This window comes from Oncorhynchus clarkii, chromosome 16 (genome assembly GCF_045791955.1).
Source record: "Oncorhynchus clarkii lewisi isolate Uvic-CL-2024 chromosome 16, UVic_Ocla_1.0, whole genome shotgun sequence".
In the NCBI taxonomy this organism is placed as follows: Eukaryota; Metazoa; Chordata; class Actinopteri; order Salmoniformes; family Salmonidae; genus Oncorhynchus; species Oncorhynchus clarkii.
Window position 1 is genome coordinate 67,471,815 of NC_092162.1, and position 72,089 is coordinate 67,543,903.

The 72,089-nt window shown below is 44.2% G+C and overlaps 1 protein-coding gene across 1 annotated transcript; it reads right to left on the reverse strand.

The window, feature by feature from the left end:
• Positions 1 to 5,084: 5,084 nt before the first annotated feature.
• Positions 5,085 to 47,738, reverse strand: LOC139367757 (neurotensin receptor type 1-like). The gene is made up of 4 exons (XM_071106079.1): positions 47,046 to 47,738; positions 23,914 to 24,115; positions 11,938 to 12,019; positions 5,085 to 5,334 (listed from the first exon to the last, which is right to left on the reverse strand). Exons 1-4 carry the CDS (start codon positions 47,736 to 47,738, stop codon positions 5,085 to 5,087), a joined length of 1,227 nt encoding a protein of 408 aa, XP_070962180.1.
• Between the last annotated feature and the right edge of the window lie 24,351 nt (positions 47,739 to 72,089).

Here is a 72,089-nt window from a genome sequence, read left to right on the forward strand (position 1 = left end):
AAGGACAGACTGCGCTAGGTGGATGAAGGTCAGACTAGGCTAGGTGGATGAAGGACACACTGGGCGAAGTGGATGAAGGACAGACTGGGCTAGGTGGATGAAGGACACACTGGGCTAGGTGGATGAAGGACAGACTGGGCTAGGTGGATGAAGGACACACTGGGCGAAGTGGATGAAGGACAGACTGGGCTAGGTGAATGAAGGACAGACTGGGCTAGGTGGATGAAGGACACACTGGGCTAGGTGGATGAAGGACAGACTGAGCTAGGTGGATGAAGGACAGACTGGGCTAGGTGGATGAAGGACAGACTGGGCTAGGTGGATGAAGGACACACTGGGCTAGGTGGATGAAGGACAGACTGGGCTAGGTGGATGAAGGACAGACTGCGCTAGGTGGATGAAGGTCAGACTAGGCTAGGTGGATGAAGGACACACTGGGCGAAGTGGATGAAGGACAGACTGGGCTAGGTGGATGAAGGACAGACTGGGCTAGGTGGATGAAGGACACACTATTATCTCAGCTTGTCCCATGACCCCAGTGATTGACAGCTCCTTTATAAGGCAGAGGTAATAATCCCCAAGGGTACACCTTAGAAAGGTCAGACACATCTGTGCTAAATGGAGTGTGTGCTTGGTGTGTCTTTGTGTGTGTGTGTGTATTTATGTGTCTGTAAGTGTGTGTGTGTGTATTTATGTGTCTGTATGTGTGTGTCGTGTGCGTGTATGTTTGTCTTTGTGTGTGTGTGTGTATTTATGTGTCTGTATTTGTGTGCGTGTGTGTGTTTGTCTTTGTGTGTGTGTGTATTTAAGTGTCTGTATGTGTGTGCGTGTGTGTGTGTGTGTGTATGTTTGTCTTTGTGTGTGTGTGTATTTATGTGTCTGTATATGTGTGTGCGTGTGTGTGTACGTTTGTCTTTGTGTGTTTGTATGTATGTTTGTGTCTGGAAGATCATGGACCACAGATGGAGCTGAATGTAATCACGACATTCACTCTTTTATTCACATATAGCAGAACCATCTATACAGTAGAGAACTGACATATAGCAGAACCATCTATACAGTAGAGAACTGATAGCAGAACCATCTATACAGTAGAGAACTGATAGCAGAACCATCTATACAGTATGGAACTGATATCAGAACCATCTATACAGTATAGAACATATTGCAAAACCATCTATACAGTATAGAACTGATAGTAGAACCATCTATACAGAATATAAATGACATATTGCAGAACCATCTATACAGTATAGAACTGACATATAACATAACCATCTATACAGTATAGAACTGATAGCAGAACCATCTATCTATACAGTATAGGACTGACATAGAGCAGAACCATCTATACAGTATAGGACTGACATATACCATAAATATGCCTCCATTGTCCCTAACAAAAATATCACAAGTTACAAACAATAACAAAGTCATCACTGTCATCATAGAGCACATGACTTACAGTAAGCAGCAGTGGGTGTATGCAGCAGGGGGTGTAAGCAGCAGGGGGTGTATGCAACAGGGGGTGTAAGCAGCAGGGGGTGTATGCAACAAGGGGTGTATGCAACAGGGGGTGTAAGCAGCAGGGGGTGTATGCAGCAGGGGTGTAAGCAGCAGGGGGTGTATGCAGCAGGGGGTGTATGCAGCAGGGGGTGTATGCAGCAGGGGGTGTATGCAGCAGGGGGTGTATGCAACAGGGGTGTATGCAGCAGGGGGTGTATGCAGCAGGGGGTGTATGCAGCAGGGGGTGTACACCATGAGCAACTGCTCTGATAAACATCATGAATACGTACGTACAACATCAGCATCTGTCAGGAGCAGTTTGAGCTAGATGTCCTGAGCATAACCTTGCACAACACTGTCATCAAAGCACTACATATATGTCATGTCTTTGACTATATTTGTGGGCCTCTACAATCTACATCCATGGCTATATACAAAAGTGTATTGGTGTTCCTTATGAGTACATTGCGTTGTATTGTTCATAAAACCCTTTGTAGTCAAGAGAAAAAATAAAATACAATTATAGTAGGCAAATGCAGCTGCAATATTGCCAATGTATATTTTTCATCAAAGCGAAGGAAATGGAAACATTTACACATTATGAAAGCACGTGTGACGCTGTCATAACAGACCTTCCTTTGGCCTGCCTTTCTCAGTGCTTTTCTTGTCTCCATCAGAGCCGGCAGATGTGACACACCATAGCCTGCTCCTCTCCTCTCCTCTCCTCTCCTCTCCTCTCCTCTCCTCTCCTCTCCTCTCCTCTCCTCTCCTCTCCTCTCCTCTCCTCTCCTCTCCTCTCCTCTCCCCTCCCCTCCCCTCCCCTCCTCTCCTCTCCTCTCCTCTCCTCTCCTCTCCTCTCCTCTCCTCTCCTCTCCTCTCCTCTCCTCTCCTCTCCCCTCCCCTCCCCTCCCCTCCTCTCCTCTCCTCTCCTCTCCCCTCCCCTCCCCTCCCCTCCTCTCCTCTCCTCTCCTCTCCTCTCAGCATGAGGAGCACCATAAAGATGCTCTTCCCTCTCAGATCCAGGACAGGTACCCTTACTCGTGAATGGATTCCTATCCCTCTTACGTAGCCTACAATAACTCATTGAATTCCAAGAGCGATGGTTCGTTGTATTCTCTCTCATCCTTGAAGTGGATGCTGACGTATGGTCTCTTCAGAGTGGCACTTCCCTCCCCTCCCTCCCTCTCTCCTTCCCATCCCTCCCTCTCTCCCTCCCTCCCATCCCTCCCTCTCTCCCTCTCTCCCTCCCTCCCTCCCTCCCTCTCCCCTCCCTCCCTCCCTCTCTCCCTCCCATCCCTCCCTCTCTCCCTCCCTCTCTCCCTCCCATCCCTCCCTCTCTCCCTCCCTCCCTCCCTCCCTCCCTCTCCCCTCCCTCCCTCCCTCCCTCCCTCTCTCCCTCCCTCCCTCCCTCCCTCCCTCCCTCCCTCCCTCCCTCCCTCCCTCCCTCCCTCCCTCCCTCCCTCCCTCCCTCCCTCCCTCCCTCCCTCCCTCCCTCCCTCCCTCCCATCCCTCCCTCTCTCCCTCCCATCCCTCCCTCTCTCCCTCCCTCCCATCCCTCCCTCCGTCCCTCTCCCTCCCATCCCTCCCTCTCTCCCTCCCATCCCTCCCTCTCTCCCTCCCATCCCTCCCTCTCTCCCTCCCTCCCTTCAGGAGAATGTACTTATTTCAACTCTTTCGTCCCCACAAATCGTATCCATTTCCTGCATCCACGCTTATCAACCTTGGTTCTTTCAGCGTGTTTTATTCATTGTAAGCGTGTGTTCAGAGTCTGAAACACTGTATCCATTATTCTATCTCTCACCTGTTTGTCATTGTCCATGTGACACAATGTATTGTACAGACACTCAGTGGTCATGACAGGGTGCTGTGGACTACATTCAGGTCAGCTACAGAGCTTTCTCCTCTCCAGGCTTCAAAGACCAGAGTCCATATCGTGTCCCATTGAGTGCTCTGTCTTGTAACACCATCTTGGATGTTGCTCATACCATCCACTCTCATCCTCTGCTGGCTCTGTTACAGCAGAGATCTTTAAAAAAATAATTTGTTATGGGTTCAAAGTTCATGGCCTAAGTACAGAAGACAATGTAGAGTTAATATTATACAAGGCTCATCTCAAATTAAACACTGTTTTTAAATATATGTTGAATCACAGTGGGATTACAAGCCTCAGTAGGAAAAATGTTTGTTACTTGACCTATTGTGCAGTGGTGTGGTACATCTTAAATATTCCAACATCAGTGTCTCAAAAGCTGTAGTTGTCAGAAGTTGGCATTCTAGAACAAGCTACAGGGCTCAACACCACAGCCGATCGATCACCCATTAGCTGTGAATGCCATGTGTTTTTCCTCTTCATGAAATAGTACATCTTCTCTCGGTATTTTAGTTAACATTCACAGTCCGAGCAGACAATAGCAAGGCCAGAGATTGCATTGTTCAATACTCTTTCCTGGCGTTACATCCGCAGCCGATCATTTTTGACAATCGTTCTCTGTCTCTTTTAAAAATAGACCCATTTACTGCGAGTCTGAGCGAAATGATAATACCCCTGTGCCCTTTCCACTTTACTTTAGTATCATGTGTCCTACCTTTTGAATGGGCTTCACGGTTATGTCATAACATTTGTGAAAATGCATTTAAGATAAAAAAATACATGAGTGTTTTTGGATAAATGTACTAAGTTTTTGCGCTTGAAGACCATTGTGCAACATTTTTGCCCAATGAAGGTAATTCATAATGCCTACAAAGTCCAGAAATGACCAGGCTGAGGGGCAGTCACTTCCTGGTAAATTTCACAGAATATATATTTTTTGCCTCGTATTTCAAAGATCCAGACATATGTTGATAAGTGCAGATTGTTCTCACCGTCATCATCTCATTTTGTAAAGTAATGTATGTGAATAAAACAAAGTATGCATTGACAGTTCTATAAAAAATCTGAATGTACATACATGTTTACAATATGTACAATGCTAAAGACTACTATGTCCAACACTTCAAGGAATGGTTTACCCAAATGCCAAAATAACATGTTGTTTTGATTACCCTGTAAGCAGCATAATATAAGATATTACATAAAGTCATGCTGTTGCCCTGGCTCTGTTTCCACAGTCATCAGACCGATATTAGCATTTTTTTTTGCACATCATGTTCAAAAGTGCCCAAAATTGAATGTATATCTCAACAAAGTCAGACATACGATTTGAACACGATGCGCGGCAAATGCTAATATCGGTCCCATGAATTGAATGTGCTAACAAATGCTAAATTGTTAGCATGTGAAAACTAAGCCAAAGCATGGATTGCTGTCATACCTCGTCCATTGACTGCTTACAGGAAACCAATGTAATTTTGTAATTTGAGTGATCTACGCCCTTATTCTTTCTTTCTTTCAGATGACTGCACCAATATATCAAATTGTGCATATTGTTTTGTGTGTTTATGTGGCACAATGTGTCAGTGATTCACAGTACCAGGCTCCCCATCAAACATACATGGAGTCCAACTGGGTAATAGATTCCATACACTGCAGTTCTAAAATGGAATGTTATCAGGGGAGTGTTTTTTTGGGGGGGGGGTGGTCAGTAGACGGTCTCCTTGATGATGTTGGAGGAGAAGGTGTGGTTACTGGAGATGCTGGTGGAGTGTCTGGTCAGAGGACGGCTCTGTTTCTTGCGCCGACACGGCACGCAGAAGCAGCGGAGCGTGTTGAAGAAGATCTCCCGGTAGTTGGCTGAGACCAGGTTGTAGAGGACTGGGTTGACAGCTGAGCTCACGTAGAAGAGGACGTTGGTCACCATGAAGAAGTAGTGGTAGTAATCATATCCTTCCCTGTCGGGGAGGAGGGGGGAGGAGGTGGGTGGGAGGAGGGTAGCACAGGGAGGTGGGGGGAGGTGGGAGTAGGGGGAGGTATGAGTAGGTGGGTGGAGGGTAGCACATGGAGGTGGGAGGAGGTAGGGGGAGGTGGAAGTAGTGGGAGGTAGGAGTCAGTAGGGGGAGGTGGGAGGAGGTAGGGGGAGGTGGGAGGAGGTAGGAGTAGGTGGGTGGAGGGTAGCACAGGGAGGTGGGAGTCAGTAGGGGGAGGTGGGAGTAGGGGGAGGTAGGAGCAGGTGGGTGGAGGGTAGCACAGGGAGGTGGGAGTCAGTAGGGGGAGGTGGGAGTAGGGGGAGGTAGGAGCAGGTGGGTGGAGGGTAGCACAGGGAGGTGGGAGTCAGTAGGGGGAGGTGGGAGTCAGTAGGGGGAGGTGGGAGGAGGTAGGGGAAGGTGGGAGTAGGGGGAGGTAGGAGCAGGTGGGTGGAGGGTAGCACAGGGAGGTGGGAGTCAGTAGGGGGAGGTGGGAGTAGGGGGAGGTAGGAGCAGGTGGGTGGAGGGTAGCACAGGGAGGTGGGAGTCAGTAGGGGGAGGTGGGAGTCGGTAGGGGGAGGTGGGAGTAGGGGGAGGTAGGAGTAGGAGTAGGTGGGTGGAGGGTAGCACAGGGAGGTGGGAGTCAGTAGGGGGAGGTGGGAGTAGGGGGAGGTAGGAGTAGGGGGAGGTAGGAGTCAGTAGGGGGAGGTGGGAGTAGGGGGAGGTAGGAGCAGGTGGGTGGAGGGTAGCACAGGGAGGTGGGAGTCAGTAGGGGGAGGTGGGAGTAGGGGGAGGTAGGAGCAGGTGGGTGGAGGGTAGCACAGGGAGGTGGGAGTCAGTAGGGGGAGGTGGGAGTAGGGGGAGGTAGGAGTCAGTAGGGGGAGGTGGGAGTCAGTAGGGGGAGGTGGGAGTAGGGGGAGGTAGGAGCAGGTGGGTGGAGGGTAGCACAGGGAGGTGGGAGTCAGTAGGGGGAGGTGGGAGTAGGGGGAGGTAGGAGTAGGGGGAGGTAGGAGTCAGTAGGGGGAGGTGGGAGTCAGTAGGGGGAGGTGGGAGTAGGGGGAGGTAGGAGCAGGTGGGTGGAGGGTAGCACAGGGAGGTGGGAGTCAGTAGGGGGAGGTGGGAGTAGGGGGAGGTAGGAGCAGGTGGGTGGAGGGTAGCACAGGGAGGTGGGAGTCAGTAGGGGGAGGTGGGAGTAGGGGGAGGTAGGAGCAGGTGGGTGGAGGGTAGCACAGGGAGGTGGGAGTCAGTAGGGGGAGGTGGGAGTAGGGGGAGGTAGGAGCAGGTGGGTGGAGGGTAGCACAGGGAGGTGGGAGTCAGTAGGGGGAGGTGGGAGTAGGGGGAGGTAGGAGCAGGTGGGTGGAGGGTAGCACAGGGAGGTGGGAGTCAGTAGGGGGAGGTGGGAGTAGGGGGAGGTAGGAGCAGGTGGGTGGAGGGTAGCACAGGGAGGTGGGAGTCAGTAGGGGGAGGTGGGAGTCAGTAGGGGGAGGTGGGAGGAGGTAGGGGAAGGTGGGAGTAGGGGAAGGTAGGAGTAGGTGGGTGGAGGGTAGCACAGGGAGGTGGGAGTCAGTAGGGGGAGGTGGGAGTAGGGGGAGGTAGGAGTAGGGGGAGGTAGGAGCAGGTGGGTGGAGGGTAGCACAGGGAGGTGGGAGTCGGTAGGGGGAGGTGGGAGTAGGGGGAGGTAGGAGTAGGGGGAGGTAGGAGCAGGTGGGTGGAGGGTAGCACAGGGAGGTGGGAGTCGGTAGGGGGAGGTGGGAGTAGGGGGTGGTGGGAGTAGGGGGAGGTAGGAGTCAGTAGGGGGAGGTGGGAGTCAGTAGGGGGAGGTGGGAGTCGGTGGGTGGAGGGTAGCACAGGGAGGTGGGAGGAGGTGGGAGGAATGGCACACAGGGAGGTGGGAGTAGGTGGGGGGAGGTGGGAGGAGGGTTGTACGAGGAGGTGGGAAGAGGGGAGCACAGGGAGGTTGGGGGAGGTGGGAGGAGGGGAGCACAGGGAGGTGGGATTTGGAGCACAGGGAGGTTGGGGGAGGTGGGAGGAGGGGAGCACAGGGAGGTGGGAGTAGGTGGGGGGGGAGGGGAGCACAGGGAGGCGAGGGGGAGGCGGAGGGAGGAGGGGAGCACAGGAAGGTGGGGGGGAGGGAGGAGGGGAGCACAGGGATAAAGAATCAATGTGTTTTATTGACACATACAACATGTCAACTAATTTGTAATTGTAAATTAAGGGAAATGTTTGCTCATAGTTTTCCACATTATAAACCACATTATTGTTGACCAAATGTTTTCCTACCGTCCTTTCCAAGACAGATGTGTTTAAATTGACCACTAGGTCTCAGATGATAAAGGAGTGAAGTACACCTGTGAAGCATATCAGGTTACGAACCTGAACCCTAACCCTAACCTGAACCTGAACCCTAACCCTAACCTGAACCTGAACCTGAACCTGAACCTGAACCCTAACCTGAACCCTAACCCTAACCTGAACCCTAACCTGAACCTGAACCCTAACCTGAACCCTAACCCTAACCCTAACCCTAACCCTAACCTGAACCTGAACCCTAACCTGAACCCTAACCTGAACATGAACCCTAACCCTAACCTGATCCCTAACCTGAACCTGAACCCTAACCTGAACCCTAACCCTAACCTGAACCTGAACCCTAACCTGAACCTGAACCCTAACCTGAACCCTAACCCTAACCTGAACCCTAACCTGAACCTGAACCCTAACCCTAACCTGAACCCTAACCCTAACCTGAACCCTAACTCTAACCTGAACCTGAACCCTAACCCTAACCTGAACCCGAACCCTAACCTGAACCCTAACCTGAACCCTAACCCTAACCTGAACCCTAACCCTAACCTGAACCCTAACCCTAACCTGAACCCTAACCCTAACCTGAACCCTAACCCTAGCCCACAACGGTATTCAGGTGGTAAGAGACAGACATTCAGTCAACACTAGGAATAGATTGTCCACCATCTATGCGTTATCCAGACAAAAATGAGAAATAGGCAAAATAACATTTCGATTTAGAGCAATAAAGAAATTGAATAAATTAACTGAGCAAACCTTTCAATATGTACATTTAAACATATTTTTTTTTTTTTTTAATATAATACATAGATATGTTGTGGGACTATAGTAGATGAAGAATCAATCTTTTTTAGATTGAGTATTTATTGGGTCATTATTGGGTCATTATTTATTGGTTAGTATATTATTTAAGTTTTGTAATAGTGTGTTATATGTGAAAATGTGTTCGTATTATAAATTGTATTTGAATGTTTAAGGACTCTTGGAAGAGTAGTCCTAATGGGGACTAAAAGAGATCCAAATCAAATCAAATCCAAATCAAACCTAAAGTTAAAACAGACACTTCCAGGAGCTGAGCAGGGTGGTTCAGCTAGTCTAGTCTCACTTATCATACTGACATCTACTGAATGTAGGCCACAACTCTCTACAGAGATGTTATACTGTACTCTACGTTCGTATGCAGCAGTGAAATTGCTGCCCTTACCTCTCCAGGCTCTGACGTAGACGAAGCTGGAGAGGTAGGTAGAAGTCTCTCTCAGTAGGGTGAGTGTACACCACTTAAACTCGAGTTTTTTGAAAAATTTGTATTTTCAAACTATGATGTTGAAATAATACTCTGAAATTGTAAAAATGATGACAATGTCCTTTATTACTGACAGCATAACTTCACAATCCAATTATAAAGTTTTGTTTTAATTGTATCTCGGATGTGCTTCCTTAGCTTTGGAATCATTTAATCAATGGTGTGCGTTTGGTTCAATTAAGGAAACTATATATTGTGAGTGTCGTCAGACAATCGAGCGAGAGAGAGAGAGAGAGATGGTATCCTCAATGAAATTCCAATTGGCTATACTAAAACTCTTTAACATCATACTTAGCTCTGGCATCTTCCCCAATATTTGGAACCAAGGACTGATCACCCCAATCCACAAAAGTGGAGACAAATTTGACCCCAATAACTACCGTGGAATATGTGTCAACAGTAACCTTGGGAAAATCCTCTGCATTATTATTAACAGCAGACTCGTACATTTCCTCAATGAAAACAATGTACTGAGAAAATGTCAAATTGGCTTTTTACCAAATTACCGTACAACAGACCATGTATTCACCCTGCACACCCTAATTGACAACCAAACAAACCAAAACAAAGGCAAAGTCTTCTCATGCTTTGTTGATTTCAAAAAAGCCTTCGACTCAATCTGGCATGAGGGTCTGCTATACAAACTGATAGAAAGTGGTGTTGGGGGTAAAACATACGACATTATAAAATCCATGTACACAAACAACAAGTGTGCGGTTAAAATTGGCAAAAAACACACACATTTCTTCACACAGGGTCATGGGGTTAGACAGGGATGCAGCTTAAGCCCCACCCTCTTCAACATATATATCAACGAATTGGCGCGGGCACTAGAAAAGTCTGCAGCACCCGGCCTCCCCCTGCTAGAATCCGAAGTCAAATGTCTGCTGTTTGCCGATGATCTGGTGCTTCTGTCACCAACCAAGGAGGGCCTACAGCAGCACCTAGATCTTATGCACAGATTCTGTCAGACCTGGGCCCTGACAGTAAATCTCAGTAAGACCAAAATAATGGTGTTCCAAAAAAGGTCCAGTCACCAGGACCACAAATACAAATTCAATCTAGACACTGTTGCCCTAGAGCACACAAAAAACTATACATACTTTGGCCTAAACATCAGCGCCACAGGTAACTTCCACAAAGCTGTGAACGATCTGAGAGACAAGGCAAGAAGGGCATTCTATGCCATCAAAAGAAACATAAATTTCAACATACCAATTAGGATTTGGCTAAAAATACTTGAATCAGTCATAGAGCCCATTGCCCTTTATGGTTGTGAGGTCTGGGGTCCGCTCACCAACCAAGACTTCACAAAATGGGACAAACACCAAATTGAGACTCTGCACGCAGAATTCTGCAAAAATATCCTCCGTGTACAACGTAGAACACCAAATAATGCATGCAGAGCAGAATTAGGCCGATACCCACTAATTATCAAAATCCAGAAAAGAGCCGTTAAATTCTACAACCACCTAAAAGAAAGTGATTCACAAACCTTCCATAACAAAGCCATCACCTACAGAGAGATGAACCTGGAGAAGAGTCCCCCTAAGCAAGCTGGTCCTGGGGCTCTGTTCACAAACACAAACACACCCCACAGAGCCCCAGGACAACAGCACAATTAGACCCAACCAAATCATGAGAAAACAAAAAGATAATTACTTGACACATTGGAAAGAATTAACAAAAAAACAGAGCAAACTAGAATGCTATTTGGCCCTAAACAGAGAGTACACAGCGGCAGAATACCTGACCACTGTGACTGACCCAAAATTAAGGAAAGCTTTGACTATGTACAGACTCAGTGAGCATAGCCTTGCTATTGAGAAAGGCCGCCGTAGGCAGACATGGCTCTCAAGAGAAGACAGGCTATGTGCTCACTGCCCACAAAATGAGGTGGAAACTGAGCTGCACTTCCTAACCTCCTGCCCAATGTATGACCATATTAGAGAGACATATTTCCCTCAGATTACACAGATCCACAAAGAATTCGAAAACAAATCCAAATTTGAAAAACTCCCATATCTACTGGGTGAAATTCCACAGTGTGCCATCACAGCAGCAAGATTTGTGACCTGTTGCCACGAGAAAAGGGCAACCAGTGAAGAACACACACCATTGTAAATACAACCCATATTTATGCTTATTTATTTTATCTTGTGTCCTTTAACCATTTGTACATTGTTAAAACACTGTATACATATATATAATATGACATTTGTAATGTCTTTACTGTTTTGAAACCTCTGTATGTGCAATGTTTACTGTTAATTTTTGTTGTTTTTCACTTTATATTTTCACTTTGTATGTTGTCTACCTCACTTGCTTTGGCAATGTTAACACATGTTTCCCATGCCAATAAAGCCCTTGAATTGAATTGAATTGAATTGAATTGAGAGAGAGAGAGATAGAGAGAGAGAGAGAGAGAGAGAGAGAGGAGGAGACATAGCTAAAACTCTCGCTCTGATTACTCTGACAAATTATGCTAATTTGATCAGGAAGATCTATGTATTCGGAATGGGTAATGCTAATTTAAACAGGGATATCTATGTATTCTGGGTGGCTGATCTCCCCTCTGACTGGATGGCTGATCTCCCCTCTGACTGGATGGCTGATCTCCCCTCTGACTGGACGGCTGAGCTCCCCTCTGACTGGACGGCTGATCTCCCCTCTGACTGGACGGCTGAGCTCCCCTCTGACTGGACGGCTGATCTCCTCTCTGACTGGACGGCTGATCTCCTCTCTGACTGGACGGCTGATCTCCTCTCTGACTGGACGGCTGATCTCCTCTCTGACTGGACGGCTGATCTCCTCTCTGACTGGACGGCTGATCTCCTCTCTGACTGGATGGCTGAGCTTCCCTCTATGTCACCCTGCTCTGATGGAGGACCCTCTGACCATGCCTCTTGTTAGTGGATGTACACCTATTCTCTGGTAAAGTACGTGATGTCTGGTGGATACATGGACTGTGTGTTACTCACTCTGTAAACTCTGCGTAGCAGTACATGAGGCGCCGGATGTAGTAGGGTAGATAGCAAACCACAAAGGCAACAACCACAGCCCCTGAGAGAGAGAGAGAGAGAGAGAGAGAGAGAGAGAGAGAGAGAGAGAGAGAGAGAGAGAGAGAGAGAGAGACATAGAGAGAGAGAGAGAGAGAGACAGAGAGAGAGAGAGAGACAGACAGAGACAGACAGACAGACAGACAGACAGACAGACAGACAGACAGACAGACAGACAGAGATTAAGGTAAGGACATGTTGCAATATTCAGACTGTCTGAAATGGCACCCTATCCCCGTAGTACACTAATTTTGACCATAGCCCTCTGGGTCCTCACCTTGACCATAGCCCTCTGGGTCCTCATCTTGACCAAAGCCCTCTGGGACCTCATCTTGACCATAGCCCTCTGGGTCCTCATCTTGACCATAGCCCTCTGGGTCCTCATCTTGACCAGAGCCCTCTGGGTCCTCATCTTGACCATAGCCCTCTGGGTCCTCATCTTGACCATAGCCCTCTGGGTCCTCATCTTGACCAGAGCCCTCTGGGTACTCATCTTGACCATAGCCCTCTGGGTCCTCATCTTGACCATAGCCCTCTGGGTCCTCATCTTGACCATTGCCCTCTGGATCCTCATCTTGACCATAGCCCTCTGGGTCCTCATCTTGACCAGAGCCCTCTGGGTCCTCATCTTGACCAGAGCCCTCTGGGTCCTCATCTTGACCATAGCCCTCTGGGTCCTCATCTTGACAAAAGCCCTCTGGGTCCTCATCTTGACCATAGCCCTCTGGGTCCTCATCTTGACCAAAGCCCTCTGGGTCCTCATCTTGACCAGAGCCCTCTGGGTCCTTATCTTGACCAGAGCCCTCTGGGTCCTCATCTTGACCAAAGCCCTCTGGGTCCCCGTCAAAATTAGTGCACTTGCAGTGATAGAATGCCATTTGGGATGCAACAAGATCAAAGCCTGCACAGTTGAATTAGGTGCAGCAGGTCTGAGACTAGCATTGCTTTCACAGTTAGAATAGCAGTACAGTATTATAACACCACTGCAGTATACTGTAGGTAATTAACATTCTGCTAAATTAACCAAAGCGAAAAACAAATTAGTTTGATTGATTGAATTTATTTGATCATTAAAAACCTAAAGGTTGCTCCAGCCAGAGACAGCATCACATACATAAACATTTTGAGGATAAAACACAATAAAGCCCAAAGTAAAATTCACAGTAATTGAAACCAGCAAAAAAAATACACACAAAATAATAAAAATAATAAACTATGAAGACTATCTCATGCTCATTCATGGTAAACTAAACATGCACTGGGATTGGCTTCCATCTATGATTCATGTGGTACTATTCAGTACTGTTCAGTTCTCTTTCATCTTCTCTTCGTGTTCCACTCCCAAGGTGATCTGGGCTCAGGGGTTATCCTCTTCTGTTGTTGTGGCTCCTGATCCTTGCCATCTATTCCATTTGTGCTCTATTGATTATGATGTCCGGACTGACATTATCCTATTACCTCACCTCTCCACTCCAAAGGATCACTGAACGACGCCTAATTTTAATTTTTATTTGACCTTTATTTAACTAGGCAAGTCAGTTACGAACAAATTCTTATTTTCAATGACGGCCTAGGAACAGTAGGTTAACTGCCTGTTCAGGGGCAGAATGACAGATTTGTACCTTGTCAGCTTCGGGGGTTTGAACTTGCAACCTTCCAGGTTACTAGTCCAACGCTCTAACTACTAGGCTACCCTGCCGCCCTAAGCATTAGACCACACCCACAAAGCTCTAGTTCAGGCTGGACAGTCTGCTGTCCAAAGTTATTAAACAAGACTGACTGAGGTAGTGAGAGGTTACGACAGCTGAAAGGTCAGAGGTTAATTAAAGGGCAACCTTTTAATTCTCTGTGTGGAGTTTAAACTGAAAAAGAAAGTTCTCCTGAGGGTTCTAAAGGAACTCAATGATCTATAGGACCAGGAAATATCTATGATGTGTCACAGACATGATCTCAGCCTCTCCTGTCCAAATCTAAATGAGGAAGACTCCTTCTACCTCATACCTGACATATCCCCTGTGATTAATGGGGATATGACCTTTTCAGGTAGCCTATCACTACTTTACTATTTATCACACGGCACGGGGCATCGAGTCAAACACCACTCTCAAATCCTCTTGACCCTAGAGATTAAATACCCAGAGAGCAAATACTGCATAGCAAACCATTACCAATGCAGCGGCAGCCACAATCACTAGGACTATTATTTTATAGTTGCTCTTTAATTATTTCTTATTTTTCTATTATCCTCTTATTTTTTATTTGATTTTTTACTTCAATTTATTTTAGTAAATACTTTAACACTTTTTTTAAAATTATTAAAACTGCATTGTTGGTTAAGGGCTTGGAAGTAAGCATTTCACTGTAAGGTCAACAACACCTGTTGTATTCGGCCCATGTGACAAATACAATTTGATTCGATTTGATATCACTTGTATGCAATATAAGTAGATTGGTAAATTATAACAAAGTTATAATTGTAAATATGTTTTACTTCTTCTTCTATCCTAACACCAAAGGTTATACCGTATTTTCTAAAATGTCAATGTTTAGCTCGTCAGGCTGCTTTCTCAATCTGTGTGGAACACACACACCTTGCGGTGACAGAAAAAAAGCTCTGTGTGACTGGATTGCTCTTCGCTGGCAGCCAATCAGCTGTCAGCGTCAGAGGGAAGCTCATTTGTCATGATAAATACATTCCAGGCTGACGGTTTCACTTCCTCTCTCAGACCAAACCAATCGGTTTCCCTCAACCCGGTCATAGACACACTGGCCACCCTGACGTTCTCTAAAGTTCGCTATCTGAATTCTACTCATTGTGAAACAGAGCAGAAAAGTTTGTCCTCTTTACGAAATGACTTTACATTTTCAAACCAACTTTGGTGTTTTGGCGAGTCTCTGAAATGTGGTTCTGGGTGCCAACATTAGTTTTGGTAGGCGCTGATCTAGGGGTCTAAATGGCAAAATAATGAAACCATTTTCATTGGATAATTGCGAAGGTTGAAATATTACCATAGATATGGGTATCCATTAGGCTATGTATCATTGGCCCTGCAAGCTGTGTCTTAGTGGTTCAATCTGAGCCCTGGCTTTAGTCATGGACCATCAAGGACCATTAGAGATGCTGCCTGGAGACGTATTATTGTCAATCTTATTGTGTCCACAATTAACACGGCTGCTTTCCAATCCACTCTGATATATGTCTTATATTTGGTCCTTGATAATCTGATAGAAGGAACAATGACAAAAATGAATCTCGACCAATGAATATAATTGTGATAGCTGTTATATGATTATCAGCTAGAAGTGATGTCAAATATCGAATCAAATCAAGTTCATCTTGAAAAAGAACAGCATATGTACCCAGTCTGTGTTTCTGTATATGTAACACCTTTACCTTATAATTAAGGTTACAGAACTGTCCAATGAGCAAACTTCCATATCTGAATGAACGGCAACCTTTGCATTCACTATGGGAAATTAGTTCTTATAGGAACGATGCTGGTCTAGTATGGTAATTGAACCTTTATTTAACTAGGCAAGTCAGTTAAGAACAAATTCTTATTTACAACGACAGACTACCAGTGAACAGTGGGTTAACTGCCTTGTTCAGGGGCAGAACAACAGATTTGTAGCTTGTCAGGTCGGGGATTCGAGCCAGCAACCTTTGGGTTACTTGCCCAACGCTCTAACCACTAGGCTACAATGCACCATAACACCCAATAACAAGGGAATTGTATCCATTGGTCATTAGGTCAGAATTCCTAGCTAGCAAGATGCATTTCCGTGGAAATTCTACAATATAGTGTATAGGGAAGAGTGGTTTTAGTCTTTGAAAGATGCAGGTTTCATTGTCTTGCCTTTACAAATGGCTTGTGTCTTTGTCATATTGGCTCTATAGCACATGGAAGAGATGGAAGAAAGGGGCTCTCGCTGGGGTTTTGTATCAGTGTCTGTCTGTCTGTCTGTCTGTCTGTCTGTCTGTCTGTCTGTCTGTCTGTCTGAACAGTGATAGCATGTGGAGCTCCACGGTGGCTCCCCACTGGTAACATACAGGCCATTTGTATGGTAACATACAGGCCATTTGTATGGTAACATACAACATACATCAAGTCAACATCTAGTCCAACTTTATTCCAACTAGCTCTCCAACTAGCTGTCCAACTAGCTCTCCAACTAGCTGTCCAACTAGCTCTCCAACTAGCTCTCCAACTAGCTCTCCAACTAGCTCTCCAACTAGCTCTCCAACTAGCTGTCCAACTAGCTCTCCAACTAGCTCTCCAACTAGCTGTCCAACTAGCTCTCCAACTAGCTCTCCAACTAGCTCTCCAACTAGCTCTCCAACTAGCTGTCCAACTAGCTCTCCAACTAGCTCTCCAACTAGCTGTCCAACTAGCTCTCCAACTAGCTCTCCAACTAGCTCTCCAACTAGCTCTCCAACTAGCTCTCCAACTAGCTGTCCAACTAGCTCTCCAACTAGCTCTCCAACTAGCTGTCCAACTAGCTCTCCAACTAGCTCTCCAACTAGCTGTCCAACTAGCTCTCCAACTAGCTGTCCAACTAGCTCTCCAACTAGCTGTCCAACTAGCTCTCCAACTAGCTGTCCAACTAGCTCTCCAACTAGCTGTCCAACTAGCTCTCTAACTAGCTCTCCAACTAGCTCTCCAACTAGCTCTCACAATCTCATGTCAGAATAGTTGTAAATGTCACATTTCTAAGTGTTTAAGGTTAAGTTTAGTCATTAACTCTGAAATCTTAAGTTTAGTCATTAACTCTGAAATCTTAAGGTTAGTCATTAACTCCAAATGGTTAAGGTTTGGGACAGGCTTTAAAAAAACATTTTTAAAAACAACTTTTTATTACTGGGTTTGAACTTACATCCTTTGGAATCGAGAGGCATCTGTCATCCCTGTCCACAACGACATAGCAAAACCGAAACGTACATGAATATAACAGCGCTCACGGTTGCCCCCTAGTGGCCAGTTTCTATGTCATCTTCCAACATCCTCAGACAAGGATGGACGTCGAATACTGACTTGTATCAAGGGTGACTTAGCTGGTTTATTCAATGTCATTGACTTGAAATTACATGGAAACAATGTTGATTCAACCAGTGTGTGCCCAGTGGATCTGATCAAAGCCTATTTAACCCCACCATCCAGCCCGTTAGCAGGAAGCAGCAAGTGTATACAGATATACACACCCAACACACTAACACAGAGCAAACATGAAAGAGTAAAACTGTTTGTTTAACTTCTCATTGTCTCGTCTTAGAAAGACTCAGACTGGATATACTCTTACAGTGATTAAGCCCTTTGATTATATTCCAGTGTTTAGTTAACTTCCAACTCTATCCATGCTGTAATACGTAGGAAAGTAACATTTACAGCGCCCTAAACGTTTAGCTATGGACCCGAGTGTATGATTGACCTAAGTCGGCCAGAGAAATAGCTAAGGCCCACTTTGACCTTTGCCCTGTCCTTTTGGTGCAGAGGGGAGAGAAAAAAATGCAACAACATTATGAACACACACACACACTCTTACACACGCATTATCTCAAACTGTTGGTGTCCATAGAAGTGGCTTTTAGAATCGCCACTACACACACATTAACTCACATTAAGTACACTGAGTTCCGCTCTGTGATTGCCATTAAGCACGGGGCCTTCCCCCTTCTCCTGTCATGCAATGTGACTGCAACTAGAGCCAAGAGTGACAGGCCAAAGCTAGAGTGTGCAATGTCTGCTACCAAGGTTAAGCGTCAACAGTAATGGCCTTGTTGTACTACTACACTCGTCTATGTATTTATTTGGACAGTGAAGTTTAAAACCAATGAAATGTAACTAAATGCAATCTAAAATGTAATCCCAAAAGTAATTAGTTATCATGAGAGGGCCATAAGACAATAAGTAGTAATGCTGCATACTCGGTTAAAGGTTAAAATCTCACCTTTCTGGTAAACTTTTTAAACCTTGCTGAGGTGTAGTCACTTTTGAGGACACAAGCTCAAGTACACAGTACAAATATGTGACTTGTTTCAAGAAACTAGGCGCATGTTGCGCTTCACGACTTCACCAGAGAGGTATTTCAATGTAAACTTTTTATATTTATCACAATGCGTTTTTTTGGCAGAAATGCCTTCGGGAACATGTGAACTTTCATGTGCCTTAATAACATATGTAAATACAAATCAAATTGTTAAATTACAAGCCTAGTTGGTTTAGCCACAGAAAATGACAGGAACCTTTCCGCTAGCAATGATTGGCTGAGATAATGACTGGGCTGGACATGCCGAGAGATGAGTTTGAATTGGTCTGCCATGTAGCACGCTTCTGTCTATAACATGAGCTGGTCAGCATGTGTAGGTAATCATTCCTAATGTGGCTTTTTTGAAAGATATCACGTAGTATAACTACAAAAGTGTTGCTCTCCACTTTCTCGAGGACCGAGTTTTGAAATCAGTGGAATGCCCGATGGAATTAGACTATGATAGTTAAGGAGATGGAGAAAATTCTGGCATTTGATTGCAAATATGCAGAGGGAGTCAAAAAGAGAACACATAGAAGGCTGTGGTATAAAACACCTGTCTCCGGATTCCATCTTCAAACTAAGGGCAACCATGGCATCCACGACATATAGGGAGAAACATCCATCCATGTATATGGGTAAGATAGTCTAGCTAGCTACATTTTCAGATATTATACGTTTCAAATTTTGTCCGAAATTTGTTTTCATTTCAAGTTAAAGCGTACTGTTAGCTAGCTAGCTAACGTTAGCTGGCTGGCTGGCTCTCTAGCTAACGTTACGTGTATGATCTGTGTAGTGATATTATTTGTATCTCACAGCCATTGGCATTGCTAGTTATAGCCTAATGTTAGCTAACATTGAACCTGGTTTGTAGTACCAATCAAATTGATTTACAAAGCCCTTCTTACATCAGCGGATGTCACAAAGTGCTGTAGTAACGTTATGAGTTGGGATGATTAAATGTTCCTTATTTGAACTGGTTAGCCAGCTATCTTAACATTAGCTAGCTAGCTAACAAGCTAGAAATGAACTATAACATTGCTAGGAAAGCTGCTTTTAGTTGCCTGGTTTGCTAGATTGACATTTACTAAATTCATTTTTAAACGGGGAGGGGGGGGGGGGGGGGGGGGGGGTTAAAAATAGCCGTGTCTTTAGAGCAGGCACAGACCAGCTGGCTCAATTTCTCCCTATCCCAGTCTGCTGCCCCCCACATGCTTCATGTAGCCACCATTGTTCGTGTTCCCAAGAAAGCAAAGGTAACTGAACTAAATTACTATCACCCCGTAGCACTCACTTCTGTTATCATGAAGTGCTTTGAGAGGCTAGTTTAAGATTATTTTTTTTCTTAGAGTATTGCTATATTATAAATCAATTAACTATGACTTTTTAAAGCACCCAGCAGTGCTATTTGCAGAGTTAGCTCCAGGTAAATGTTGTAATTTGTCAACCATTCCTGAACCTGGACCTGGACCTGAACCTTTCAACCAAAAACACGCTACATGTGGACAGTACCAAAACAAATGATCTAATGACTCTGTATCTTCACAACAAAATCTGTTCAAGCTTTTGTTTGTAAACAGAAAGCAGGAAGATAGAGTCACGGTCTGATTTGCCGAAGGGAGGGCGAAGGAGGGCCTTGTTTGCATTTCTGTATAATAAAAGGTGTCTAGAGTTTTAGGGCCCCTAGAGGCACATGAGATGTGTTGGTAGAAGTGTGGTAGAATGGTTTTAACCTTTCTAGCGCAGTGGTTTCGCTAGCGGAACACCTCGACAACATTCCGCTGAAAAGGCAGTGCGTGAAATTCAATTTTATTTTTTAGAAATATGTAAATTTCACACATTAACAAGTCCAATACAGCAAATGAAAGATAGACATCTTGTTAATCTACCCATCGTGTCCGATTTAAAAAAATGCTTTACAGCTAAAGCACAACATATGATTATGTTAGATCACCACCAAGTCGAAAAAACACAGCCATTTTCCCAGCCAAAAATAGGAGTCACAAAAAGCAGAAATATAGATCAAATGAATCACTAACTTTTGATGATCTTCATCAGATGACACTCATAGGACATCATGTTACACAATACATGTATGTTTTGTTCGATAATGTGCATATTTATATCTAAAAATCTCAGTTTACATTGGCACCTTACGTGCAGTAATGTTTTGATTCCAAAACATCCAGTGATTTTGCAGAAATAATAATAGTAAACATTGATTAAAGATACAGAATTAAAGATAGACTTCTCCGTAATGCAACTGCTGTGTCAGATTTCAAAAAAACTTTATGGAAAAAGCATAATCTGAGAATGGCGCTCAGAACCCCAAACAGCCAGAGGAATAGCCGCCATTTTGGAATCAACAAAGTTAGAAACAACATCATATATATTCACTTACCTTTGATGATCTTTATCAGAAGGCCCTCCCAGGAATCCCAGTTCGACAATAAATGACTGATTTGTTCCATAAAGTTCCATCATTTATGTCCAAATAGCCACTTGTTCTTAGCGTGTTCAACCCAGTAATCCATCTTCATGAGGAGCGAGCATTTCATCCAGACAAAAACTCAAAAAGTTCCATTACAGTCCTTTAGAAACATGTCAAACAATGTATGGAATCAATCGTTAGGATGTTTTTAACATAAAACATCAATAATGTTCCAATTCATTTGTCTTCAGAAAAAGCACTGGAACGCGAGGTAACTCTGTCGGGAGCGCGCGTCATGAGACCAAGACTCTCTGCCAGACCACTGACTCAAAGAGGTCTCATGAGCACCTCCTTTATAGTAGAATCCTCATTCAAGTTCAAAAGACGGTTGACATCTAGTGGAAGCCCTAGGAAGTGCAACCTCATCCATATCTCAATGTGTACTCGGTAGGTCAAGCTTTGAAAAACTACAAACCTCAGATGTCCCACTTCCTGGTTGGATTTTTCTCAGGTTTTCGCCTGCCATATGAGTTCTGTTATACTCACAGACATCATTCAAACAGTTTTAGAAACTTCAGAGTGTTTTCTATCCAATACTAATACTAATATGCATATATTAGTATCTGGGACAGAGTAGGAGACAGTTCAATCTCAGCACGCTATTCATCCAAAAGTGAAAATGCTGCCCCCTATCCCAAAAAGGTTGTTAATCTCGAGATTTTCTTCACACTGGAAGCAACGCTTCTCCCCTTTTGGACTTTCCCGAGGCTGCCGTCAACCGATTGTGCCACAGCATGGAGAAACCACTGAGTTCTGTGATCAAGTTTCTGCAAGGCATATAATATTGCAGTTTTTCAAGTCTCTCTTGTAGGTGACTCTCAAACGAAGGTCATTCATCTTATTCTAGAGTGACTGGACATTTGCCAATAAAACGGAGGGGAGTGCCCAACGATTTTCTCACAGTTTCACAGGGGTGCCAGCCCATCTAGCATGTCTACGCCGGCGGCGTTTTGGTATCTCATAAAACATAGGAATAGCATCTGGAGTGAAAAAAGAAACAGTTGGAGTTGAAGTCGAATTTGAAGTCAAAATCGATGTCCAAAAGTGCTTAGCGGTCATATGTGAAAATAGTATAAACACTAAAAAAGTAACTAAATATTGAAGTGGGGTTGGAACTTGTAAGATGTTGACCTTCTCCATCGGTGCCATCTTATATCTTATATAAAACAGATGTATGTATGAAAATACCCTCAAATAAAATGTCACAAATGCTGTATATTTTCGCCTCATATAAAACATTTGATCTGAAATCCAAAATGCTAGAGTCTAGAGACAAATTAAAAGTTATAGCTTCACTGTCCAAATAAATACATATGGGAGTGTATATTGCAATTTTTCTAGAAATATTGTCTTTTTTATTAATTTATCAGCGGGCAGTGAATTCACTAAAAAGATTGTTGCCCACTACTGTTTCAAGTGCATGTAATCACTGAGTGGCTCCACTCCAGGAGGAAGAGGCATTGTGCTAATAATGCATGCAGCCTGACGCATGTCACAAAGAAACAACTCCAGACTGTTGTTATGGAAATCAGGAGTTGAAGGAGGTTAACTTGTCCTTTGAAGCTTTGGTCACGTGTGTAGCAAACTAGCCACGCACAGCAGATGGAGAAAGCTGTGAGATAATATTATCCTTTTTTTGGTGCATCGATGAAAATGATTTATTCAGCCGTAATAAGGTGTATAAAAAGCTGGCGGTGGGTTTTCTCTCTTTGATAGTGTGTCCTATAATGGAGTGCTAATGGAATGGGTTTGGCGATAGGGAGAGTGAGGCTGGCTCAGGCTGAATGGGTGCCATCTCACAGTAGTTGAGACCCCAACTTCTAATGTTTAATGGCACACAGTCAAGAGAGTGGACTTCTCTTCTGTATTTTGTAGTTCATACAAGCATACAAACAGACGTGTGTATGTATTTTTACCACTTGAAGGAATAGTTCAGTGTTGTGTGTGTATGTGCGTGCGTGCGTGCGTAGAAGTGGGCATTGTACAGTGGTTCGTCCTTTAAAAGTTGCAGCGTACTGCGGCGCAGCTTGCATGGTACCGCAGAATTCTATTGCACATTATTTAGGTGTGAACCACTGGTGCCATTAATGCTAGTTAGTGCTAGTTGACCACCAGAGGGCATTTAATAGCCTTCAATAGCTGCAGTACGAAAGAATGCAGGCACACCGGAGACCAGGGTTCAATTCCACCGACAGGGAGGAAGGCGTAGTCCTAAATAAGAATTTTTCCTTAACTTAATCCATGTGTGCTATTTCATAGTTGTGATGTCTTCATTATTATTCTACAATGTAGAATAAAAAATATAGAAAGATCCTTGAATGAGTAGCTGTGTCCAAACATTTCACTGGTACTTGCTTATTTAATTTGATTAATATAATGGTGTTTCTATTCCAAGAAAAATGAAAAACCCTCTGGCTTTCCATTAGGATGGAACGGGAAATATGGCACTGTACAACATCACGGTCAGGAGTACAGCACTGGGCTATTTAGCTAAAGAATCCCCATGTTGTGCAGGCACGCCAGAGACTGGGGTTCAATTCCCGACAGGGGGGAAGGAGTAGGCTGTCCTTGGAAATATGAATTTGTTCTTAACTGACTTGTCTAGTTAAATAAAGGTTACACTAAGAGCATAACATTTCTACACCCTACTTTTCTAATTCTAGTCTAAACAATGCCCAAATGGAGATTCAGTGAAAATAAAAATCGCAGGGTTAATAATATATCTGTGAGAATATCCAACAGGATTGTATATAATTCTAAATTAATAATAATAATTGCTTGTTTAAAAATAACAATATTTTGGAGATGATTTTGTTTTCAAATAACGTAAAATGAGCGAGAAAAAGGCCAATCCTGACCATGGGGTGAGCATTGTCACTAATTTGTAAATAAAGCCAGTTTGTTACTTAGAATTATTTATTTATGTTTTTAGAGGGAGAGAAACCAAAAACCTACAGTCATCTCATGAGTCTCCCAGTCAAGGACAGCACAGTTATTGAACCAGCATCTGTAGCGACACAGCTTGCACTGCTATGCAGTGTCTTAGACTATTGTGCCACTCAGGTGCTGTACAGCATGACCGGTCGGGAGTAGTCTACAGTACTACATTAAGAGCAAAATAATCCTAACAAATAAAAAATAAAAAACAGTATTAGTAAGTAATACTGAAGTCATGCACAATTTCTATTTAGGTTTATGTCGCCCATTCATTGTCAGTTAGAGACACAGTAGGACCCAAAAGCATAATCAGTTGTCTAACGCCCTCTTGCGCTGGTCTGGAGCAATGAAGTGGTGACACAGGGTACTGTACTAAACCACAAATTACCTCTAAGTACCGCAGCATAATCGCAAAACCTTTAGTGGAGCAACCACTGAATACTCACGTAGAACCATGACTCCATGACGCAGCGACTGTGTGCGGTTTGGCTCCACAGCAACGCTCAGCATGGTAGGGTTACCCTCGACGATGCAGATGCGGTTGTCCTGCTGCTTCTCTCTGAACATATGCAGCAGCTGACTGGCGATGACCCCGTTCAGAACAGATATGGCTACCATGGGAACCACAAAGGACAGGAACACATTCACCTGTCCAGAGAAACGGAGGGGCATGGAGAGATAAAGTTAGTAAGACTGTACTTTCTGCCAATGACTCAGTGGTTCTTCCTTTAAAAGTTTTGAGCTTATGCTGCAATCGTTTGTGGTAGATGGTGGCAGATTGTGGTAAATTGCGTCATTCTGGCAACAATGGCAACATATGCCCGTAAACAGTGGTTCTTCATTTAAGAGTTGCGGCGTACTACAGTACTGGCGATGCAATCATAACAATTAACGATGAATTGTTTCTGGTCTGGGACAAAAATAATTCAACAGAGATATTGATTTCTTTGAAGTCTGTTCAAAAGTTGGTTTGCCATTCTGGTGGGAACACAGTTGCTTGCATATTTACAGTTAATGAGCACATATTGACACAGTCTAGACTAACCAGAGGGGTTTCACAATCTCATTATACACTGTAAAGTACCACCTGTAAATATACTCTGTACAGTACAACCTGTAAAGACACTCTGTGAAGTACCACCTGTAAAGATACTCTGTAAAGTACCACATTTAAAGATACTCTGTACAGTACCACCTGTAAAGATACTCTGTGAAGTACCACCTGTAAAGATAGTCTGTAAAGTACCACATTTAAAGATACTCTGTAAAGTACCACCTGTAAAGATACTCTGTAAAGTACCACCTGTAAAGACACTCTGTGAAGTACCACCTGTAAAGATACTCTGTACAGTACCACCTGTAAAGACACTCTGTGAAGTACCACCTGTAAAGATACTATGTAAAGTACCACATTTAAAGATACTCTGTAAAGTACCACCTGTAAAGATACTCTGTAAAGTACCACCTGTAAATGTACTCTGTACAGTACCACCTGTAAAGACACTTTGTAAGGTAGCACCTGTAAAGATACTCTGTAAAGTACCACCTGTAAAGATACTATGTAAAGTACCACCTGTAAAGATACTATGTAAAGTACCACCTGTAACGATACTCTGTACAGTACCACATGTAAAGACACTCTATAAAGTACCACCTGTAAAGATACTCTGTACAGTACCAAATGTAAAGACACTCTGTAAAGTACCACCTGTAAAGATACTATGTACAGTACCACCTGTAAAGATAGTCTGTAAAGTACCACCTGTAAAGACACTCTGCAAAGTACCACCTGTAAAGATACTCTGTACAGTACCACCTGTAAAGATACTATGTAAAGTACCACCTGTAAATATACTATGTACAGTACCACCTGTAAAGATACTCTGTACAGTACCACCTGTAAAGATACTATGTAAAGTACCACCTGTAAAGATACTATGTACAGTACCACCTGTAAAGATACTCTGTACAGTACCACCTGTAAAGACACTCTGTAAAGTACCACCTGTAAAGATACTCTGTACAGTACCACCTGTAAAGATACTCTGTACAGTACCACCTGTAAAGATCCTCTGTACAGTACCACCTGTAAAGATACTATGTATAGTACCACCTCTAAAGTTTGGAAAGACAGAGGAAGATTTTGTGGCACGCGAGAGAGAGAGAGAGAGAGAGAGTGAGAGTGAGAGTGAGAGTGAGAGAGAGAGCGAGAGAGCGAGAGAGAGAGCGAGAGAGAGATCGAGAGAGAGAGAGAGAGAGTGAGAGAGGGGAAGCGAGAGAGAAAAACAGCAGAGAGGACAATGTAGGAAATTGGCCCTGTACCTGTCTGGTTGTAATTAGTGATATACTGTATGTTGTCTGAAATCAGGATTCTACACCAGACAGACCAGAAGTGTCAATCTCTTTCCCCTCTCCAATTAGCTGCAGTCATGTCAAATCAGCAATAGAACATGAACAATCTGTTATTATTATAACTCCAGATTGATCACCATACAGTGTAATTAGAGTGTCTATAAACCACACCAGGTGTTACATGGATACATACTTCTGTCAATTGGGTGAGTCAGTTGATTGACAGCATACCTGACTACAAGTAGTCTCTATCTCCTGATTCTGTAGTGTGAGGCAGTTTGATGTACAATTACACCCCCCGTGAGCAGGATACTAGTCTATCGCAGAGCCTGGCTATGCATAGTGCTATCTGACATGTCGAATGGCCAGAAATGTTCCTGTTTATACCGACTCATAAATGTGAGCTTAGTACAGGGTCCTGGAATAACATCGGACGTCACACATTATATCATTTATAGAAATAATGTCCATAAGTGCTTTGAGCACAATGTATAAAAAACATGGTATGAATGACGGTTATAGAATTAGTTTCTTTGCCATATATTTGCCTGTCTAACAGTGTGAAGCACTTACACAGTTCACACTCAATCTATTTACAGGTGAACTTTTATGATCCAGCAGAGACTGGCCAATCTGTCTCTATCAGCATCTCATGAGCTTCTCATTCGTCTGTGCCTCACTGCAGCAAAACACAGACAGAAAATCAAAGCAAAATATTAAAATTATTTATCCCAAACACTAGCTCCTGTGGCATTTCCAAACATATTGAAATTCAAGAGGATTACATTCATTTCCCATTACAGATTTTTTTTTTTTTGGGGGGGGGGGGTCTACAAAGGAAGAGGATGCGGCTGCCCTGTGAGGCCAGACGAGCGAAGTGTTCCTGATGGTTTCCTGAATATCAAACTCGGCTCAGAGGAGCCTGGTCTTTACCATCACCATCGTTATCATTCGCCTGGCAGGTACTTTCAGGCTACAGCAGGCCAACCGAAACCAGTCCTACGGGGAGGGAGTGAAGGAACTCAGTACATGCTAGGGAAAGATACTCGCGTTTGTTTAAACTAAATGAGCCTTGGATAGATGTCAAGAGATTTACAGTATATGTCAAGAGATTTTTAAAACATGATGCAGAAGCAATACGTTTGAGTTCCTGCATGAATCCAACTAACCTTAATCTTTGGTCACATACCCTGGGTCCGTACTCATTCTGTATCCATATGAAGAGATACATTCACGAAGTGGATCTAATTTTGAATTAGCATACTTTGGCATCTATTCCTGTAATTCCATCGAACAAAACTGATTGGTGTGAACAAGAGGGATGTTTATTGGAAAACACAGGAGGCAAAAAGCAGTATGGGTTTTGTAAACACTTGTTACATTTCGAATCCTAAATTACTTTATCAGTGGAGGCTGGTGGGAGGAGCTATAGGAGGATGGGCTCATTGTATTGGCTGGAAAGGAATAAATGGAACAGAGTCAAACATTTGTTTTATATATGTTTAATACCGTTACATTTATTCCATTCCAGCCATTGCACTGAGCCTGTCCTCCTACAGCTCCTCCCACCAGCCTCCTCTGGATCTTATATGATGTTTATTTAACATGAATGGAAGTAGGATCAGCCAGTAGATTGGAGTGGAGGGGAAGAAAAGGATATCTGATTCCTTGGCACTGGTCCCTAGGAGCTTGGGGTTTCTCTTTGCCCTGTTCTGCTCTCTTTCTCTTAGACAGATGACTGGAGATTAGGTGGTTGATCTGTCTGTCAGGAACATTTTTGGAACAGCTCCCCCCCTTTTGAAAATCTGACGGGGGCAGGAAAATGCGTTGGGAAAACGTGAGTCGTCTGATTGCATGGCCCTAACGAGGCTAAACTGGAACAGGCAATTAGAGCAGACAAGCCCTTAACGAGCTGCAGCCAGTCAGCCAGCCAGCCAGTCAGCCAGCCAGCCAGTCAGCCAGCCAGCCAGCCAGCCAGAGCCACTTTCAACCTCAGCTTTCATTGATTAGAGCTTTTTAATGATTTTTTTTTGCTCTGAACTTGCACCATTTCTTGATGTAAGAGAGAGAGAGAAATATATATATAAGGCTTTTAAAATGTTGCTGGGATGATCTGTTGCATGTATTGAGAATACCATGTTATTAGTCCTCTGTGGTCTGTAGTGTTGGCAAACCTTTAACTGTGAAAATCCACAACAACAACAAAAATATATATTTTGTTGTATTTTTACTGTTGATACAGTCCCAGAATGTTTTACATGTCAGCAGTCGTGTTTTCAAGTTATTGAACCATCAAGAAGCAAAGTTTCTCTATCCACATCTCTGTTTCCTCTCTATTCCCATGAAGTTCAATGACAAATTATTTATTTTTAATGAACGACAAAAGGCTCTGTGTCTTTACGCGTACAGGGACTCCGCAGGACATATCAAACACCATTTTGCTCTGTTCAAAAGTACAATGTGGGGAAATAGCATGATTTCCAACAGCAGTATTGGCTGTGGCTCTGATGATGACTGGTCCTGGCAGTCGTTTTCTTCCCCTATGTGTCAGCGCTCCTGCGCGTGAACCAAACACAGACACCGTTGAACATGTTTCTCTTTAATTAACAGGTTTGTTGGTACGTCTCTTTTCATAATTTCTGCAGCCATTACATTTCACAGTCCTTTACCCTCTTGTTCGCTACCATTTCCCTCACCGTGGCCACTGTGTGAGCCTCCCTCAGTTGGGCTGAGTAATTAAAGTTGTCCGCTTCGACCACCCACCTAAGCCAATGTGAGTTTTTTTCTGCCCACAGACCCCATCCAGACATCAGGATGTGAAAACACTAGTAATGAATTCCCCTTGAAATTCCCACTCTTTATTTCTTAGCAATCTGAGTGAAATAATGTAATGTATGATATGAAACCCACTAAATCGTGTAGCTACAGTAGAGCATTATTACATAACCAAGTGTGTTTCCATGTTTTGGAATGGTTAAGGGACATCGCATTAGACTCACAGTATGAGAGGAAATGGTCATTTAAATGTGCCTGACCCACCCTTACCAGAACAGTCCGCTGTGACAAAGACTTCCAAATCTGATTATTCTGTGGAAAGCAAGGTGATCGGAGTTTGTTCTCCGGTAGAGTCATCCAAAGACTAACATATGCCTCTTTGCTTGTAACTCAGCATTAAGGAGATGAATTAGGGGTAAAGCCCTACAACAGACTAGCTAGCGGTCTGTACTTGTACATCGAGATGCCTGGCGCTACAGAAACAGGAGATCCTCCTGCCTGCCTTATCGGCCATTCTGGGTTTACAGTACACACTGTGACTCACTGTGACCACAGGTTGACGTGACCTGTCAGTAGGCTGTGACTCACTGTGACCACAGGTTGCCGTGACTTGTCAGTAGGCTGTGACTCACTGTGACCACAGGTTGACGTGACCTGTCAGTAGGCTGTGACTCACTGTGACCACAGGTTGACGTGAACGGTCAAGAGGCTGTTGCAGATGTGATTCATCCATCTTAAACCAGCCGCAGTATCTGTACAAAAGAACTACCTGTATTAAATAACTATCGGTATAAAAAATCTGCATGAAAGAACTACTGAAGGACAGCATTCTGGATGACAAATCTCCATTTGGATTCAATTATGTGAGGCAATGCTTGCAAAGCATTCTCTGAATTGGATCCGTGACTAGACGTTGAATATGAATAGGCACACTGCTTTGTATCTTTCATGAGGGGACCACGGTTTCAAACAGAAGGATGGGTGTACACCAGTGCCTCATGAGACTACCGCTTAACATGGCAGGTTTAAAGTGTTCTCCTTAAATCATTTCATAAACAATTGAATTACCTTTTAGTTGCTAGTCTAATCTCTATTTCAGCTACATTACACAACAGGCTCATGGTTAATAACAGTAGATGTTCTATGGCAGACAACAGTACTACTAATGGAAGAGGAACACAGTACTGGTGAAGTAGAAGTCAAGATATTTTTTTGCCGTCCTTCCATTGTGACATGAAAAATAGTTCTTATGTGAGCAATCTCCATGGTTACGTGATTTTTGGTCTCTCCGTTTCCTCTCCTTCTCTCTCTATCTCTGCCTCCATCTCTTTCTTTCAGAGCACTTCATATCCCTCTGCAAGTAATACTGACAACCTGGTAGTGTACTTTTGAGGAACAGTACCAATCTGGAACCAATTTCATTGGAATGATAGAAAATAGGATTAAATTAAAAGTGAAAGTTCCATCATCATTCTCCCTCCACTCCTACCGTAAAGATTTTTCCCTCTTCCCTTTCTCAGATAATGACAAAATATCTTCAAACACAAAACTATCCTTCACCTTTTCCATCTTCTGCCTCCTTATTTTTAAGTGGCAAAATAAGTTTCAGGTCTGAAGCCTAAGACTTGTCTCTCTGAAGCACTTTGTTTCCCTAGATCAGTGACGTTCGTCTGAAGAAGTGGACCAAGATGCAGCGTGGGGTAGGTTAATCATATTCTTTAATGATAACCAGAAAAACAAGAAAGAGAGAACCAGCCTTGTAGGGCTCAACAGCAACAGTTCAAGGACAAGATCCCACAACATAGGTCGGGAAAAAAGGCTACCTAAGTATGATTCCCAAACAGAGACAACGATAGACAGCTGCCTCTGATTGGGAACCACACTCGGCCAAACACAAAGAAATACAAAACATAGAATGCCCACCCCAGATCACACCCTGACCTAACAAAATAGAGAAATAAAATGGCTCTCTTAGGTCAGGGCGTGACAAGATCTTGATCTAGATGTTGATGGTCCTCTTTCATCTCTCAGGATCTCTCTCTTTCTGTCTCTTCCTGGTGAATGGACAGAGCAAAGGGAATCAACAGGACAGCGCTCTGAGCCATAATATATTGATGAGCCTCGAGATGTTCTTATTTTAATCTAAAACAACTCACTAGCATTGTACCAGGATATATGTTATATTTATCCACTGTGGGATAGAACATTTCACACACACCAACAACAACAAAAATACCTCTTCCCGTTTGCCCTATAGACGGTCTAGGTCAGTGCTTTCAGAAGGAATTCATACCTCTTCCCGTTTGCCCTATAGACGGTCTAAGTCAGTGCTTTCAGAAGGTATTCATACCTCTTCCCGTTTGCCCTATAGACGGTCTAGGTCAGTGCTTTTAGAAGGAATTCATACCTCTTCCCGTTTGCCCTATAGACGGTCTAGGTCAGTGCTTTTAGAAGGAATTCATACCTCTTCCCGTTTGCCCTATAGACGGTCTAGGTCAGTGCTTTCAGGAGGAATTCATACCTCTTGACTTTTTCCACATGTTGTTGTGTTACGGCCTGAATTTAAAATGGATTACATTTAGATTTGTTTTGGTCACTGGCCTACACACAATACTCCATAATGACATCACAATACCCCATAATGACATCACAATACCCCATAATGACATCACAATACCCCATCATGTCAAAGTGGAATTATGTTTTTAATTACAAATGAAAAGCTGAAATGTCTTGATTCAAATCAAATCAAATCAAATCAAATTTATTTATATAGCCCTTCGTACATCAGCTGATATCTCAAAGTGCTGTACAGAAACCCAGCCTAAAACCCCAAACAGCAAGCAATGCAGGTGTAGAAGCACGGTGGCTAGGAAAAACTCCCTAGAAAGGCCAAAACCTAGGAAGAAACCTAGAGAGGAACCAGGCTATGTGGGGTGGCCAGTCCTCTTCTATCAACAACCTTGTTATGCCAAGCCTAAATTAGTTCAGGAGGATACATTTACAGACACACCTGGGAGAGAATTTACTTTTAGACTGAAAAAAAAGGCAAGCATAAAAGGTGATTAGGTTGCATTGGGAACACAGTAGCCTTTACAAATTCCTGGCGCCATATTTTAGATTCAAATTCTCAAAACATGAGAAATTCTCTTTCTTCTTTTTTCATCTTCCTGAGCCTGAGTATTGGGTGAAAGGGGAGGGGGAGGGGTGGATGGAGGAGTCATCTAACCACCAGCTAGCCAGCCTGGTGGGCTAGGAGCCAGTGTTCAGACCTCAGCACAGGCTCTCTCTCCGGGGGAGTGGAGCCAGGAGCGCATACCAACAGGCCAGAGAGCCAAAGAGGCATCTGTCTCCATCCTCCCTGTTTCTGTGCTATTTCTTAACAGGGGCTGTCCGCTGACATGCAGGGTTGACAGAATCTCCCAGCCGCAACCTCTCTCCTCTGTGACATATGTAAAGGGGTTCTAGGCATTGGCAAACACTTAATCTCTCGTGGATTTTTACATAAACATCAATTGTAATCAAGCGTCAAACAAAATTAAGGCAGATTTAAATTCTGGATTAACCCGGGATTAGCCAACCCTAATGCTAGGTTCTGAATGGAAGTGGGATTGTCATGGTAGAGGAATTGGCATGGAAGTGGGATTGGTATAGTATGGTAGTGGGATTGGCAAAGTATTGGGATTGACATGGTTGTGGGATTGACATGGTAGTGGGATTGACATGGTTGTGAGATTATTATGGTTGCGGGATTGACATGGTAGTGGGATTGACATGGTAGTGGAATTGACATGGTTGTGGGATTGACATGGTTGTGGGATTGACATGGTTGTGGGATTGACATGTTTTTGGGATTGACATGGTTGTGGGATTGACATGGTCGTGGGATTATTATGGTCGTGGGATTATTATGGTTGTGGGATTGACATGGTTGTGGGATTGACATGGTTGTGGGATTGACATGGTTGTGGGATTGATATGGTCGTGGGAGTGACATGATATGTTTGTGTATCTCATATGTTGGTGAAGAGACAGATGGATTTCAACATGATGAATTGAAAACTGGAACCTTACCTCAATCATGATTTATTAAAAAGATCTAATCTCTGGTGATGAAGCAGGATGTTTGGCCAAGTCAATCTAATCTCTGGTGATAAAACAGGATGTTTGGCCATGTCAATCTAATCTCTGGTGATAAAACAGGATGTTTGGCCATGTCGATCTAATCTCTGGTGATAAAACAGGATGTTTGGCCATGTCAATCTAATCTCTGGTGATGAAGCAGGATGTTTGGCCATGTCAATCTAATCTCTGGTGATAAAACAGGATGTTTGGCCATTCAAAATAATCTCTGGTAATGAAGCAGGATGTTTGGCCATGTCAATCTAATATCTGGTGATGAAGCAGGATGTTTGGCCATGTCAATCTAATCACTGGTGATGAAGCAGGATGTTTGGCCATGTCAATCTAATCTCTGGTGATAAAACAGGATGTTTGGCCATTCAAAATAATCTCTGGTAATGAAGCAGGATGTTTGGCCATGTCAATCTAATATCTGGTGATGAAGCAGGATGTTTGGCCAAGACAATCTAATCTCTGGTGATGAAGCAGGATGTTTGGCCAAGTCAATCTAATCTCTGGTGATGAAGCAGGATGTTTGGCCAAGTCAATCTAATCACTGGTGATGAAGCAGGATGTTTGGCCAAGTCAATCTAATCTCTGGTGATGAAGCAGGATGTTTGGCCAAGTCAATCTAATCTCTGGTGATGAAGCAGGATGTTTGGCCATGTCAATCTAATCTCTGGTGATGAAGCAGGATGTTTGGCCAAGACAATCTAATCTCTGGTGATAAAGCAGGATGTTTGGCCAACTCACAGCAACAGTAACACTATAGACTGTGTTTAGCCAATTCTCACCTTTTTTTTCTCACTCATTTTGTCTTATGACCAATCAGATCAGCTCTTTTGCCCATAATTGGGCAAAATATCAGAATTGGGCTGCCACTTGTAAACACAGTGAGATACTTTCAGGGTTCAAGTCAAGCCTTGGCTGAGTGTGTGAGCGGTAAGATGCATGCTGTGCCACCGTCCTGTCGTCAATCATGAGTGTTGTTTCCTGGTGGCTTCACAGGAAGTTGAGGTGGTCGGAACTATTTCACACAGCATGGAGTCTCCAGAAATACAACCAGAGTGTTCCCTGCTCTGCGGCACACCACTCAGCTTAGTCCCAGAGTTCCCTGTTATTCTGTTGTGCTCTATGCCAAGTACTATGTAATACTGAGCACATCCCACATGCACGCACGCCCACACACACACGCATGCAGGCACACACACACACATATGCACGCATCCACGCGCCAACACAGATACACACATACACTCTACACCTATCGACAGGGGACGGCATACAATGTAGAGGGCTAAATGCCCATGCTTCCTACACACTCAACAACATCTGTGGACTCTAGTAGAGAATCTCTCTCTCTCTCTCTCTCTCTCTCTCTCTCTCTCTCTCTCTCTCTCTCTCTCTCTCTTTCTCTCTCTGTAGTGGTCAAACTGGTGGGATGAAGTGTTATGAGACAGTGTGCTACGGAACAGCAGGAAGTCAAACTGAAAGGTAAACAGGTTTTAACAGTCCAGCTGCTTCTGAAATGGGAGTCTACTTATAAATCTCTGGCACAAGCACACACACACTAATACACCAACATACATTAACACAATACACACACTACACACACTACACACACTAATACACCAACATACATTAACACACTACACACACTACAGACACCAACATACATTAACACACTACACACACTACACACACTACACACACTACACACACTACACACATCAACATACATTAACAGGGGGATAGGAGGAGGAAGGGGAGAATGAGGAGGAGTAGAAAAAGGAGGAGTGGGAGGAGGAGAAGGAGAAGGAGGTAGTGGAGAGGAGGGGGAACATCTTCAGCCTTGGAATGAAATGATGTAAGAAATGGGCACGTTGTACTGTGGTGCTCTATGCCAAATACTATGTAATACTGCACACACACAGCTAGTGTAGTTGTGGTGACCCCTCAAAATAAAATTAGCAAAGACATACAGTATGTGGCTGCCTTCCATGTAAGAGGACGGGGAGGAGAAGGAGGAGAAGGAGAGGAGGAGGAGGGGGTGGAGGAGGTGAAGGAGGAGGAGGAGGAGAAGGAGAGGAGGAGGAGGGGGAGGAGGAGGAGAATGAGGAGGAGAAGGAGGAGGAGAAGGGGGAGGAGGAGTAGGTGGTGGAGGAGAAGGAGAGTAGGAGAGGAGGAGGAGGTGGTGGGGATGAGGAGAGGAGGAGGAGGAGGAGTAGAGGAGGAGGAGGTGGTGGATAGGAGAGGAGGAGGAGGAGGAGGAGTAGGAGGAGGAGGAGGAGGAGGAGGAGGTGGTGGATAGGAGGAGAGGAGGGGGAGTAGGAGAGGAGGAGGAGGAGGTGGTTGAGAGGAGGAGGAGGTGGAGAGGAGGAGGGGAGGGGTGGAGGAGGAAGAGGTGGTGGAGAGGAGTAGGTGGAGAGGAGAGGAGGAGGGGAGGGGTGGAGGAGGAGGAGGTAGTGGAGAGGAGGGGGAACATCTTCAGCCTTGGAATTAAATGATGTAAGAAATGGGCATGTTGTACTGTGGTGCTCTATGCCAAATACTATGTAATACTGCACACACACACACACACACACACACACACACACACACACACACACACACACACACACACACACACACACACACACACACACACACACACACACACACACGGCTGTGTGCAATTCTCAGAATGATGGTAAGATCTGTGGAAGCACATCCATCTAGATTACGTGGCAACACCAACAAGTTCTGAGCTCCACCTCGCTACACCGTTCACTCTGTGGAAATATGGGACTAAGAGCTACAACAGCAACAGCACCCCTAGGAGACATGATTGTTGTCTGTACCAGTTTGATCTCAGCCTTCGTGTGTGACAGCGATACGTGAGGATAGAAGTGGATGGGGTGGGGATTGTAAGGAGGGTCAAGATCAGATTTGCTTTATTGTCCATTAACTTAGACAGAACAGAAATGTGTCTTTATACACAACCCAACCCCCTGACACACACAGAGAGAGAGAGAGCGGCGGGAAGCAACAGGTCAGCTGCAGTGCCGAGCACCTGGAGCAATTATGCGTTGTTAATTGCCACAATGGCAGGCATTGGGGATAATGCCAGCAACTTTCCACACCAGATTTTCTCGTCTGGGCTGGGATTCGAACAGTCAAAAATCCTGGTTGCTGGCCTGCTACCACAATATGTTTCCACATACAACTGCAACAGTTGAAAAATGTTCTCATTATTGGGTATTCATCTCTCAGTCTTAGTCTGTATCTCTCTCGTCCTCCTCTCTGCTTCTCTCTCGTCCTCCTCTCTTGTCCCCCTCTCTCTCTCTCCTTCTCTCTCTCCCCCTCTCTGCTTCTCTCTCTCCCCCTCTCTGCTTCTCTCTCTCCCCCTCTCTCCTTCTCTCTCTCCCCCTCTCTGCTTCTCTCTCTCTCTCTCTCTCCCTCTCTCTGCTTCTCTCTCTCCCCCTCTCTGCTTCTCTCTCTCCCCCTCTCTGCTTCTCTCTCTCCCCCTCTCTGCTTCTCTCTCTCCCCCTCTCTGCTTCTCTCTCTCCCCCTCTCTGCTTCTCTCTCTCTCTCCCTCTCTGCTTCTCTCTATCCCCCTCTCTGCTTCTCTCTCTTCCCCTCTCTGCTTCTCTCTCTTCCCCCCTCTCTCCCACTCTCTGCTTCTCTCTCTCCCCCTCTCTGCTTCTCTCTCTTCCCCTCTCTGCTTCTCTCTCTTCCCCCTCTCTCTCCCACTCTCTGCTTCTCTCTATCCCCCTCTCTGCTTCTCTCTCTCCCCCTCTCTGCTTCTCTCTCTTCCCCCCTCTCTCCCACTCTCTGCTTCTCTCTCTCCCCCTATCTGCTTCTCTCTCTCCCCCTCTCTCCCCCTCTCTCCCCCTCTCTCCTCCTCTCCATACCCCTCTCTGCTTCTCTCTCTCCCCCTCTCTGCTTCTCTCTCTCCCCCTCTCTGCTTCTCTCTCTTCCCCTCTCTGCTTCTCTCTCTCTCCCCTCTCTGCTTCTCTCTCTCCCCCTCTCTGCTTCTCTCTCTCCCCCTCTCTGCTTCTCTCTCTCCCCCTCTCTGCTTCTCTCTCTCCCCCTCTCTGCTTCTCTCTCTCCCCCTCTCTGCTTCTCTCTCTCCCCCTCTCTGCTTCTCTCTCTTCCCCTCTCTGCTTCTCTCTCTTCCCCTCTCTGCTTCTCTCTCTCTGCTTCTCTCTCTCCCCCTCTCTGCTTCTCTCTCTTCCCCTCTCTGCTTCTCTCTCTTCCCCTCTCTGCTTCTCTCTCTCTGCTTCTCTCTCTTCCCCTCTCTGCTTCTCTCTCTTCCCCTCTCTGCTTCTCTCTCTCTGCTTCTCTCTCTCCCCCTCTCTGCTTCTCTCTCTCCCCCTCTCTGCTTCTCTCTCTCCCCCTCTCTGCTTCTCTCTCTTCCCCCCTCTCTCCCACTCTCTGCTTCTCTCTTCCCCCTCTCTCCCACTCTCTGCTTCTCTCTCTTCCCCCTATCTGCTTCTCTCTCTCCCCTATCTCTCCCCTCTCTCCCCCTCTCCATACCCCTCTCAGCTTCTCTCTCTCCCCCTCTCTGCTTCTCTCTCTCCCCCTCTCTGCTTCTCTCTCTCCCCCTCTCTGCTTCTCTCTCTCCCCCTCTCTGCTTCTCTCTCTTCCCCTCTCTGCTTCTCACTCTCCCCCTCTCTGCTTCTCTCTCTCCCCCTCTCTGCTTCTCTCTCTTCCCCCTCTCTCCCACTCTCTGCTTCTCTCTCTTCCCCCTATCTGCTTCTCTCTCTCCCCTATCTCTCCCCCTCTCTCCCCCTCTCTCCTCCTCTCCATACCCCTCTCTGCTTCTCTCTCTCCCCCTCTCTGCTTCTCTCTCTCCCCCTCTCTGCTTCTCTCTCTCCCCCTCTCTGCTTCTCTCTCTCCCCCTCTCTGCTTCTCTCTCTCCCCCTCTCTGCTTCTCTCTCTCCCCCTCTCTGCTTCTCTCTTCCCCCTCTCTCCCACTCTCTGCTTCTCTCTCTTCCCCCTATCTGCTTCTCTCTCTCCCCTATCTCTCCCCTCTCTCCCCCTCTCCATACCCCTCTCAGCTTCTCTCTCTCCCCCTCTCTGCTTCTCTCTCTCCCCCTCTCTGCTTCTCTCTCTCCCCCTCTCTGCTTCTCTCTCTCCCCCTCTCTGCTTCTCTCTCTTCCCCTCTCTGCTTCTCTCTCTCCCCCTCTCTGCTTCTCTCTCTCCCCCTCTCTGCTTCTCTCTCTTCCCCCCTCTCTCCCACTCTCTGCTTCTCTCTCTTCCCCCTATCTGCTTCTCTCTCTCCCCTATCTCTCCCCCTCTCTCCCCCTCTCTCCTCCTCTCCATACCCCTCTTTGCTTCTCTCTCTCCCCCTCTCTGCTTCTCTCTCTCCCCCTCTCTGCTTCTCTCTCTCCCCCTCTCTGCTTCTCTCTCTCCCCCTCTCTGCTTCTCTCTCTCCCCCTCTCTGCTTCTCTCTCTCCCCCTCTCTGCTTCTCTCTCTCCCCCTCTCTGCTTCTCTCTTCCCCCTCTCTCCCACTCTCTGCTTCTCTCTCTTCCCCCTATCTGCTTCTCTCTCTCCCCTATCTCTCCCCTCTCTCCCCCTCTCCATACCCCTCTCAGCTTCTCTCTCTCCCCCTCTCTGCTTCTCTCTCTCCCCCTCTCTGCTTCTCTCTCTCCCCCTCTCTGCTTCTCTCTCTCCCCCTCTCTGCTTCTCTCTCTTCCCCCTCTCTCCCCTCTCTGCTTCTCTCTCTTCCCCCTATCTGCTTCTCTCTCTTCCCCTCTCTCTGCCCTATCTCTCCCCCTCTCTCCCCCTCTCTCCTCCTCTCCATACCCCTCTCTGCTTCTCTCTCTCCCCTCTCTGCTTCTCTCTCTCCCTCTCTGCTTCTCTCTCTCCCCCTCTCTGCTTCTCTCTCTCCCCCTCTCTGCTTCTCTCTCCTTCTCTCTCTCCCCCTCTCTGCTTCTCTCTCTCCCCCTCTCTCCTTCTCTCTCTCCCCCTCTCTGCTTCTCTCTCTCCCCCTCTCTGCTTCTCTCTCTCCCCTCTCTGCTTCTCTCTCTCCCCCTCTCTGCTTCTCTCTCTCCCCCTCTCTGCTTCTCTCTCTCCCCCTCTCTGCTTCTCTCTCTCCCCCTCTCTGCTTCTCTCTCTCCCCCCTCTCTCCCACTCTCTGCTTCTCTCTCTTCCCCTATCTGCTTCTCTCTCTCCCCCTCTCTCTTCCCTCTCTCTCCCCCTCTCTCCTCCTCTCCATACCCCTCTCTGCTTCTCTCTCTCCCCCTCTCTGCTTCTCTCTCTCCCCCTCTCTGCTTCTCTCTCTTCCCCTCTCTGCTTCTCTCTCTTCCCCTCTCTGCTTCTCTCTCTCTGCTTCTCTCTCTCCCCCTCTCTGCTTCTCTCTCTCCCCCTCTCTGCTTCTCTCTCTCTGCTTCTCTCTCTTCCCCTCTCTGCTTCTCTCTCTCTGCTTCTCTCTCTCCCCCTCTCTGCTTCTCTCTCTCCCCCTCTCTGCTTCTCTCTCTCCCCCTCTCTGCTTCTCTCTCTCCCCCTCTCTGCTTCTCTCTCTTCCCCCCTCTCTCCCCCTCTCTGCTTCTCTCTTCCCCCTCTCTCCCACTCTCTGCTTCTCTCTCTCCCCCTATCTGCTTCTCTCTCTCCCCTATCTCTCCCCCTCTCTCCCCCTCTCCATACCCCTCTCAGCTTCTCTCTCTCCCCCTCTCTACCCTCCTCTCTCTCTCCCCCTCTCTACTCTCCTCTCTCTCCCACTCTCTGCTTCTCTCTCTTCCCCGCTCTCTCTCCCCCTCTCTCTCTAGCAGAGCGGAAATCTTCAGAGAATTGTTTAATTCTTTGCGGCAAACAGTTCAGTATAACAAGCAGGAATGAGCACATAATGGTTTAATGGTTTAATGGTTTAATGGTTTAATGGGTCAATGGTTTAATGGTTTAATGGTTTAATGGTTTAATGGTTCAATGGTTCAATGGGTCAATGGTTTAATGGTTTAATGGTTTAATGGATCAATGGTTTAATGGTTTAATGGGTCAATGGTTTAATGGTTTAATGGTTTAATGGGTCAATGGGTCAATGGTTTAATGGTTTAATGGTTTAATGGTTTAATGGTTTAATGTTTTAATGGTTTAATGTTTCAATGGTTTAATGGTTTAATGGTTTGATGGTTCAATGGCTTAATGGTTTAATGGTTTAATGGGTCAATGGTTTAATGGGTCAATGGTTTAATGGTTCAATGGTTTAATGGTTTAATGGTTTAATGGTTTGATGGTTTGATGGTTTAATGGTTTAATGGTTTAATGGTTCAATGGTTTAATGGTTTAATGGTTCAATGGTTCAATGGTTTAATGGTTTAATGGTTCAATGGCTCAATGGCTCAATGGTTCAATGGTTTAATGGTTCAATGGTTCAATGGTTTAATGGTTTAATGGTTTAATGGTTCAATGGTTTAATGGTTTACTGGTTCAATGGTTCAATGGTTTAATAGTTTAATGGTTTAATGGTTTGATGGTTTAATGGTTTAATGGTTCAATGGTTTAATGGTTTAATGGTTTAATGGTTCAATGGTTCAATGGTTCAATGGTTTAATGGTTTAATGGTTCAGTGGTTTAATGGTTTAATGGTTTAATGTTTCAATGGTTTAATGGTTTAATGGTTTGATGGTTCAATGGCTTAATGGTTTAATGGTTTAATGGTTTAATGGGTCAATGGTTTAATGGGTCAATGGTTTAATGGTTCAATGGTTTAATGGTTCAATGGTTTAATGGTTTAATGGTTTAATGATTTAATGGTTCAATGGTTTAATGGTTTAATGGTTTGATGGTTTAATGGTTTAATGGTTTAATGGTTCAATGGTTCAATGGTTTAATGGTTTAATGGTTTAATGGTTTAATGGTTCAATGGTTTAATGGTTCAATGGTTTAATGGTATAATGGTTTAATGGTTTAATGGTTTAATGGTATAATTGTATTGGGTGTATCTACTCACTGCCTGTATACAGTATGTATGTAGGTCCAGAAAGATATATCCGTTGTTTTTGTTATTTTAGTTTTACTCTGCCTGCAAACACGCTGGATGATTCAGAATCCAATGAAGAGCTTGAATTGATTCATTGACGTAGAGAGATACGAGCTCAAAGAAACATGGCACAGGTTTCAGAGGATTCAAGCACTGTTTAGGACAACAAACACAATCAACAAAACAAACCCAAAGCCAAGTCGGCCAATCGGTGTCAACGATGGCACCAAAAACCATCACCAAGCCCCAAGAGGGCACACGTGGAAAGTGGGGAGAGGTTCACGGATATAGATGTGGACTGGTTGAAATCCATCAATGAAAGGCTTGCCAAACTTGATATCTTGGATATACTACGAGAGGACATCAATGCATTACGTGCCAGTCTACAATTCAGCCAATATCAGATTGATGACCTGAGGAAAGAGAAACACGGAGCTGAAAGGTGCAGTAGACTCTATTTGCTGGCAAAGTGTTTCAAAGGGAGAACAAACAACTTAAAGAAACGTTGCTTGGATGTGCAGTGTTGATCAATGCGGGACAATCTCATCTTTTCAGGGATACCGGAGGATGACAACAGTAGAGGCTGTGAGGACACTGTCCAATCTCATCTTTTCAGAGATACCGGAGGATAACAACAGTAGAGGCTGTGAGGACACTGTCCAATCTCATCTTTTCAGGGATACCGGAGGATGACAACAGCAGAGGCTGTTAGGACACTGTCCGTTCTCATATTTTCAGGGATACCGGAGGATAACAACAGTAGAGGCTGTGAGGACACTGTCCAATCTCATATTTTCAGGGATACCGGAGGATAACAACAGTAGAGGCTGTGAGGACACTGTCCAATCTCATCTTTTCAGAGATACCGGAGGATGACAACAGTAGAGGCTGTGAGGACACTGTCCAATCTCATCTTTTCAGGGATACCGGAGGATGACAACAGCAGAGGCTGTTAGGACACTGTCCGTTCTCATATTTTCAGGGATACCGGAGGATGACAACAGCAGAGGCTGTTAGGACACTGTCCAATCTCATCTTTTCAGGGATACCGGAGGATAACAACAGTAGAGGCTGTGAGGACACTGTCCAATCTAATATGTTCAGAGATACCGGAGGATGACAACAGTAGAGGCTGTGAGGACACTGTCCGAGACTAACAACAGTAGAGGCTGTGAGGTCAACTCATCTTTTCAGCGGAAACTGCCCACAGATGTAGTGAGGCTAGGATGGCGCTGACAACAGTTGTTAGAACTGTCCAATCTCATCTTTTCAGAGGAGGATGACAACAGCAGAGGCTGTGAGGACACAGTAATCTCATCTTTTCAGAATGGGTAAGGCCTCTGCCCACAGATGTAGTGATAGGACACAGGGGTGTTATTGCATGTTTTGAATGTTTTAAGCAAACGGAAATGGCGAAGAGCAGGGACAGAGAACTCTGAGACACTACTTCCCCACGGAGATCAATGAAAGGAGACAAAAAAAACTGTATCCCATCATGAAAGAGAAGCATTGCATGAACCAACAAGGCTCTTTGGTGATGAATAAACTTTACATCAACTGGCAACTGTATCAGGACTCTAGAGTAACTCCCTGGCTATTTGAAATCAACTGTATCAGGACTCTAGAGTAACTCCCTGACTATTTGAAATCAACTGTATCAGGACTCTAGAGTAACTCCCTGGCTATTTGAAATCAACTGTATCAGGACTCTAGAGTAACTCCCTGGCTATTTGAAATCAACTGTATCAGGACTCTAGAGTAACTCCCTGGCTATTTGAAATCAACAGTATCAGGACTCTAGGGTAACTCCCTGGCTATTTGAAATCAACTGTATCAGGACTCTAGAGTAACTCCCTGGCTGTTTGAAATCAACTGTATCAGGACTCTAGGGGAACTCCCTGGCTATTTTAAATAAACTGTATCAGGACTCTAGAGTAACTCCCTGGCTATTTGAAATCAACTGTATCAGGACTCTAGAGAAACTCCCTGGCTATTTGAAATCAACTGTATCAGGACTCTAGAGAAACTCCCTGGCTATTTTAATTTAATGTTCAAATCTGAGTTTGTGTTGTAGTGTATCATGACAACTTAAACTATAATGAATACATGCTCTATTGATCTCCACTATAATGAATACATGCTCTATTGATCTCCACTATAATGAATATGTGCTCTATTGATCTCCACTATAATGAATACATGCTCTATTGATGTCCACTATAATGAATACATGCTCTATTGATCTCCACTATAATGAATACATGCTCTATTGATCTCCACTATAATGAATACATGCTCTATTGATCTCCACTATAATGAATACATGCTCTATTGATCTCCACTATAATGAATACATGCTCTATTGATGTCCACTATAATGAATACATGCTCTATTGATATCCACTATAATGAATACATGCTCTATTGATCTCCACTATAATGAATACATGCTCTACTGATCTCCACTATAATGAATACATGCTCTATTGATCTCCTCTTGATAAGGAAAGGGTTGCATATAGCTCAGGTTAATGGATGTAGCCTTCCTAACAAAATACATGAGGTTTTTAACTTGGTCAATAAATATAACATTGATATTTTAGCTTTAACCGAAATGCATTTGGATGCATCCGTAAATGATGGACACATGAACATTCATGGATATAGTCTACTGAGAAGGGACAGGAATCATAGATATAGTCTACTGAGAAGGGACAGGAATCATAGATATAGTCTACTGAGAAGGGACAGGAATCATAGATATTGTCTACTGAGAAGGGACAGGAATCATAGATATAGTCTACTGAGAAGGGACAGGAATCATAGATATAGTCTACTGAGAAGGGACAGGAATCATAGATATAGTCTACTGAGAAGGGACAGGAATCATAGATATTGTCTACTAAGAAGGGACAGGAATCATAGATATAGTCTACTGAGAAGGGACAGGAATCATAGATATAGTCTACTGAGAAGGGACAGGAATCATAGATATAGTCTACTGAGAAGGGACAGGAATCATAGATATAGTCTACTGAGAAGGGACAGGAATCATAGATATTGTCTACTAAGAAGGGACAGGAATAGGAATGGTGGGGGTGTAGCATTGTACATTCAGAATCACATACCTTTTAAGAGGAGGGATGACCTTAAATGTACGTCAAATAGAGGCACTATGGGCTCAAGTACATCTGCCTCACCAGTACATCCACCTCACCAGGCAGCCATATTGGTTGGCTGTGTGTATAGACCTACTAGCTCTAAGGTGTCCTATCTGGATGACTTATGTACTGGGTTTGACCAGGCCACTGATATTAATAGAGATGCATTTATCTTGAGTGATTTTAATACAAATTGGAAAGATCATAACAATTCAAATATAACTAAATTAATGAGATATGCCGAGAGCTGTGGTTTGAAACAAATGATTAATGACATTACTAGATCATCAACCTAGTTGGGTCACCGTTCAGACACGTGCATTGATCTGATCTTCTGTAATATAGCATTGCAATGCTTAAAGGATATATCCATGAAAGTGGGCTGGACAGACCGTATAATATTGTGGCCATAACCATGAACACTAGGTTTCCCAAGAAATCCAGAAGGATTGTGGTCAAGATAAATTATAAAACATTTAGTCATGAGCAATTTCAAAATGATTTGTCTGCTGTACCCTGGGAGCTGATTTATCGAGAGGATGATTTAAATCACGACACAAAAGGTTTTTATTGATTTGCTCACTGAGGTAATGGACCATCATGCCCCAGTGTAAAAGAATACAGTGGCAATAGTCTTAGCAGACAAATTTTAACAAGAAATTGATGAACAGAATTATAGAAAACAACGTAAGTATGCCGTTAAAATAAATCGCAAGAAGAAAAAAACAGCTTTTGTAAAAACAAAGATTTTATTGATTGTAAAAACGATTGTAAAAATGTATGGAATACAGTGAAGGGCTTACTTGGTTAATCTATGTCACAATGCCCATCTAGTGTGGAGGTTAACGGAAGAACAATTATAAAACCAGCTGATATTGCCAATCATTGTGCTGAATTTTTTTTACAATGAAATTGAATTGATTGAGAGATAATGGAAACACCCATTCTTCCAAACAAGCTATTGTCCAATGGATTGATAGTCATGTAATGAGAGAGAGAAAAACAAAACTTCTCACTTCTCTTTTAGTCTACCATTGGTGTCAGTACAAGAGGTGTTAAACCTATTGAAGTCATTATCCGATGGTACATCTACAGGTTATGAGCTCATGGGAAAAAAAATGTACTTCGCTATGCTGCTTCCCCAGATTGCAGCTACACTGAAATACATATTTAATTGGTCACTGGAAAAGGGGAAAATTCCAAATGTATGGAAGCATGTGTCCAATCCCGAAAGACAGAAAATAACCCAGTACTCCAGCCAATAGTCGACCAAGTAGTCTACTCCCTTCCCCCAGTAATATATTGGAAGGTATTGTGACTAGACAAATATGGTAGTATATGGAAAAGAATGATCTGATCACAGCCAATCAGCACGCTTATCACAAAAAAACATTCCACTGTTTGATATGACTGACCAGTGGCTCAATGCTATGGATAATGGCAGGTTTGTAGGTGTAATATTTTTTAGACTTTAGTGCAGCATTTGATTAGGTGGATCATGAAATAATTTTGACAGAATTACTGCATTATGGGTTCATGGAGGCAGCATTGTATTGGGTACAGTCATATCTAACTGACAGGAAACAGTCCACCTATGTCATGGGTTGTTTTCTTCCCTTCATGTTTTAAACTGTGGAGTACCGCAGGGCAGCTGCCTTGGGTCGCTTCTTTACTTAATATATACCAACGATCTTCCTTATGCCTTTTCTGAATCTCAAGCTACTACATTCGCAGATGATACTACAATTTATACAGCAAGACAATCAGTTCCCCAAGCTTTACAAGTAGATCAGTGAGTGGAACAAATTTGTTTTGAACAGCAAGAAAACCAAGGTTATGTTGGTTTGTTCCACCAGAAAAAGACCAACACAACATGGGATGCAATTGAGTATGGGGGGGAGTAAAAATGTTGCAGATACCAGACTACTAGGGGTGCAGCTAGACAACTGCTTATCATGGTCATCTCAAATAACTCATATATGTATATAAAAAAAAAAGCATGCTCAGAAGGATAGCTAAATATTTACTGGGAACGATTATTTAGCAAACAACCCAAGCATTAATTGTGAGTCAGGTCATCTATTGTTCTGTGGTCTGGGGAAATGCAACAGCAAGTTAAATTAAACTAGGAGGCTGCAGATTGAACAGAACAAAGTAGCAACTGCTGTTTGAAGGTGGAGATATGATTATTCTGTTGTAGTCATGCACAATGCTCTTGGGTGCTCATTGATCAACAAGATTATTGAAAAAAAAACATTCTCAATTTATTTCACAATGTACACCATTTAAAACGGCCAAACTCCATTCACAACAGTATTCAGTTGGTAAGAGACAGACATTCAGTCAACACTAGGAATAGATTGGCCACCATCTATGTGTTATCCAGACAGAAAAGAGAAACAGGCTAAATAACATTTTGATCCAGAGCAATAAAGAAATTGAATAATGTATCTGAGAAACCCAGAAACCTTTCAATATATACATCAAACAGTACTTTGGAACCATTTAAATATACTAAATTGAAAGGTTTTGCAGGACTATGGCAGATGGAGGAACCACTCTATCTTATAAGACTGTCAGAATGATTTATCTGGTCAATATGTCAGATGTTTGTAACAGTGTGTAATATGTAAAAATGTGTTCGTATTATAAATTGTATTTTAATGTTTAAGGACTCTTGGAAAATTAGTCCTAATGAGGACTAAGAGAGATCCTAATCAAATAAAAAATCTCCTTCTCCCCCCCCCCCCCTCTCTCGCTCTGTGTGTGTGTGTGTGTGTGTGTGTGTGTGTGTGTGTGTGTGTGTGTGTGTGTGTGTGTGTGTGTGTGTGTGTGTGTGTGTGTGTGTGTGTGTGCGCGCAGTATTACATAGAGCTCCACAGTAGCCATACAACATGCCCATTTCTTGAATTACTAAATTCATAGTTAAAAATGCTGAAATGAAAAATGATTACTTAATTTAAACGAATAATACATGTATTCTTGTTTTTTTCTTCTGATTTGCATTAGTTGTATTTATTCACAGAGGAAGCGAATTGTCAACAGGAAGTGCTGGCACTTTCCCATTAAAGAAAGACAAGTAAATATTTCAGAAGGCTGTGATTTAGAGCTGCATGTACTGCCCAAGCCGCTCTTCAAATATTGGTGCGTAAAAATACCACCATTACTGATTGATGCCGAAGTCAGGAGGACTTTCAAACCCACCTGAATCACTATCTTCAATACGACAGAAGGCACGATGGTGGTGCATATCTTCTCCCGGTGAGGTCCATGATACTTCTGTCCCATGGTGAAGAGCATCGGAGAGGCCAGGAGGAACGAAGCCACCCACATCCCGCTGATCAGCTTTTTGGTGCGGCTGCAGGACATGATGCTCTTCGCCTTGAAAGGGTGGCATATCGCCATATAACGCTCGACGCTGAGGCTGGCGATGTTGAACGCCGTGGCATACGAGCAGGCATCCCGAATGAAATAGTAGCCTTTACAAACAACTCCTCCGAACGCCCAAGGATGATGGACCCAGATGAAATTATATAGCTCGACGGGCATGCTGAGGACTAGTATTAGCAGGTCGGAGACGGCGAGACTGGACAGGTGGTAGTGGACAGTGCTTTGGATATTCTGGAGGGACTTCTTGGTCACCAGGGTGTATAGCGTAACAGAGTTCCCTAAGCAGCCGACGGCAAAGAGCGCGATATAGATCACAGTGACCAGGACCTTAGAGTAGATGTTAGTGTTGACGTCCAATGAGTCCTCCTGATCGAGCTCCGATCCGTTGTCAAACAGAGAGTAGTTATCCAGACGCAGAGAGTAGTTGTTCCCCCTAGTCAGAAGTTTCTGCGCCAGCGCGCGTAACTCTAGAATGTCGCGCCCTCTCTGTGTAAAATTCAGCTCCATATTGTGTAATGTCAATAACCTGTTTTTTTCTGCATCTGCAGAAACACCGCACTATATTAAAATCCCGTTGAGAAAACACATGTAGTGTTTTCGCGTAAAAGCGGGAAGGGGAGAGTACCGGTTTGAGGCCAAGAGGAAAGTTGTGATGGTTTTATATCTGGCACAGGAGGAGGCGTGCTGGACTCGCAACCTTGAGCGATGACGGAGTGCCATTCAGTGATTGGTGTTTTCTCTTTGTTATAATCCATTGATATTTAACTTTGAATACCTAAAATAGACTCAATCTTCATAAACAGTGTCTTACCATTCCACGTAATAAAAGGTATACATGTATGTCTATAAATGATGACTGAAATATCTCGCTGGATGGATATATTTGAATGACTGAATGAAAATTAGAATGGTCGTTCCACGAAATGAGTGCCTTTTGCGTCTCTTTGATAAGTATACATTGTGCATCATTATTGCATAATATATTAAATGAAGTTCCCTTTAATATAGACCACATGGAGAATTCAATAAATAAATGTTCTTTATATGAATAAAGGCTTGCTAATGCTCCAAAATTCAGCATTTTGATGTGCCCCTTCCGTCAAACATTTTAAAAAATATATATTTATTTAACTTGTCAAGTCAGTTAATTAATTAAAAACAAATTCTTATTTACAACGACTACCTACCACAGCCAAACCCAGACAACACTGAGCCAATTGTGCGCTGCCCTATGGTACTGTACTGTAGTGACACCTCTTGCACTGAGATTTACTGTCTTAGACCACTGTGCCACTCAGAAACTATGTGTCACTTCTAGGAATTCCCTTTGTCCAAAAAGGTCTAAAATGGTCACCATTGTTGTAAAGTCCTAGTTATTTTGTTGCTTTGACAAAGTCGTTTCTGAACATTATTATTTGTATCATGTGATTAGTGATTAATTTATGTCCGTCCCTCATTTTTTAGGTCACTCCTGTTATGTGAACTAAACACTTGTTTTAACATAGTGAAACTATTCCTTTAAAAAAAATTACAAATAAAAACGCAACATTGAACATCTACTAGTCAAATCATAGTGTAAAAGCTGGTTAGCTGGTTCTAGTCTTTTGGACCATTTCTGGTGATCTGTGGTGGGAAACTGACTGTGTAGACTAGAGCATAACACACTGCATGTGCCAGATCCTCTCTCTCACCCTGGGGTGGCTCAAATCCCCATTCTTATACACCACAAAGGTGCCCCTGGGAGCCACCCACACACACACACACACACACACACACACACACACACACACACACACCCTTTCCCCATAGTGTGTATCGAGGTTGAAAGTAAAAACTCTTCCAAAGCTGTAAACCGTAAACGACAGATTGAATTAAACATTGCACAGAGTGAGATGCCAGGTGCTAATGACCAAAACTCAATGGACAGAAAAGAATGTCGCCGCAGGACAGCCTCTGAAAGGTAATGGGACTTTAATGTTCTATCTGTTCCTGCTGCTGCTGCTGAGCCCACTGAGGCTGCCAAGTCTGACGTTGCACACAGTTAATCACCTCAGGACGTTACACACAGTTAATCACCTCAGGACGTTACACACAGTTAATCACCTCAGGACGTTACACACAGTTAATCACCTCAGGACGTTACACACAGTTAATCACCTCAGGACGTTACACACAGTTAATCACCTCAGGACGTTACACACAGTTAATCACCTCAGGACGTTACACACAGTTAATCACCTCAGGACGTTACACACAGTTAATCACCTCAGGACGTTCGTTACACACAGTTAATCACCTCAGGACGTTACACACAGTTAATCACCTCAGGACGTTCGTTACACAAAGTTAATCACCTCAGGACGTTACACACAGTTAATCACCTCAGGACGTTACACACAGTTAATCACCTCAGGACGTTACACACAGTTAATCACCTCAGAACGTTACACACAGTTAATCACCTCAGGACATTACACACAGTTAATCACCTCAGGACGTTACACACAGTTAATCACCTCAGGACGTTACACACAGTTAATCACCTCAGGACGTTACACACAGTTAATCACCTCAGGACGTTCGTTACACAAAGTTAATCACCTCAGGACGTTACACACAGTTAATCACCTCAGGACGTTACACACAGTTAATCACCTCAGAACGTTACACACAGTTAATCACCTCAGGACGTTACACACAGTTAATCACCTCAGGACGTTACACACAGTTAATCACCTCAGGACGTTACACACAGTTAATCACCTCAGGACGTTCGTTACACACAGTTAATCACCTCAGGACGTTACACACAGTTAATCACCTCAGGACGTTCGTTACACAAAGTTAATCACCTCAGGACGTTACACACAGTTAATCACCTCAGGACGTTACACACAGTTAATCACCTCAGGACGTTCGTTACACAAAGTTAATCACCTCAGGACGTTACACACAGTTAATCACCTCAGGACGTTACACACAGTTAATCACCTCAGGACTTTACACACAGTTAATCACCTCAGGACGTTACACAAAGTAATCACCTCAGGACGTTCGTTACACAAAGTTAATCACCTCAGGACGTTACACACAGTTAATCACCTCAGAACTGTCTGTCCGTCCGTCCTCAGACCAGGCTAATCAAATGGCCTGGCCATGCTGGAGGGCTGCTCCACTCTGTCTGTAGGCCTGTCCCAGTCGTCACACAACACACCTATAAGAGCCTCTCAGAGCTCTACTTAGCAGCTCCTCCTGGCTTAACGCTTTGTGTTTGAGAAAGAGACGTCAGATGATTCATTGTGTGGTAGTGTAAGTATACATACGTGTGATGCGTCAGAACACAACTCATAAAACACTTTTTACCTTCACAATTTTATGTGGTATGCCAACATATGAACAATTATGAGTACACGTAAGGGCCCTCTCAAGAACAATACGTAGAGAGGAACAGTGAAACATACAGTGAACCTTAACTTGGGTTGATAGAGACACATTTTGTTATTTCTCTCTGTTCCGGAGCGGCTGGGTAGCCTAGTGGTTAGAGCGTTGGACTAGTAACCGGAAAGTTGCAAGTTCAAACCCCCGAGCTGACAAGGTCCTGAATCTGTTGTTCTGCCCTTGAACAAGGCAGTTAACCCACTAGGTCATTGAAAATAAGAATTTTCTTAACTGACTTGCCTAGTTAAATAAAGGTAAAAATAAATGTCACTGGAAAACAACAAGATTGAACCTCAGCTAGTACTACCATCCACTAGCAAGGTTTTCAGTTCACATCTGCTGCTCTTTCTATAAGACACATAGGACAGTGGATGACTGTTTACTCCCTACTGATAAGAAGACCGGGAGATGTGTGGAGGAGTGCCAACGGCTCTGGACTCAACGGCTGGGATGTTAACACCACCTGCCTAGCCACAGAAATTCACTCATATTCACTCATATCTTAGACTCAGGAGTTTGTCTGGGGGGGAAAAAAGAGGGCGAAGTGAGGATGATAAGGCGTGGTTTTGTAACCTGCATGAGGAGGTGTGGACTCCAGGAGAACAGTATCACAAATGGAAATGTGCAAGAAGACACATTGAGAGAAACCAGATAAGCTAATACGTGTTACATGATAACTAAAAATAACATGGACTGTGTTTTAATTTGTGTATTTATTATAATTTTTTTACAAAGCGATATATTAAATAACCTTTCTTCCAGCTCCTGAAAGATAATGGATCGCAGAATCACATTGCTTGGAGTGGCGAAGACTTCCTCAGGGAACATAACGGTTTTCTTCTGGTGAAAGAGAGGCGGACCAAAATGCAGCGTGGTTAGTTTTGTACTTCTTTAATAAAGATGAAAATACAACAATCTACAAAACAAGAACCGTGAAAAAACCAAAACAGTCCTATCTGGTGCCACAAAGACAGGAACAATCACCCACAAGAGACCTAAAGACTATGGCTGCCTAAATATGGTTCTCAATCAGAGACAAAGATAAACTCCTGCCTCTGATTGAGAACCACTCTAGGCAACCATAGACTTACCTAGAGTACTACTCTAACCACAATCCCATAACTACAAACAACCCCAGACAAAACAAACCACATAAATCCCCATGTCACACTCTGGCCTCACCAAAATAATAACGAAAACACAGAATACTAAGGCCAGGGCGTGACAGGGAACTTGGCCAATAAATGTTTAAGTATGATTATTCTTCCTCATCTGTTCCCAAAGATCGTTCAGTAGGGACTGCTATCGCTGTGTAAAACGGGCTGTTTCCCAGTGTGGACATGTCAGTGAGAATATCTTTAATGACACGAAGTAGAGGCTGTTTCCCAGTGTGGACATGTCAGTGAGGATATCTTTAATGACACGAAGTAGAGGCTGTTTCCCAGTGTGGACATGTCAGTGAGAATATCTTTAATGACACGAAGTAGAGGCTGTTTCCCAGTGTGGACAAGTCAGTGAGAATATCTTTAATGACACGAAGTAGAGGCTGTTTCCCAGTGTGGACATGTCAGTGAGAATATCTTTAATGACACGAAGTAGAGGCTGGTTCCCAGTGTGGACATGTCAGTGAGAATATTTTTAATGACACGAAGTAGAGGCTCAGTATTGAGAAGTCAGAATATAAACAGAGCTTGACCAGTCTTGACCAGTCTTGTTTAGGCGGCTCTGGAAGGTCATGGATCTTTACACTAATAGCCCCTAACACTTTAGTCTATTGTCTTTGTGTTGTTATTATTCTTCACTGATTTTCAATAGGATGGAAAGAGAGGAGGGGAAAAAAACAGTTTTATAGGAACAATGGTTGCAGAAGATTTTGTTTATGGTGACTAAAGATAAACATTCCTATTTCCTGTTGTACCTGTTTTGCAAAATGTGACATTTAAAATATAACTCAGAATGAATATGGAAGTCTGTTCTGATTGACGTCGCAATGACTTTTAAATTCAACCCTGCCCGCTGTCTTTTTTGTTGTTGTTCTCTGTGATCGAGAATAACATTTTCTGGAGACCATTTCCGTGAGACAGGACATTTTAATAAGACAGTTCGCTTTTGTTATGATAATGGTGCGTTCAGCTTACAGTACAGGCAATGATTATCAGACAACAACAGCTACAATTTTAACATGAATGGTACATGTAAAAAAATAAAAAATAAAAAAAAATAGATATTTCAGAGATCATTTCGGTCATTGCTGATGTCGTCTGAATGTGTGAGTTTCTGTATTTATATAATCTTGTGTCTATATGTTATCAGCATTCCCTTGTGGCCTCTCCTTAGTGCAATGCCTTTCCAATTCAACTCTGCATATCCACAGCACCTGCAGCTATTCCATCCACAGTATTGTTACCTGGTTTACATAAATATGCAACCACACATAACGTACCTTCAGAGGTACACATATGATGTCACCGTTTAGGGTACATGTGCGTATAATCCAGTATAGTGGTAAAAGTTTGTACCCAACATTTTTCTTAAATAAAAAAAAAAGGTACAATCATCTCAACACTCTCAAAAAAAGGGGTGCAGTGATGGTGCATTTCTGTTTCTCAGGGTACACATTTGTTTTTTGTATTCTCAAGTCTCTCACTAATGATTCTTGATGGTGCTGATCTGTACTTTTGCTTAGCAGAAAGCTCCACATTAATATGAGTTGATCCCCCCCCCCCTTTGCTGCGATAACAGCCTCCACTCTTCTGGGAAGGCTTTCCACTAGATGCTGGAACATTGCTGCAGGGACTTTCTTCCATTCAGCCACAAGAGCGTTAGTGAGGTCGGGCACTGATGTAGGGCGATTAGGCCTGGCTCGCAGTCGGCGTTCCAATTTATTCCAAAGGTGTTCGATTGATTTGAGGTCAGGGCTTTGTGCAGGCCAGTCAAGTTCTTCCATGACAAACCATTGCTGTGTGGACCGGGGCGTTATCATGCTGAAACAGGAAAGGGCCTTCCCCAAACAAAGTAGGAAGCACAGAATCGTCTACAATGTATGCTGTTGCATTAAGATTTCCCTTTACTGGAGCTAAAGGGCCTAGCCTGAACCATGAAAAACAGCTCCAGACCATTATCCCTCCTCAACCAAACTTTACAGTTGGCACTATGTATTCGGACAGGTAGTGTTCTCCTGGCATCCGCAAAACACAGATTCGTCAGTCAGACTATCATATTGTGAAGCGTGATTCATCACTCCAGAGAACGCGTTTCCACTGCTCCAGAGTCCAATGGTGGCAAACTTTATACCACTCCAGCCGACACTTGGCATTGCGCATGGTGATCTTAGGTTTGTGTGAAGCTGCTCGGCCATGGAAACCCATTTGATAAAGCTCCCGTCAAACCGTTCTTGTGCTGATCTTTGTCCCCATGTGCAGTTGCAAACCGTAGTCCGGCTTTTTTATGGCGGTTTTGGAGCAGTGGCTTCTTCCTTGCTGAGCGGCCTTTCAGGATATGTCGATACAGCACTCGTTTTACTGTGGATATAGATAATTTTGTACCTGTTTCCTCCAGCATCTTCACAAGGTCCTTTGCTGTTGTTCTGGGATTGATTTGCACTTTTCGCATAAAAGTATGTTCATCTCTAGGAGACAGAACACGTCTTCTTCCTGATCGGTATGACGGCTGCATGGTCCCATGGTGTTTATACTTGCGTACTGTTGTTTGTACAGATGAACGTGGTACTTTCAGGCATTTGGAAATTGCTCCCAAGGATGAACCAGACTTCTGGAGGTCCCCCAAAAAAATCTGAGGTCTTGGCTGATTTCTTTTGATTTTCCCATAATGTCAAGCAAAGAGGCACTGAGTTCGAAGGTAGGCCTTGAAATACATCGACAGGTACACCTCCAATTGACTCAAATGATGTCTTAGCCTATCAGAAGCTTCTAAAGCCATGACATAATTTTCTGGAATTTTCCAGGCTGTTTAAAGACACTTCTGACCCACTGGAATTGTGATACAGCGAGTGATAAGTGAAATAATCTGTCTGTAGACTATTGTTGGAAAGATTACTTGTGTCATGTACAAAGTAGATGTCCTAACTGACTTGCCAAAACTATAGTTTGTTAACAAGAAATTTGTGGAGTGGTTGAAAAACGAGTTTTAATGACTCCAACCTAAGTGTATGTAAACTTCCGACATCAACTGTATCTGTCAGCAACAGGTGTGGCTGATATAGCAGAATCCTCTCATTTAAAGAGGAACCATCATCATCATCATCATCATCATCATCATCATCATCAACACCACTGGTAACGACAGACAAGCACCATGAACCATCATCATCATCATCATCACCACCACCACTTGTAACGTCAGACAAGCACCATGAACCATCAGCATCATCATCATCATCATCACGACCAATTTTTCAGTTTTTGATTTGTTAAAAAAGTTTGAAATATCCAATAAATGTCGTTCCACTTCATGATTGTGTCCCACTTGTTGTTGATTCTTCACAAAAAATACAGTTTAATATCTTTATGTTTGAAGCCTGAAATGTGGCAAAAGGTCGCAAAGTTCAAGGGGGCCGAATACTTTCGCAAGGCACTGTATATTATTCAAAGTAGCCACCCTTTTCCTTGATGACAGCTTTGTACACTTTTGGCATTATCTCAAACAGCTTCACCTGCAGTCCAACTTGTCCCAAACCATCTCAATTGGGTTGAGGTCGGGTGATTGTGGAGGCCAGGTCATCTGATGCAGTTGACTCTCTTTCTCTTTCAAATAGCCTTTAAACAGCCTGGAGTTGTGTTGGGTACTTGTCCCGTTGAAAAACAAATGATAATGGGACTAAGCCCAAACCAGATGGGCGTATCAAAGTTCAAACCATCAGTAGAAGGACCAATCTACAGCAATGTGCGAAAATTCCTTCTCTGCTCTCAAGAACGTGCACAGGAGGCTGGTAGCACCTTAATTAGGGAGGATGGGATGATGGTAACGTCTGGAGCGGTATTAGTGGAATGGCCATTCCAATTTGCTCCATTCCAGACATTATTATGAGTCGTCCTCCCCTCAGCAACCTTGCGGATGGATTTAAAATTCCCCCTCTGGTATGTTATCCTGGAGCCGGGCCAGTTCGACCATCCTGGAGTCTCAATAAGTATCTAGTGCAGAAGGAAACCAACTGATTCTTTAGAGAAAGCCTTCCCAGTTCCCACAAATTATATTTCAAAGGAAAGTTGTCTACACAAACCCTATCCTTCCATTTTCTGATTGATTTTCCTTAGCCGTGGTGTGAGTTGGAATGAGGTCTTTCATATTTCAAATAGGCGGTATTGTGGATTCTCTAAGGTACTGTATGTAAGAGTTATTGATCCAGTAAGGCCTCTTATGTGAGGAACTAGTTTAAGGATGCACAGAGCTTGTCTGTCAGGGTCAGAGGTCGGTGTACATGCTGGAGAAGACTCTTGACAGGACCTCAGTGCTCAGCATCAAGGTCAATGAAGGTTTGGAGTTTTTCAATGACTGTACAGTGCATTCGGAAAGTATTCAGACACCTTGACTTTTTCCACATTTTTTACGTTAGTCTTATTCTAAAACTTTTTAAATTGTTTTTTTCCCCTCATGAATCTATACACAATAGCCCATAATGACAAAGCAAAAACAGGTTTTTCGAAATGTTTGCAAATGTATTACAAATAAAAAGCTGAAAAAAAAGAAATCTATGCAGCCTACTCAATCACTTTTTATAGCTACTGTTTACAGGCCTCCTGGGCCATATACAGCGTTCCTCACTGAGTTCCCTGAATTCCTACCGGACCTTGTAGTCATAGCGGATAATATTCTAATCTTTGGTGACTTTAATATTCACATGGAAAAGTCCACAGACCCACTCCAAAAGGCTTTCGGAGCCATCATCGACTCAGTGGGTTTTGTCCAACATGTCTCTGGACCTACTCACTGTCACAGTCATACGCTGGACCTAGTTTTGTCCCATGGAATAAATGTTGTGGATCTTAATGTTTTTCCTCATAATCCTGGACTATCGGACCACCATTTTATTATGTTTGCAATTGCAACAAATAATCTGCTCAGACCCCAACCAAGGATCATCAAAAGTCGTGCTATAAATTCACAGACAACACAAAGATTCCTTGATGTCCTTCCAGATTCCCTCTACCCAAGGACGCCAGAGGACAAAAATCAGTTAACCACCTAACTGAGGAACTCAACTTAACCTTGCGCAATACCCTAGATGCAGTTGCACCCCTAAAAACTAAAAACATTTCTCATAAGAAACTAGCTCACTGGTACACAGAAAATACCCGAGCTCTGAAGCAAGCTTCCAGAAAATTGGAAGGGAAATGGCGCCACACCAAACTGGAAGTCTTCCGACTAGCTTGGAAAGACAGTACTGTGCAGTACCGAAGAGCCCTTACTGCTGCTCCATCATCCTATTTTTCTAACTTAATTGAGGAAAATAAGAACAATCCGAAATTCCTTTTTGATACTGTCGCAAAGCTAACTAAAAAGCAGCATTCCCCAAGAGAGGATGACTTTCACTTTAGCAGTGATAAATTCATGAACTTCTTTGAGGAAAAGATTATGATTATTAGAAAGCAAATTACGGACTCCTCCTTAAATCTGCGTATTCCTTCAAAGCTCAGTTGTCCTGAGTCTGCACAACTCTGCCAGGACCTAGGATCAAGAGAGACGCTCAAGTGTTTTAGTACTATATCTCTTGACACAATGATGAAAGTAATCATGGCCTCTAAACCTTCAAGCTGCATACTGGACCCTATTCCAACTAAACTACTGAAAGAGCTGCTTCCTGTGCTTGGCCCTCCTATGTTGAACATAATAAACGGCTCTCTATCCACCGGATGTGTACCAAACTCACTAAAAGTGGCAGTAATAAAGCCTCTCTTGAAAAAGCCAAACCTTGACCCAGAAAATATAAAAAACTATCGGCCTATATCGAATCTTCCATTCCTCTCAAAAATTTTAGAAAAGGCTGTTGCGCAACAACTCACTGCCTTCCTGAAGACAAACAATGTATACGAAATGCTTCAGTCTGGTTTTAGACCCCATCATAGCACTGAGACGGCACTTGTGAAGGTGGTAAATGACATTTTAATGGCATCGGACCGAGGCTCTGCATCTGTCCTCGTGCTCCTAGACCTTAGTGCTGCTTTTGATACCATCGATCACCACATTCTTTTGGAGAGATTGGAAACCCAAATTGGTCTACACGGACAAGTTCTGGCCTGGCTTAGATCTTATCTGTCGGAAAGATATCAGTTTGTCTCTGTGAATGGTTTGTCCTCTGACAAATCAACTGTAAATTTCGGTGTTCCTCAAGGTTCCGTTTTAGGACCACTATTGTTTTCACTATATATTTTACCTCTTGGGGATGTCATTCGAAAACATAATGTTAACTTTCACTGCTATGCGGATGACACACAGCTGTACATTTCAATTAAACATGGTGAAGCCCCAAAATTGCCCTTGCTAGAAGAATGTGTTTCAGACATAAGGAAGTGGATGGCTGCAAACTTTCTACTTTTAAACTCGGACAAAACAGAGATGCTTGTTCTAGGTCCCAAGAAACAAAGAGATCTTCTGTTGAATCTGACAATTAATCTTAATGGTTGTACAGTCGTCTCAAATAAAACTGTGAAGGACCTCGGCATTACTCTGGACCCTGATCTCTCTTTTGAAGAACATATCAAGACCATTTCAAGGACAGCTTTTTTCCATCTACGTAACATTGCAAAAATCAGAAACTTTCTGTCCAAAAATGATGCAGAAAAATTAATCCATGCTTTTGTCACTTCCAGGTTAGACTAAAGCAATGCTCTACTTTCCGGCTACCCGGATAAAGCACTAAATAAACTTCAGTTAGTGCTAAATACGGCTGCTAGAATCCTGACTAGAACCAAAAAATTTGATCATATTACTCCAGTGCTAGCCTCTCTACACTGGCTTCCTGTCAAAGCAAGGGCTGATTTCAAGGTTTTACTGCTAACCTACAAAGCATTACATGGGCTTGCTCCTACCTATCTCTCTGATTTGGTCCTGCCGTACATACCTACACGTGCGCTACGGTCACAAGACGCAGGCCTCCTAATTGTCCCTAGAATTTTTAAGCAAACAGCTGGAGGCAGGGCTTTCTCCTATAGAGCTCCATTTTTATGGAACGGTCTGCCTACCCATGTCAGAGACGCAAACTCGGTCTCAACCTTTAAGTCTCTACTGAAGACTCATCTCTTCAGTGGGTCATATGATTGAGTGTAGTCTGGCCCAGGAGTGGGAGGGTGAACGGAAAGGCTCTGGAGCAACGAACCGCCCTTGCTGTCTCTGCCTGGCCGGTTCCCCTCTTTCCACTGGGATTCTCTGCCTCTAACCCTATTACAGGGGCTGAGTCACTGGCTTTACTGGGGCTCTCTCATGCCGTCCCTGGAGGGGGTGCGTCACCTGAGTGGGTTGAGTCACTGATGTGGTCATCCTGTCTGGGTTGGCGCCCCCCCCTTGGGTTGTGCCGTGGCGGAGGTCTTTGTGGGCTATACTCAGCCTTGTCTCAGGATGGACCTGAGCCCTAGGACCATGCCCCAGGAATACCTGACATGATGACTCCTTGCTGTCCCCAGTCCACCTGACTGTGCTGCTGCTCCAGTTTCAACTATTCTGCCTTATTATTATCCGACCATGCTGGTCATCTATGAACATTTGAACATCTTGACCATGTTTTGTTATAATCTCCACCCGGCAGAGCCAGAAGAGGACTGGCCACCCCACATAGCCTGGTTCCTCTCTAGGTTTCTTCCTAGGTTTTGGCCTTTCTAGGTAGTTTTTCCTAGCCACCGTGCTTCTACACCTGCATTGCTTGCTGTTTGGGGTTTTAGGCTGGGTTTCTGTACAGCACTTTGAGATATCAGCTGATGTACGAAGGGCTATATAAATACATTTGATTTGATTTGATATGGTTGTCCTTCTGGAAGGTTCTCCCATCTCCACAGCGGAATTCTGGAGCTCTGTCAGAGTGACCATATGGCTCTTGGTCACCTCCCTGACCAAGGCCCTTCTCCCCTGATTGCTCAGGTTGGCCGGGCAGCCAGTTCTAGGAAGAGTCTTGGTGGTTCCAAACGTATTCCATTTAAGAATGATGGCGGTCACTGTGTTCTGGGGGACCTTCAATGCAGAAGGAATGTTTTGGTACCCTTCCCCAGATCTGTGCCTCGACCCAATCATGTCTCGGAGCTCTACGAACAATTATTTCGACCTCATGGCTTGGTTTTATCTCTGACATGCACTGTCAACTGTGGGACCTTATATAGACACGTGTGTGCCTTTCCAAATCATATCCAATCAATTGAATTTACGGCTGGTGGATGTTTAATGTAAACAAGATGCACCTGAGCTCAATTTCGAGTCTCATAGCAAAGGGTCTGAATACTTATGTAAATAAGATATTTCTGTTTAAAAAATAACATTTAATTTGCAACAATTTCTAAAAACCTGTTTTCACTTTGTCATTATGAGTTATTGTGTGTAGATTCATGAGGATTTGTATTTATTTAATCGATTTTACAATAACGCTGTAACGTAACAAAATGTTAAAAATGTCAAGGGGTCTGAATAATTTCTGAATGCACTGTATTTGTGCACGCTGGGTTTTCTCCAGCGCAAAGTAGATCTTCAGTAGGTGGTCAGTATATCTTGTAGTAGATGGTCAGTAGATCTTCAGTAGATGGTCAGTAGATCTTGTAGTAGATGGTCAGTAGATCTTGTAGTAGATGGTCAGTAGATCTTGTAGTAGATGGTCAGTAGATGGTCAGTAGATGGTCAGTAGATCTTCAGTAGATGGTCAGTAGATGGTCAGTAGATATTGTAGTAGATGGTCAGTAGATATTTTAGTAGATGGTCAGTAGATGGTCAGTAGATCTTCAGTAGATGGTCATTAGATCTTCAGTAGGTGGTCAATAGATCTTCAGTAGATCTTCAGTAGATGGTCAGTAGATGGTCAGTAGATCTTGTAGTAGATGGTCAGTAGATCTTGTAGTAGATGGTCAGTAGATCTTCAGTAGAAGGTCAGTAGATCTTCATTAGAGGGTCAGTAGATCTTCATTAGATGGTCAGTAGATCCCCAGTAGTTGGTCAGTAGATCTTGTAGTAGATGGTCAGTAGATCTTGTAGTAGATGGTCAGTAGATCTTGTAGTAGATGGTCAGTAGATCTTCAGTAGATGGTCAGTAGATCTTCATTAGATGGTCAGTAGATCTTGCAGTAGATGGTCAGTAGATCTTGTACTAGATGGTCAGTAGGTGGTCAGTAGATCTTGAAGTAGATGGTCAGTAGATTTTCAGTAGATGGTCAGTAGGTGGTCAGTAGATCTTGAAGTAGATGGTCAGTAGATTTTCAGTAGATGGTCAGTAGATCTTTTAGTAGATGGTCAGTAGATCTTCAGTAGGCGGTCAGTAGATCTTGTAGTAGATGGTCAGTAGATTTTCAGTAGGTGGTCAGTCGATGGTCAGTTGATCTTCAGTAAGTGGTTAATAAATGGTCAGTAGATGGTTAGTAGATGGTTAGTAGATGGTCAGTGTCTGATATCTGACATCATAATTCATCTGGTATTGAACCCTTTACTTTTCTCTACAGATTGACACTCATGTGTCTCTCCCTTGTCAAGCTCAGACATTTAAATATGAATATATTCCTCATGTTATTAAGAGAGCTTGAGACGTGACTCCATTATTATTCTATAGAAGCATAAGATCCACCCCAGAAGAAGCTATGCCACATCAGACTGAGTTAATGTTCGGCAGTGTAGGAAAACAACCCCTTCACCCTCCCACTCCTTCCGCAAACGTTACTGGTGAATCTCGCCCTGGTCATGCTCTGACATACAAGTTTCACGTTTTATTAGTCGTATGTATGGGATACACCTGCTATACAGCGTCTCTATTAATGCAGTGTGAGCTGTGACGCTGTTGTTATTTTATATTAGCATGAAATTATAATATAACGGCATCACAGCGAATGATATAAAATAACCCCAGCTCCTGTGTTCCCAGCAGAAGCTACATTAGACCTGATTTAATGTTTCGTTAATGTAGGGGGGGGGGGGGGATCCCTGGTTCCTCTAACGTTTCTGGTGAATGATATCCCTGTATCCCTTACCGTGTAACACCACATGATTTACCTGTGTGTCTCTCTCTCTCTCTATCTCTCTCTCTCTCTCTCTCTCTGTCTCTGTCTCCCTCTCTCTCTCTCTCTCTCTCTCTCTCTTGTTTCCTGACAGCGTGTTAATAACATTTATGCTTCATTTCTTTTGCGCTGCGTTGGGATTGGTTAATGCCGTGCCTTTGTCACCATGTGACTTGTGGGTCGTGTGCAGGTGGTGGATGGGACCTCCGCTGTAACACTCGACAAATTGTCACCCGTCTGCTGCATACTCATTAGCACAGCTTATCTATCATCAGGTGCCTATGGGAAGAGCGTGCCCTCAACGCTGCTGAAGGAGGAAGAGGTGGAGGCAGAGACACGAGAGACAAGAAAGAGAGAAATTAAACCTGTTTTTCATCTCCTGAAATGAGAAGATTTGGGCTGTAATCATGGAGTCAAGTTTTATGTGTTTACGTAGAAGTGCCAAGTCTTAATCAATCGACCCAGACATAAGTAGAAGTTACCCTCTGAGGAGTTGCTAGCTGACTTGATTCCTGAAGACATCCCTACAGACCAAAGCGTGTTCAAGGCTTGATGTGTTAATTCCATAAAGGCATCAGAACAGAGAGAGGTGCTCGTGGGTCTGAGGAATTTGGAGACCGCCACTCATCCCCACTTTCACTGAGCTGAGTGAGAACAGGTAGAAGCTCTAGCCTGCTGTCTTCTATCCCTACGGCTGATAAGAGCACATAGTGTCTGTGTGATAGAGGATTTGTGAAACAGTAGTCAAATACATTTTTCTTGGTCACGTACACACGGTTAGCCGATGTTAATGCGAGTGTAGTGACATGCTTGTGCTTCTAGTTCTGACAGTGCAGTAATATCTAACAAGTAATCTAACAATTTCCCAACAACTACCTAATAATACACACAAATCTAAAGGGGTGAATGAGAATATGTACACATAAATACATGGATGCGCGGTGGCCGAGCGGCATAGGCAAGATGCAGTAGATGGTATAAAAAACAGTATACAGTGCCTTGCGAAAGTATTCGGCCCCCTTGAACTTTGCGACCTTTTGCCACATTTCAGGTTTCAAACATAAAGATATAAAACTGTATTTTTTTGTGAAGAATCAACAACAAGTGGGACACAATCATGAAGTGTAACGACATTTATTGGATATTTCAAACTTTTTTAACAAATCAAAAACTGAAAGATTGGGCGTGCAAAATTATTCAGCCCCTTTACTTTCAGTGCAGCAAACTCTCTCCAGAAGTTCAGTGAGGATCTCTGAATGATCCAATGTTGACCTAAATGACTAATGATGATAAATACAATCCACCTGTGTGTAATCAAGTCATCGTATAAATGCACCTGCACTGTGATAGTCTCAGAGGTCCGTTAAAAGCGCGGAGAACATCATGAAGAACAAGGAACACACCAGGCAGGTCCGAGATACTGTTGTGAAGAAGTTTAAAGCCGGATTTGGATACAAAAATATTTCCCAAGCTTTAAACATCCCAAGGAGCACTGTGCAAGCGATAATATTGAAATTGAAGGAGTATCAGACCACTGCAAATCTACCAAGACCTGGCCGTCCCTCTAAACTTTCAGCTCATACAAGGAGAAGACTGATCAGAGATGCAGCCAAGAGGCCCATGATCACTCTGGATGAACTGCAGAGATCTACAGCTGAGGTGGGAGACTCTGTCCATAGGACAACAATCAGTTGTATATTGCACAAATCTGGCCTTTATGGAAGAGTGGCAAGAAGAAAGCCATTTCTTAAAGATATCCATAAAAAGTGTTGTTTAAAGTTTGCCTACCACCCACCTGGGAGACACACCAAACATGTGGAAGAAGGTGCTCTGGTCCGATGAAACCAAAATTGAACTTTTTGGCAACAATGCAAAACGTTATGTTTGGCGTAAAAGCAACACAGCTCATCACCCTCTCCATCCAACCTCACTGAGCTCCCCACTGTCAAACATGGTGGTGGCAGCCATCCCCACTGGTCAGGAACATGGTGGTGGCAGCATGATCAAACATGGTGGTTGGGCCTGCTTTTCTTCAGCAGGGACAGGGAAGATGGTTAAAATTGATGGGAAGATGGATGGAGCCAAATACAGGACCATTCTGGAAGAAAACCTGATGGAGTCTGCAAAAGACCTGAGACTGGGACGGAGATTTGTCTTCCAACAAGACAATGATCCGAAACATAAAGCAAAATCTACAATGGAATGGTTCAAAAATAAACATATCCAGGTGTTAGAATGGCCAAGTCAAAGTCCAGACCTGAATCCAATCGAGAATCTGTGGAAAGAACTGAAAACTGCTGTTCACAAATGCTCTCCATCCAACCTCACTGAGCTCAAGCTGTTTTGCAAGGAGGAATGGGAAAAAATGTCAGTCTCTCGATGTGCAAAAGTGTTGTGTCGTCCGCAAACTTGATGATTGAGTTGGAGGCGTGCGTGGCCACGCAGTCGTGGGTGAACAGGGAGTACAGGAGAGGGCTCAGAACGCAACCTTGTGGGGCCCCAGTGTTGAGGATCAGCGGGGAGGAGATGTTGTTGCCTACCCTCACCACCTGGGGGCGGCCCGTCAGGAAGTCCAGTACCCAGTTGCACAGGGCGGGGTCGAGACCCAGGGTCTCGAGCTTGATGACGAGCTTGGAGGGTACTATGGTGTTGAATGCCGAGCTGTAGTCGATGAACAGCATTCTCACATAGGTATTCCTCTTGTCCAGATGGGTTAGGGCAGTGTGCAGTGTGGTTGAGATTGCATCGTCTGTGGACCTATTAGGGCGGTAAGCAAATTGGAGTGGGTCTAGGGTGTAACTTAGTGGGCTGTGACGGTGGCACTGTATTATCTTCAAAGCAGGCAAAAAGGTGTTTAGTTTGTCTGGAAGCGTGACTTCGGTGTCTGTGACATGGCTGGTTTTCTTTTTGTAGCCCGTGATTTCCTGTAGACCCTGCCACATACATCTTGTGTCTGAGACATTGAATTGCGACTCCACTTTGTCCCTGTACCGGCATTTCACTTGTTTGTTTGCCTCGCGAAGGGAATATCTACAATGTACACAGCTGTGACAATAACTGACAAGAATTCTCTTGGGAGATAAAATGGCCGGCATTTGATTGTAAGGAATTTTAGGTCGGGTGAGCAGAAGGACTTGAGTTTCTCTATGTTCTTAAGATTACACCATGAGTCATTAATCATGAAGCATACACCCCCGCCCTTCCTCTTCCCAGAGAGGAGTTTTTCTGTCTGCGCGTTGCATGGAGAAGCCTGGTGGCTGGACCTATTCCGACAACATATCCCAAGAGAGCCATGTTTCCGTGAAACAGAGAATGTTACAATCTCTGATGTCTCGCCGGAAGGCAACCCTTGTTCGAATTTCATCTACTTTGTTGTCAAGAAACTTGACATTGGCGAGTAGTATACTTGGGAGTGGTGGGCGATGTGCACGTCTACGGAGCCTGACCAGGAGGCCGCTCCGTCTTTGCCTTCTGCGACTGGGTCGGCTTCTGGGATTAGGTCCATTGTCCTGGGTGGTGGTCCAAACAGAGGATCCGTTTCGGTCGTAATGTTGGTAAGTGGACATCGCTCTTATATCCAATAGTTCTTCCCAGCTAAAAAACTAAATACTGCATAGTTTCCTAAGGACTTGAAGCAAGGCGACCATCATCTGTCTGCACCATCTTGAAAGAAGCAAGATGGAGGATGTGTGAGACAGAAGTCTGTGTGATGGAGAATGTGTGAGACAGTGATCTGTGTGATGGAGGACGTGTGAGAGAGTAGTCTGTGTGATGGAGGACGTGTGAGACAGTAGTCTGTGTGATGGAGAATGTGTGAGACAGTAGTCTGTGTGATAGAGAATGTGTGAAATAGTAGTCTGTGATTGTACAGTATGATCCCCTTCCATTGGGCTGATTGTCTACAGGTCAACTGAATAAACACACTGGGATGGCTAAGAGGTCCAGTTGATTGGATGATTGAGAGGTCTGAGCGGAGACCGCCAGATATCTTTGGAGGGCTGTCAGATGACAGGGAGTCGTCTGGTAACACCGTCATTTATTATTTAGAGACACATGTCACGTTCTGACCTTTATTTTCCTTTCCTTTTTGTCTTTATTTAGTATGGTCAGGGCGTGAGTTGGGGTGGGCAGTCTATGTTTTGTGTTTCTATGTTTAGGTTCCTGTTTCGGCCTAGTACTAATGACACATCAATCAATGGACTGTTACAAGGACATTAAATTTCCCTGACAGGGAAACTGACTCTTGGCCTGACAGGGAAACTGACTCTTGGCCTGACAGGGAGACTGACTCTTGGCCTGACAGGGAAACTGACTCTTGGCCTGACAGGGAAACTGACTCTTGGCCTGACAGGGAAACTGACTCTTGGCCTGACAGGGAAACTGACTCTTGGCCTGACAGGGAGACTGACTCTTGGCCTGACAGGGAAACTGACTCTTGGCCTGACAGGGAGACTGACTCTTGGCCTGACAGGGAGACTGACTCTTGGCCTGACAGGGAAACTGACTCTTGGCCTGACAGGGAGACTGACTCTTGGCCTGACAGGGAGACTGACTCTTGGCCTGACAGGGAAACTGACTCTTGGCCTGACAGGGAAACTGACTCTTGGCCTGACAGGGAAACTGACTCTTGGCCTGACAGGGAGACTGACTCTTGGCCTGACAGGGAAACTGACTCTTGGCCTGACAGGGAGACTGACTCTTGGCCTGACAGGGAAACTGACTCTTGGCCTGACAGGGAAACTGACTCTTGGCCTGACAGGGAGACTGACTCTTGGCCTGACAGGGAAACTGACTCTTGGCCTGACAGGGAGACTGACTCTTGGCCTGACAGGGAAACTGATTCGACTCTTTTATATATATCAGTTTATATATGTTACCTCTTGGCAGCGTTATCAGAAAGCAAAACATTGATTTTCACTGCTACTGTATGCAGAAAATACGGAACTTTACATTTCTGTGTCATCAGAGGATTTTAGCTCCACAGAGAAATGATTAGACTGTATAAGTAATTAAAAAACTTGGATGGCTCACAACTTCCTCCAGCTTATCGGAGCCAAAGTACAGAGAGAGAATCTGGCAGCATATTTTAATTCACAGACAATACAGATAAAACACCAGGTAAGAAACCAAGGCGTCATTTAAGATTCTGAACTCAACTTCGAATCACACGTTAGGAATGTGACCAAAATAGCTTTTTAACAACTGAGGAACAGTGTCAATGTGTGACCGTTTCTATCTCAGGCTGATACCAAGAGACTCATTCATACTTTTATTAAAAGCAGGCTTGACTACTGTAATGCTCTCCTGTCTGGTCAACCCAAGAAAGCCATTGGTCAACTGCAAAACATACAGAATGCTGCAGCATGGGTACTGACCAAGACCAGATGGAGAGCACACATTACACCAGTTTTAAAGTCACTGCACAGACATGCTTTTAAGTTCTGTACCCAGTAGGTCCCTCAGGTCCTCTGGTACTGGCCTTTTAACTATCCCAAAGCCTAGGACCAAGTGGCATGGAGAGTCAGCTTTTAGTTACTATATCCCCTGCCTCTGGAATAGACTGCCAGAGAACCCGAGGGGGACTGAAACTGGGGCCATCTTTGCTTTTCCGTACTTTATAAAACATTTTTTATTGAATATCCAAAACAGACAATATACTTGCAGTGAAGCCGCTCAACAACTACACCACACCGGTCATCCAACAGATTCCCATTCAGAGCGACACAGAAGCATCCAGGGTCAATGCCCTGCTCAAGGACACGTCGAATGATCTCCGACAAGGCCCCCCAACAAAATAAAAATAATAATAAATAAAACTGGGATGCGAACCCTCCAAGATCCCCCCCACAGTTCCCCATAGCTGCCCCTCAACCATCCGAGACACCTCCCAGTGTCACCCCCCCATGAAAAAAAGAACAAAGAAAAAAGTTAATAATAAAAATACCATTTATTAATGCTTTTTAGTCTCCGTTTTTATTGTTATTCTTTAGTTTTTTTGTTGGTCCCTCTCCTTGTTCGGGCGGCGTTCGGAAGTTGGTCCCTCTCCTTGTTCGGGCGGCGTTCGGAAGTTGGTCCCTCTCCTTGTTCGGGCGGCGTTTGGCGGTTGGTCCCTCTCCTTGTTCGGGTGACGTTTGGAAGTTGGTCCCTCTCCTTGTTCGGGCGGCGTTCGGAAGTTGGTCCCTCTCCTTGTTCGGGCGACGTTCGGAAGTTGGTCCCTCTCCTTGTTCGGGTGACGTTCGGAAGTTGGTCCCTCTCCTTGTTCGGGTGACGTTCGGAAGTTGGTCCCTCTCCTTGTTCGGGTGACGTTCGGAAGTTGGTCCCTCTCCTTGTTCGGGTGACGTTCGGAAGTTGGTCCCTCTCCTTGTTCGGGTGACGTTCGGAAGTTGGTCCCTCTCCTTGTTCGGGTGACGTTCGGAAGTTGGTCCCTCTCCTTGTTCGGGCGACGTTCGGAAGTTGGTCCCTCTCCTTGTTCGGGTGACGTTGGGAAGTTGGTCCCTCTCCTTGTTCGGGTGACGTTCGGAAGTTGGTCCCTCTCCTTGTTCGGGTGACGTTCGGCGGTCGACATCGTCGACCTTCTAGCCATCGCCGATCCACTTTTCATTTTCCTTTGGTTTTGTCTTGTCTTCCATCACACCTGGTTCCAATTCCATCAATTTTATGTTGTGTATTTAACCCTCTATTCCCCCCCATGTCCTTGTCCGTAATTGTTTCTTGTAAGTGCTTATGCTGGTGATTCCCGGGTTTTGTTTGACCCATGTCATGTATTGTTCTGTTGACGGTGGTTTATGGATATTAAACGACACCGTTGTAAACCAGTTTTCACTCTCCTGCGCCTGACTTCTCTGCCGCCAGAACGCACCTCACTACATAGTCACCATACCTACCAGAACACACCTCATTACATAGTCACCATACCTACCAGAACACACCTCATTACATAGTCACCATACCTACCAGTACGCGCCTCATTACATAGTCACCATACCTACCAGTACACACCTCATTACATAGTCACCAAGAAAAAAGTGAATAATAAAAATAACATTTATTAATGCTTTTTAAGTCTCCGTTTTTATTGTTATTCTTTAGTTTTCTTGTTTATGTTTTTTTCCCTGTGAAGCACATTGTGTTGCATTCATGTCTGAAATAAACAAAGCTATATAAATCTATATAAAGCTATATAAACAAAGTTTGATTTGGTGGGCTAGGACGCTGCATACCTAATTAGGCAGGGGGCTGCGATCCGTACAGGGCCGGAGGTTACAGACCTGACATCGAAGCAAATGTGGGGCCTAGCTGGGTAGGTTACCTAGCGACCGGTAGTGCAGCAGGGTTACTAGTGCAGGGGATTGTGGACCTAGAAAGACAGGGGCCAGGGGCCACAGCACTGAGGCGGAAGTCAGAGAACTTAAGTCAGTGTGAACCTGCACTTAGGGCCATAGACTGAGGTTCGTGTATGGATGGAAACTTCCCTTCCCACGGGGGACAGGGAAGCACAGACCTACCACAGGGGACAGGAAAGACTGGACAGGGAACTTTTTTTATTTTATTTAACCTTTATTTTAAAGTCAGTTAAGAACAAATTCTTATTTTCAATGACGGCCTAGGAACAGTGGGTTTACATAGTCACCATACCTACCAGAACGCACCTCATTACATAGTCACCATACCTACCAGTACGCGCCTCATTACATAGTCACCATACCTACCAGTACGCACCTCATTACATAGTCACCATACCTACCAGTACGCGCCTCCTTACATAGTCACCATACCTACCAGTACGCGCCTCATTACATAGTCACCATACCTACCAGTACGCACCTCATTACATAGTCACCATACCTACCAGAACACACCTCATTACATAGTCACCATACCTACCAGTACGCGCCTCCTTACATAGTCACCATACCTACCAGTACGCGCCTCTTACATAGTCACCATACCTACCAGAACACACCTCATTACATAGTCACCATACCTACCAGTACGCGCCTCATTACATAGTCACCATACCTACCAGTACGCACCTCATTACATAGTCACCATACCTACCAGTTACATAGTCACCATACGCGCCTCCTTACATAGTCACCATACAAGTACGCACCTCATTACATAGTCACCATACCTACCAGAACACACCTCATTACATAGTCACCATACCTACCAGTACGCTACCTACCAGTACGCGCCTCATTACATAGTCACCATACCTACCAGAACACACCTCATTACATAGTCACCATACCTACCAGTACGCGCCTCCTTACATAGTCACCATACCTACCAGTACGCACCTCATTACATAGTCACCATACCTACCAGTACGCGCCTCATTACATAGTCACCATACCTACCAGAACACACCTCATTACATAGTCACATACCTACCAGTACGCGCCTCCTTACCATACCTACCAGTACGCATCACACACCATACATAGTCACCATACCTACCAGTTACCTATACGCACCATACCTACCAGAACACACCTTACATAGTCACCATACCTACCAGTACGCGCCTCATTACATAGTCACCATACCTACCAGTACGCACCTCATTACATAGTCACCATACCTACCAGTACGCACCTCATTACATAGTCACCATACCTACCAGTACGCGCCTCCTTACATAGTCACCATACCTACCAGTACGCACCTCATTACATAGTCACCATACCTACCAGTACGCGCCTCATTACATAGTCACCATACCTACCAGAACACACCTCATTACATAGTCACCATACCTACCAGTACGCGCCTCATTACATAGTCACCATACCAGTACGCATCTCATTACATAGTCACCATACCTACCAGTACGCGCCTCCTACCTACCAGTACATAGTCACCATACCTACCAGTACGCACCTCATTACATAGTCACCATACCTACCAGTACGCGCCTCCTTACATAGTCACCATACCTACCAGTACGCACCTCATAGTCACCATACCTACCAGTACGCACCTCCTTTACATAGTCACCATACCTACCAGTACGCGCCTCCTTACATAGTCACCATACCTACCAGTACGCACCTCCTACATAGTCACCATACCTACCAGTACGCGCCTCATTACATAGTCACCATACCTACCAGTACGCACCTCATTACATAGTCACCATACCTACCAGAACACGCCTCATTACATAGTCACCATACCTACCAGTACGCGCCTCCTTACATAGTCACCATACCTACCAGTACGCGCCTCATTACATAGTCACCATACCTACCAGAACACACCTCATTACATAGTCACCATACCTACCAGTACGCGCCTCATTACATAGTCACCATACCTACCAGTACGCACCTCATTACATAGTCACCATACCTACCAGTACGCGCCTCATTACATAGTCACCAAACCTACCAGTACGCACCTCATTACATAGTCACCATACCTACCAGTACGCACCTCATTACATAGTCACCATACCTACCAGAACACACCTCATTACATAGTCACCATACCTACCAGTACGCGCCTCATTACATAGTCACCATACCTACCAGTACGCGCCTCATTACATAGTCACCATACCTACCAGTACGCACCTCATTACATAGTCACCATACCTACCAGACATTATTTTAACAACATGCAGTTCATCTTTCTCCACTCCTGAATGCATGTGAGAAATGGATTCAGCAGCAGGAGAAGTAGTTATGGACAATACGGACCATGTGAACCCCTGAGTCAAAGTTTAGTGGTTTATCGACTGTGATGTCATCCATTGTCCGTGTCAGTAAGGCGCCACGCCACTTATGTCCAGTACAACAGGTCACTTACAGGTGGAGCTTCACAGACTGACCAGCATCCATGCATATATACTGTGTCTGAAAGGGCACTCTAAGCATTACATTGTGCAAGTACTTTTGACCAAGGCCTAAATAACATATTACATTTTGAGCAAATGTGTGTGGGTGTTGTGACAGAAAGAATATGTGTGTAAGAAAGATGCAATGAATGGAGCTCTTTATAGCACAGGCACATACGAGCTTGAGATTTATTGTGTGCTGGCAGTGGCAATTTTGATAGTAACAACCCTCTCTCACCTTCCATATATGGCAACCATCCCCAACCAATGCTGATTAAGATAGTAACCATATGACAACCACCCCCAACCAATGCTGATTAAGATAGTAACCATATGGCAACCATCCCCAACCAATGCTGATTAAGATAGTAACCATATGACAAC

Coding starts and splice junctions, on each gene's coding strand:
- LOC139367757 (XM_071106079.1), bottom strand. CDS start 47,738: ATGGAGCTGAATTTTACACAGAGAGGGCGCGACATTCTAGAGTTACGC. Junction 24,116..47,045: donor TATTGAAGATAGTGATTCAG/GTGGGTTTGAAA, acceptor TTCTCTGGACAG/GTGAATGTGTTCCTGTCCTT. Junction 12,020..23,913: donor TCATGGAGTCATGGTTCTAC/GTGAGTATTCAG, acceptor TCTCTCTCTCAG/GGGCTGTGGTTGTTGCCTTT.